Source organism: Jaculus jaculus, chromosome 3 (genome assembly GCF_020740685.1).
Source record: "Jaculus jaculus isolate mJacJac1 chromosome 3, mJacJac1.mat.Y.cur, whole genome shotgun sequence".
NCBI classification, from domain to species: Eukaryota; Metazoa; Chordata; class Mammalia; order Rodentia; family Dipodidae; genus Jaculus; species Jaculus jaculus.
The window spans coordinates 23,853,600-23,925,688 of NC_059104.1; the positions used below are offsets into that span (position 1 = coordinate 23,853,600).

A 72,089-nucleotide genomic window follows, 5' to 3' on the forward strand; every position below is an offset into this window, starting at 1 on the left:
GTGGATAATGAAGATATGGCACATTTATACAATGGAGTTCTACTCAGTGCTAAAGAAAAATGAGGTTATGAAATTTGCAGGAAAATGTATGGATCTGGAAAGGGTTATACTAAATGAGATAACCCAGGCCTAGAAAGCCAAGTGTTGCATGTTCTCTCTCATAACTGCATCCTAGCTACAGATGACTGGGCTTCTGTGTGAGAAGGAAATAAAACTCAGTAGCAGAGGCCAGTAAGCTAGAAAAGAGATAGAAAGAGAAGAGAAAGTAAGGGACCGGAACACTTAGTAGGATGGTATTGTACATATGTAAGTAGAAGAATAGATTAATGGGGGAAGAGATTGAGTAAAGGAAAGGTAGAGGGACAGCTAATCAAAATCTAAGAGGATATAAATAAAACATATGTATTCCTACTTTTTTGGACAATTGAAAACTCAGGAGCTGTAGATTGTTGCTAGAAAATTTTCAGTGCCAGGGAAGAGTTATCTTCCAGTGAGTTGCTGGCCAGGGAGATCCCTGACGCCCCCAAAACATTATAGGCCATTGCCGAGGCCCTTGGTTTCCCACCAGGAATAGATGGTAAGACCCTATTGCTGAAGACTCCATATACCTGGGCTGTAAGACCACTGAAATCGTGCTGGAATTGAGCTGATAACCTCCTCCATGTAGACCAGCTGACAGAAAGCTAGAAGAAGCCATTCTTCATGCAGTTCAATGGGAGAAAAAGAAGTCACCAATGAAGATATTCATCAGTGGACACTGCAAGCTTTATAATTGGCCAGCCAGGCCAAATGAGCCAATGGGTGCAATAGTGGCACATCTGTTATGGGGGAAACCAGCTGCCCTCTAATTGGACTGGAGTCCCACTCCATGGGAAGGGAATACATCCCTGAAACTGAAAACTTAAAACAGGAGTAGTCTGCTGTTGTCTGTCCAAATGTATATACTATGCTTATCAAACTGCCCAGTAACTACTTCTGTTAATGTTCACACCCTTATATTAATGCTACTCTCACTTTTGGTAGAGAATCTTCTCTTTTCATAGGACAGTGACCATAGGACGACTCAGAAGGCATCATGGTAATGGAAAGAAATGAGCACAGTGCTCAGTACTGCAATATCTATACCACACCTTCCAAGGCTCAGGGTCTCATGCAGAAGAGGTGGTGGAAGGAATGTAAGAGCCAAAGGAAGGGCAAGACTCCATACAACATGCTCCCTCTGGACACAAAATGGCCTGGATATCCACAGATTCATAGTGCCTGATACTACCTACATAAGACCATCATAAGAGGAGGAAAAGATCATGACATCAAAAGTAAAAGAGAGACTTATTGAGATGGGGAGGGGGTATTATGGAGAGTGGAGTTTCAAAGGGGTAAGTGGGGGGAGGAAGGGTATCACCATGGGGTATTTTTTATAATCATGGAAGTTGTTAATAAAAAAAAAATTAAAAATAAAAAAACACTTCCATTAATTAATTATTGCATATCAAATAGCCAGAGAAATAAAGTTAATACAGATACAAGATATATATGATTGTTAGTGATATAAATGGCAATTAGATAATTCTATGTATTAACAAAATTAATATTAGATATGCAAAATTTTCTCAAGACATCACAAGTCAATTCAAAACAAGAAAGTCAATTGGAACACATTTATTTAATTGTTTTCTGAGATATTCTGAACTAAATATGCAACAATATTGTTTGATATGTTTCTATTGTTCCAGAAATCTTTAATCTGAAGCATTATTTTTCTTTTTCAGGGCCTTAGTTACCTTAGGAGTCAGATTCAGTTCTTAATTAAAAACTGCAGCAATTTATAATTTTCCCAACTGTAAATATAAAATCTTCTGTATGAATTTGAAATGTGTAGATATTACTAGATATATTTACATTCATTTTCAAAGACAAAGCTTAAATCAAGCTAGTGTGTCTTGCCATATGCCTGAAATGAAAGAGATAATTTTCATTTGTCAATAGCAATAAAGAAACACAAAACTGTCCTGCCTTGTAGTGAATCAGAAACAAATACACTTTGGATGATGGCATTCTCAAGTCAATTTATCAGCAACAAATTGTATTCAGAAATCACAGGATTGAAGATTTGTCCAACTTCAGTAGTGGAATATATATCCTAAAAAACAAGAAAGCCTTATTTCATGGCCTGTGTATCATTTGCTTAAATTCCATTTTCCATCTACCTAAGGCATGAACTCAAAGAATGTTGCACATTCTCTTCTAACTAGTTCTAAAGGCTGGGTTGGAAATTATTATTTTTGTGATGGTCACAAATTATTTGTCTTATAGGAGACATATTTACATATATAGCTTCTTTTGCTGACTTTGATATTTTCTTCACAGGGAGGTAGATCTTTCTCCCTGTCAGACATATGTTGGCATTAACCCTAGAAAGAAACAACTTTACTAATTAGTATTGACTTCTGATTTCAGATGACAAGCTTCAAGTCTCTGATCCTACATATGTATTCATTCTCTTGCTTTATCAAGATTGCTCATTCACAAGCAATTGAACTATTTTCAATAGTGTCTTTACCACTAATCTATGTCATATAGATTTTGCAAGTAATACAGTTTATTTTACCAACTTAAAAGAGATATATAACAACAATAATTTTCTCTGGGTAGCCCATGACCTCTGACAGAAGGGAGAAGACTGAATTTTTTAACAATGCTTTTAGTCTTTGATAAACTGACTTTTGAGCTTTCAACTTGGATTTGGTAAATACCACATTTCAATCACATGCTACTCCTGAAATGACCCCTAATTATATTCTTAGAAAATGGTAAGCTATAAGAAATCCCTTCTTGCTTAATATTTGATATAGAGGAAAGACATGGCATTTTAGAAAAAAGGGACTGTAGTAACAAACACAGGATAGCCATAAGTGACAAATTAGGAGAATGCTAGGTGATGGTGTGAGCAATGGGGCAAGGTTATTATCATTTGAAGTTATTTGCTATCATAAAGACATGAGTTTTCTTTCCATCTATAGGAGAAAAGATTAGATTTCAGAAGGGTTTTAAATACAGAAATGGCAAGATTAGATTCGAAGAAATCATTCTGTTAAATGTATAGAAAAATGAAGGTTGAGGAGATGGACCAGTGGATAAACTATTCACTGGTTAAGCTGGACTATACAAGTGTGATCACTACACCCCATGGACAAAAGCCGGAAGCATTAATGGGCTTCTGTTATTCCTGCACATTCGCAGTGGGAAAAGAGGTAGAGACAGGAAAATTTCCTGGAAACTTCTTACAAGCCTGGTAAGAACAGCAGCAATACAAGAATGCAGAGTGAGAGACCCTACTTCACATGAAGTGGAAAGGCAAGAACCAACCCAAAAGGTGTCCACTTATCACACAAATGACATGAACATGCACACATATAACTGAACAAGTACACACACCAATAAAAAAGAGAATAAAAAACAGGCTAAGGAAATGAATGAGGATAGATAAGATTGTAGTACAATGAGGAAAATACAGGAAAAGTTCGAAACACTGTGTATAAACTCAAATGGGTATTATTACTGAATATAACAATGAAAAGTATAAAACTAAATCACTGAGAAAACTTTTATGATATTTAATTTGGAATGAATTTCTTGGTATACCAAAGCACGGTAAACTAATTGAAGTAATAGATAATTTGATTATATCAAAATTGAAAAGCTCTTCCCTACTAGGTGACTATTAATGGATTACCTGTGGTATATGAGAAAATATTTTCCTATTATGTTAGTTTACAAATTTGTGCTTGCATAATAAGAAATTAATATATACATAATACATGAAGAAGTACTACATATGAGAAATGAAACATAAACTCTGTTTGATAGGTGAGGAAAGAACTTGCATGGAAATTTGCCTGAAGAAGATATACACCTGGCCAACAACAACAACAAAATAAATGATAAGATGCTCAATAACAGTAATGGCATATCACTGAAATAACTATTCTAGTAAAGGGGAAGGTAACAGGGGCTGGTGAACATGTAGCAGAATCTAAATGTTGCTGGTGGAAGTGTCATATGATGAATCTACTATGGAAATCCATAAAATTATATTAACTCTGTTTATTGAAAAGAACTGAAAACAAAACCTCAAATGTATGTTTCTATACTTATGGTCTTCAAAGCATCAACCACTGAAGAAAAAATGTGGAAGCAATTCATGGAGGCAAGAGGGCTGAATGCATAAAATGACTTATGGAAAAAAAATATATTTGTCAGCCTCAAATGGATATAAATTCTAGTATGTGCTAAAATGTACATGAACTTTGAAAACATTATGCTGTTAGAAATAAAAGTCAGTAACAAGGCCGGGTGTGGTGGCACACACCTTTAATCCCAGCACTTGGAAGGCAGAGATAAGAGGATCTCCATGAGTTCGAGGCCACCCGGAGACTATCTAGAGAATTCCAGGTAAGCCTGAGATAGAGTGAGAACCTACCTTGAAAAACAAACAAACAAATAAAGTCAGTAACAAATGAAGATTCTCTATACTTTTGCTTATGTGAAGTTCCTACAGTAAAAAGGGTATTATCACCATTAGAGAAGTAATTCTGTTGGTTACAAATTTTATGTAGTGACTGGGGTGGGGTAGCAATAAGAAATAATTAATTAATGAATGTAGAATTTTTTAGAGAACAATGACTACAAAATATATTTATGCAACACTGAATATTATATTCAAATGGATTAAATGGTAGTATTTATATTTTGCCTATTTTTACCACAATTAGAGACAAATGAAGGCATGAATAGCCTAAGTTTCCCTAACATTTGCAAGGACAGAATAGTATAAATTGTGAAATGCCCAAATGATTACATAGCAAGCTGGGGAAAAATGAGAGTAAACAAAGGATATATCATAGATCTAGATTGGGTGTGTTCTGTTAACCTGCTTACATAAGTTTTCAGGACTAGTTGCTGGCGTGTCCTAGAGAAAATGTGCGTGTGGTGCTCTTTCTCATGATAGAATATGTAGATCAGCTAACTTACAGCAGAAGAAGGTCTTTGAGATGGTATCCTAAGCGCACCAATTTTTCATAAGGTTCCTAAATAACTTAAAGTACATAAATATGATATATATATATATATATATATATATATATATATATATATATATATATATATATATATTTGCAAGCACAGAGAGATGGAGACAAGAAAGACAAACAGAAAGTGGGCATGTTAGAGCCTCCAGCTGCTACAAATGAGCACCAGTTGCCTCTGCCACATTGTTTATCTGGTTTTATGTAGGCACTGGAGAATCAAACCCAGGCCATTAGGTTTTGCAAGCAAGTGCTTTAGCTGCTGAGCCATCTTGCCTGCTAATTAAAAAAATAATTTTATTAATTTATTTTCAAGCAGAAGGAGATAGAAAGAAGAGAGACAGAGAGAACATGAATGTTTTAGAAACATTTTTTTGTTTAAATAAATTATGGGACTATGTAATCAAATTTCATTAAATACTGTTTGGATTTCCAAACTTGTTTGGTGTTTTTCTCAATCATTGAACATTCTTTCTTTCTTTCCTCCTTTCTTTCTTTCTTTCTTTCTTTCTTTCTTTCTTTCTTTCTTTCTTTTTCTTTCTTTCCTTCCTTCCTTCTTTCTTTCTGTTTTTCCCCCGAGGTAGTGTCTCACTCTAGCTCAGGATGACCTGGAATTCACAATGCAATCTCAGGGTGGTCTCGAATTTATAGCAATCCTCCTACCTCGGCCACCCGTGTGCAGGGATTAAAGGTGTATGTCACCATACCTGGCTCATTGAACATCTTAAGTTTAGAAAATACTCTTCTTTTCACTCAAATATTTTCCATATGAAGAGATTATGAAAACATATTTTGATTCAAAACTTAAATTATGTATGTATATGTATATGTATATGTATGTATATATATATATATATATATATATATATATATATATATATATATATATATATAATTTAGAATTCAAACAGTTCTTATTATCCTATATCTCATTGTTTTTCTTCTTAGAGGCATGAGGGGACTATTAGAAATTTATATCCCATTTCTAAGGGTGAGTGACCAGGGGCACTTTTGTACATTAATTTTGAAACAAAGTTTCGCATATGTGGCTCTACTCCAAATGAGGATGTAAAGTGGAGCCAGCTGGCCAGAGCTCAACTATGAAGTAAGCAGTCTCTTCTTGAAGAACTCATAGAGGTCGTTGGAGAGACTGCTTCATTTTCAGGATCTTAATCCCAACTCCATTCATTTATTTCATTTGCTACACACTAGTTACAAAAAAGGGTAGAAGTGCTTCAACAAAAATAATAGTGGAAAAAAATGTAATCTACAAAGAAATTTGTTTTAATTTTTTGTTCATTCTTATTTATTTATTTGAGGATGACAGAGAAAGAGACACAGAGAAAGAGTGAGAGAGAGAGAGAGAATGGGCATCATAGGGCTTCTAGCCACTGTAAATGAACTCCAGACGTGTTTGCCCCCTTGGGCATCTGGCTAACGTGGGTCCTGGGGAATGGATCCTCGAACCAGGGTCCTTAGGCTTCACAAGCAAGCCCTTAACTGCTACACTATCTCTGCAGCTCTGCAAAGAAAATTTTGCATCCAACATTATAACCATATTCTACTATTGGTGTATCATTTCCTTTTAATATATGAAGCAGTTGAAACAAGTTACATGGAACATCCACTACAAAACATGATGATTGAAAGTGGGCTTTTTAAATCAGATGAATTCTATTATATTGTTATGAAAAACATATATATGAACATTTTCATCACATATATTTCACAATTTCCTCTTTATCATTTCAGTCCCACTATATGCATTCTTCTTACCTCTTACCAGTGGCTGCACTATGAAAGAGAATGAACCACTGTCTCCACTAGCAACCTTTAACTCTCATTTTCTCTTTAGCAAGGGGAGAGGCTTACCAAGCTCTTTCTTTATCTATAGAAGGATGATGACTGGCCACATGATATTCAGATCTAGTTCAGGTAAACACAGTTTCTGTGACATCACAAGTGTAATGGCCTAGATTACAGCATTTCTCAGTGTTCCTCTCTGTCCTCCAGCTCTTACATTATCTCAGTCCCATCTTCTGTGATGCCCTCTTAGTCCCTGGAGGGAAGGAAGAATATGTCCCACATATCAGGAAGTACACATCATTCAATTGCTTTCAGCCCCTGAGTAGTTATGAGTCTATGAATTGTGTGTTTTCAACAAATTATCTATTTAGGTATTGAAATTTACCTTCTGTTTCATCTCAACAAATGTCCATATCCAAAAATAAAAATTCAATAGACTGCCTTAACCATTTATTACATTCTACTGATTTTCCCTGGCAAAAATGAAAGTTTAGTTTATTATTTTCAAGAGTGTTTTCCAGAAGGAGTTATAAAAGAAAACATTTTGGCCAAATATCAGTATTTTATTTATGCCTATATCAATATTGTCATATATGCTTCTTTTTATAAACATGTGACTTAGAATGCATGCAATCAACAGAGCAGTAGTTTAGTGCACCTTCTTACAGTTCAGAATCTCAACAATTCTTAAGGTTTAATCAGAATTGTGATATTTAATACTTTAAATTTGAAGTTCATTTTTTCCTTATGATGCCAAAGATATATATGCAGGATATTTTGAAAATTCTGTCACTTACTTTGATTAATTTTGATTAACTTTCTATTATCAAGGTAACTTTCTGAGATTACTTGACTTTTTAAGAATTTTGGAAGTATTGTTTACACAAATTCATAGAAATGCAATTGAATTTTTTTTTCAGATTTGGGGAGACTTAAGGATTTTCTTTCATCTCAAGGTTCATAGAGGTGGATAGCACACAATTATATGTATTTGATCATTTAATTATCTTTGGAAGTCCTGTTTAAGGTCATGAACCTGCTACGATAATACAGTATAAGTCAGAAACACAGGGACAATTACTGACACAACTTTGTATAAAAGGGCACCAAAATAATTAATATGAATCCACGAGTCAATAAAATCCAATTTGTCTAAAGGTTGTTAATGCACATAAACTCAGCTAATTATTTCAAATATCTAGTAAGTAAAGGAAAAACAAGAAGTGAAAAGAAATGCAAAGATGAACATTTTTATTTTTTAAATATTTTTATTCATTTGTGTGTGTGTGTGTGTGTGTGTGAGAGAGAGAGAGAGAGAGAGAGAGAGAGAGAGAGAGAGAGAGAGAATGGGCACATGGGGACTCTTGTCACTGCAAACAAATTCCAGACACACATGCCACTTTGTGCTTCTGGCTTTACATGGATACTGGGGAACTGAACCAGGGCCAACAGCCTTTGCAGGCAAGTGCCTTTAACCCCCGAGCCCTGTCTCCAGCCTGCAATGAACATGTTTTCACTACTTTCTTTCACCTACATGACTAGTTGGCTACTAAAAAATTTGGTCTGTGTGATATCCAAACTGTAATTTCCATCATCACTATTTTTAGAAACCATGTGGTGTGTGTGCATGTGTAGGTGTTTTGTAAACATTCATGCATGTGGGTACATTTGCATGTGTAGAGGCTAAACACTGTGGTCAAATGTCTTCCTCAATTATTTTCCACCTTATTATTATTTTTTTAAGACAAGTAAAGCCTCCTACTAAACCTGTATTGGACTGATTCATCAAGACTTGTTTGCCAGGGAGCCTTTCTTCACCCTTCCACTGCTAACATCAACAAGTACACATTGCCACACTATTTTTTTTTTTTTTTTTTGAGGTAGGGTCTCACTCTGGTCCAGGCTGAACTGGAATTCACTATGTAGTCTCAGAGTGGCCTTGAACTCATGGTGATCCTCCTGCCTCTGACTCTGAAGTGCTGGGATTAAAGGCATGCACCACCACTCCCAACTCCATACCTAGGTTTTAATATTGTATTAGATCTCATGTCCTTATGTTTGCATGACAAGCATTTTACCAACTCAGCCATCTCCCCAGCCTAGAAATCATATTTGGGGTATCTACCTCCATCAGTTTCTTGATGCTATAGCACAATATTATCTACTGGATTATTGTTTAAGTATTTTTTACACTTTGCATAATGAGAAGCCCAAGGGCACTACAGTGACATTTGGAAAAGGCCTCCATTCTTAGTAACTTCCTTCCCTTAGGATCTTACTACTTTCGACCAACTTTCGGTGATGTCCCTATATTATGAACCCATCCAGGGGCAACTCCATTCATCAGCTTATCCTCTCTGGAAACACCATCACAGACACACCTTGATATGTACCTTAAAAATTCCCTAGTTCCTCCATCCAGTCAAATGACAAGACAAAGTGTAATATATGGATATTGTATAAACTGCTGCCATTTGGAGACTGTTTTCTCACTTTCAGAAGCCATTTCCCAATCTGGCTCTTAAATTCCACTTTGTGGTCTTCAAATATTAGTTTTTTACTTCTGAATTTGTCCTTTCTAGTGAGAAAAATCTGTTAATGTTGATGTTGGTTCAAAGGCATATCCTGTTTCTAATTAGATTGACCAATATTCACAAGAAAATTCCAACTCAAAGGATAGAAACAAGATAATTTCCTAGAACTTTTATACATTTAGTTAAATATTCATTCATAATTCTATTTCTCTCATAACTAGGACAGTTTATTCATGACTAATCAAGAGATAATAAGGATTTTCCAAGAAAGTTAATAATACCCTAATTAGAAAAGAATGAGGCCATGTAAATGTCCTAAAGATTGGTGAGACATAAGTTGTCTTAATGATGGTTGATATCTGCCCAAAATATTAAAAGTAAATAGCTGGGCTGGAGAGATGGCTTAGCAGTTAAGTGCTTGTCTGTGAAGACTAAGGACCCCAGTTCAAGGTTCAATTCTCCAAGACCCACATAAGCCAGATGCACAAGGGGGTGCATGTGTCTGGAGTTTGTTTGCAGTGGCTGGAGGCCCTGGCATGCCCATTCTCTCTATATATATCTGCCTCTTTCTCTCTCTGTCATTCTCTAATAAATAAATAAAATTTTTAAAAAAATGTTTAAAAAAAGGTAAATAGCTTATCATCTCTCCTAAAATGAATCATATGTATGTATGTATATATATATATATATATATATATATACACATATATATATATGTATGTTTTTGAACATATATATATGTATATATATATATATATATATGTATGTGTGTGCATATATATATATATATACTCCATATATATATGTATGTATATTGATGTAAGTTGGAGTATAAGCTGATTCTAGATAGGAGAATGAGACCTTGATCGGGGAAAAAACAGATAATGATAAGGCAGTAAAGATGCAAATTACCCACAGAAAGCCCAATGTATAGAGTGGCCCATGCATCTGGAGTTCCCTTGCAGTAACAAGACAGCCTAGCAACCCATTCCCCCCCCTCATTATATATTTTTATTTATGTTGAGAGAGAGAGGGAGAGAGAGAGAGAGAGCAAGAGAGCAAATCAGAGTCTTTAGACACTACAAACAACTCCTGATGCATGGGCCACCTTGTGCATCTGGCTTACATAGGTATTGGGGAATTGAACCTAGGTCCTTTGGCTTTGTAGGCAAGCTCCTTAACCACTAAGGAATATCTCTAGCCTCCTCTCTCTCTTTATAAAAAATAAACTGTTTATATCATTAATTTCCATATGTCAAGAAATTTTAAACCCAAATTAAATTTACACAAAAGTTTCTTTATAGGTAATTTGATTCTGTTTTCTCCAAAGATAGACACAAAAGACTTTCTGATTCTCATAATTATACTTCAAAAAGCATAAAAAGCAACTAAAAGGAGGTAATATTAGGTGAATATTGAAGAGTTATATAAAAATCCTAGATATAAATATTCAGTTCAGAGAATAGGGTTACATCAGCTACTCCAGGGAACAGAAACTAAAGTGAAATTCTGGAGGACATATACATCTTAGACTCATTTTCCTATCTTATTTCCCTTCCTGTTACTATCCTTTAATTCATATCAGGATTTTTTCTTTCTTAAACCACCAATTAATAGGATACAGCTAGTATAGATACACAATGTTCCCTTCATCTAAAGTGAATCATCATTTTATACCTACTTCCTACCTACCTACACACACACACACAGGGCTGGGAAACCAGAAATAAGGCGAAATATTCCCCCTTTTCTTAACTTCAGTTGTTATTGTATTTTATTTATTCTTATTTTATACAAGTAGTAGTAAAATAATGAAGGCACATACCCACATCCATGCAACCAAAGTTTCTCATGTTAGGAGTCAAAGCTCCAGCCTTTAACCATTGGCTACCCTGGAAGGTGAAGCAGGAGGTTTGTCAGCTCAAGATCATCTAGGTCAACTCAGTGATGGCTTCTCTCAAAATAAAAAGTCCACGAAAGGTTGGTAGTTTAGCTCAGTGTTAGAACACTTGCTTACCATGTTCTACATCTAAGAACTCTGAATGAAGAAACTCCAGGCATATGCACACATCTAGGACTGATGAAAATAATTTTAGAAAGAGTTCGTTTCTTCAAAGTATATCTGAACCCTTGATTTTTTTGTTTGTTAGTTTTGCTTCCTTCGTATTTCCTTACTGCACTTAAATGTCAATGACACTAGATTTAAAAAGCCCAAACAGTGTGCTTGTGCAGGAAGCAAGATTCACACAAGCAGGTGAACTAAGAATGGACAGGGAAGAGTATAAGTAATTACAAACACAACAACAGAAAAAAGAAAAAGAAAACTAACAAACAACGGTTAGGGATTGAGAATCAGCGAGTAAATATAACTATGCCAATGTGCTGTATCAGCTGTCACTACTAAAAAACATTATATTATATAATATTATCATGTTCATATTTACTTTACATTCAAGAGTCTCAATATATAGCTATTTACTAACCAAACTTAATTAGTTTTAAGAGAATTCTGAAATACAATAATAGCAAATACTTCAAAAGCAAAATGACTAATCCTTGCCTGGTAGTAATGCAACATGCACTTTTGTATGGTAAATATATCCATTCCCATAGTAATATTTCAGGCTTTTGAGACACTCTCTCAAAAAGGACAATAAACAAAATGCATGGTTCCATTAAGGATTATTTAGCTTAGCAGAAAATTGAAATACATTCATCAGGTATATGTTATTAAAAGACAACTTGACATTATGCAATATATCAATGAAAATTAACATGTTGAGCAGTATAATAATTGGAGTAAAAGAAAACCAAGAAGCTGTTTACATTTTTACCTTTAGTTATTTTCCACAGTACTTTTTTTTTTTTCTATAAATAAAAGATACTATCATCTGGAATTACAGAAAAAGGAGTAATTTAAGCTTCTATTAAATGGATGTAGATATATGCCTTCATTATTTTACTACTACTTGTATAAAATAAAATAAAAATAAATAAAATAAAATAACAACTGAAGTTAAAAAAGGGGGAATATTTAGCCTTATTTCTGGTTTCCCAGCACTGTGTGTGTGTGTGTGTGTGTGTGTGTGTGTGTATGTAGAATTCAATAATTCAAATAATTTTTCTTGGAGAAATAGTTGAGAAGGTGAGATTTATACAAATTATCATTATGAGAAAGAATGTAGAATTTAGCATATAATCTTGTCATGGAAAACCTAAAATATATTATATTAAATAAGACAAGATATTTATTTATAATAAGAGGTCAATATTGCTCTTTGATATTACCTCTAATACATGAATATAGTCACATGCAAGTGTGGTCATGACTCACATCTCCTTTGCCATTTCCCAGAAGACAGACACATATGTAATAATATTCCCTATGTAGATAGAATTAGTAAACCTCTAAGAATTCTGCTCCAAGAATATGGCACATGGAAATGATAGTTCACAAATCTTCTTAACAGCATTTTCTGCTGGAGACTGATGGAGTAAAGGGATTGGTAAAAATTATACTTTCAAATCAGTAGCGTGCTCCTGCATAGGCAACTTACATTGAAAATATTAATAATGTCTCACCAAATAAAGGAACAGACAAAAACAAACCAAACCATTATTTCTGCAATACATGACACTGGAAGAATGTACTCAGCGTCATGTAAAGACATACCAAGTAAAGTGGGCATCATTTACTTCTTTAGTTCCCTCACATTGGCAAAGAAAAAGGGTAAGTGTATTGTAAAAATTTGAGATTGATGAGTATACAAATTCCTCTGCATGGGTAACTCCTCCCTGTATTTTATCATATGTGAAAACTCCTAAAGCCACATTTTGATACTACAAGGTAGGACTACTTATGTTTCCACACACAGATAGTAGGAAACTTATTTGATGCCTGAGGTTGCGTTTTCTTGTTTTCAAAATCCTAGTCAAAACATTAAAATGATTTATGGCTTAGATTGAAATAATAAATAAGTACAAAATATATTTTATTCAGGAAAATGTCTCAATCTTAGTATGAGAGTTATGCTTTGTTTAATAACTTACTTAAATTAGTATTAAAAAGGACATGGTATTAGAAAAATTATTCCTTAAGTTAAGCCCAATATTCACTAAACAGAACTAGTTTTAGGAAGTAGAGAATAAAAAACAGATATACAAATACATGACTAAAAACTAAGTAATATAGCATCCAAATAGATTTCTCAAATATATGTTAAGAGATAAGCCGTAAATATTACAACAGCCCAATTCCACAATTTCCACTTTGTAAAACTGTACTTTTAAAGTAGGTTTAGCTGCAACTTACAGAAGAACTTACCACTATAATAAATTTAGACTCTTTTATTAACAACTCAAATTAAAAAAAAAAAAAAGAGAGAGAAATACAGTTTACATTTCTGCTTTTAAAAGGCTATCTCTGAGATATCTGACAATTTCTAATTGGTCTCATTGTCAAAAACAACAGCACAAGTTCATACCTTAGCATAGTTTTACATTCAAGATTCCAAATGGATAGCCATTTATAAATCAAACTTAACTACTTTTAATAGAACTGGTAAATGAAGTAACAGCACATTGCACAGAAACTAAAGATTTATTCATATGTAACAGTAAAACAGCATGTGCTTTTTGAGGTTATGATTTTTATATAAAATATGACTTTAGGGCTGGGGAGATGGCTTGGCAGTTAAACGCTTGCCTGTGAAGCCAAAGGACTGCAGCTCAAGGCTCGATTCTCCAGAACCCATGTTAGCCAGATGCACAAGAGGGCGCACGCGTCTGGAGTTCGTTTGCAGTGGCTGGAAGCCCTGGCGTGCCCATTCTGTCTCTCTCTGTATATATCTGCCTTTTTTTTTCTCTCTGTCGCTTTCAAATAAATAAATTAAAAAAAAATTAAAAATGACTTTAATTTTGTATTCTAATAAATACACAAAAATTAATAAAAGTGTAATTTGTGTTGTATAAAATAAATTTATATATTGTGAGTGCTTAAAGGAAATAACTGAACGTGGTTGATTGTTGAGTTTTTTTTTTTTTTTTAAGGTTTTGATTCAATCCTATTCAGGCCTTCGCATCACTACCGTTTCATATTTTCTAACCTACACTGAAAATACAAACAGTAAAATGATAGATGAGTCATTGACTTTGGTCCCTCTATTTTCTAATAATTGGCAGGCTTACCACATCCTGTTCCATGAACGTGCTAATGTAGAGTTTATCTTTAGTGCTGTATTTGTTCTCCAGCCAACCTTCTCTTATTAGCTTTCTTGTCATGTGACCTGCAGTATCATTGGTAATTATGAACCTTGCAATCTGTTTTGATCTCTGATGTGCCTTCATCAGAATGTAACTCTCATGAAACAAAATGTCCAGATTAATTTAACAGCTCATAAGAATGCCTGTGTAACAAGTGTGTCTCTTCCTGAGGTGATGCAGGTTAAATTAAAAACAAGAAAACCCCACAGTAATCCAGAATATATGACTTATCTATGTCAGTATAGCTATGTTATCTCACAACAGTTTCAGAATTTCAGAAGAAATGGCAAAATAGAATACAAACTTAAAAAAAAATGTAAAACTTGAATTAATGTCAATCAACAACTTAAAACTCTTACAGTGTACATAATACAGCCACTGAAATCAACATTGCAAGCATAATAAAAGACAACACTTATAAGCATCTTAATTTATGTACATAGAGATATAGAATTCTTGTACTCTATTTAATTTAGTAATCAATCCTATCTGGCTCATTGCATTAAAAATACTCATAATTAGTGTATTGGTTAATGCAGATTGAAAAACTAAAGACAAATTTATCAAAGATAATTACAGAAGTAAATATATTATGAAATGTTATCTAGTTGAAATGTTAAAACATGAATCTAATACATATAATAATTCATGTACAGATATTTTCTATGCAAAATTTTATATCCACTGAAGACCTAAGAAACCAAGAAAAATACTAAGACCAAGCATCAATTACTACTTAATGATTGTGAAACTCCAGCACTTCAGTCATAAAACAGTGGGGATATTTAATACAAATTGGGAGGTAGTTACATATTTTAAATACACAAAGTGATTGAACAAATAGTTGGTAAAATAAATAACTTTTATTTATGAAACAGAGGCTGTCATCATACACCCATACATCTATAGTAACAGGTTCCTCTGGTAAGATTTACTTTCAGTTTTAATCCCTGAAGAGATTCTACAATATTTATGCATATATCCAAAATAACCTGAGTCCTTTGACAGATTATTTCAAGTAGAATTTAAAATCTATTACTTCTAGTATTTCAGTATATGAATATAATAGCAATGTTAAACACATCATAACATGATAAGGCTAAGTATTTACTCTATATTATTGGTAAAATATTATATCATGGTTATGTGCTAATCTGATAATACTAATTGATGATCCATAAGACTAATTAAGGTCTTATTTGAAAAACAATCTCAGCTTTATTGTATCAACATTCTCAATTTTCTTACTTCATTCACTATATTTTATCTACCTAAAATTGTGCTTTGTCACAGAAATACTTTTAACTTCAAAGAAATTTTTATCAGTAGTAAAATAGTAGAGGATATAACTGAATAAATAATTGTTGGTCCAATTTTTATTTTACAAATTTTACATTATCTTAGCCCATAGTGAACACAAATCATTTTATTTTTAGTTTTTTAAATGATATTTTAAACAAGTTTTAACAATAATTTCAGATTTTAAGCATATATGTAACCCTGTGAATATTATATTACTAAAAGAATTTCCACAGAGAAAACCTACCTAGAGAATATGCATATAATAAAATGTTCCTCAAAATATTTTTTTTAGTTTAAATAAATATCACTTATTTTCTTTATTATGTTTGATTACTTTTAATAAAAACTCTACTTAGGTTTATCCTCTGACATTGGGAGAAATGTTGCCCTTAATATTATTCACACCGCATTATAGATGGAAGTTCAATGCAATTTCATTTTAACAACATTTCTAAATAAATCATTAACAGTATAATGTGTGAATGAAATATGCACTCATTATTTAACAAAATATTTAATTTCTGCAACATAGTTGTGTTTTGTTTAAGTTAGTTCCTTTATGATATACTCATAGTATATGATTTTATACATTATCTGCATGAAGGTATTTTCACCTAATAGCCTACTGTCGTTTTCCCCAAAATGCCAAACAAAATTGTAATTGCTACTAACACGTTAAGTATGAAATCGTGTGCACAAATATCCACTTTATAATTCAAATAGGTAGCCAAACAGAAAGCTACAATTCATTATTGTTTTTAGAATGACTGACCAAATAAAATAGTTTGTGCGGGAGAGATGGCTCAGCAGTTAAGGTGCTTGTCTGAAAAATTTTCAATCCCCAGTGCCCATGTAAAGCCAGAAGCAGAGTGGTGGAGCGTGGGTCTGGAATTTGATCACAGCAGCCTTGGCACATACATTCTATCTCTCTCTTTTTTCTCCATTTCTCTCTCTGACTGTCCTCTCTCTGATTGCAAATAAATTAAAATATTAAAAAATAAAAATATATAGCTTCATATCCTGGTTAATAATGATTATTTTCTTTTAAAAAGTGTTTGCTATTTGGTAACATACCTAATGTACATAATAGATTTATTATCATAAATTTTAAAAAGCCTGAAATATGTTGCTATAGATTCCAAAAATACCACATCCTGTCATCATTATTCCTTATGACAAAATGCAATGATATTTTTAAATATTAAAACTCACCGGTGAAATATACATGCAGTCAGCCTTAGAGAAAAATGTATCCCTGTGGAGGCAACTTCCCAGAGGAGTGTTATTATTCCTTCTGGAATGCTTTTCCCTAGAGGTAACATTCTCATTAAAAAGATGAACTGATTTTCTCATAGTCAGGGGATAATACACACTGTCCAGAAAATCTTTCTAAACAGATAATCAACGTCACTAGGCTCAAAAGACCAGAAGCACATACATGACAGTGTCTGAAATTTCTAGCACTTCCCTGACAGCATGCTCCCAATATTAAAATGGTGGTATAATTTGATAACTATAATTAATAAGAAATGTAAATAATTAAAATTTTAAAAATGGAATATGAATGTCTAGGAATTATAGTCTTATTTCTATTTCTTTTAAGTATGTTATTTTTTGGTAAAAATATACTAAAAAGGAGATATTTATAAAAAATTTCCTATGGCATTTATAATGAACTTAAAATTCACTAATTACATCCCCAATGTTTTTTTTTTTTCTATAAATTTGCATGGCTGGTTAATAAGTGTGTGTGTGTGTGTGTGTGTGTGTGTGTGTGTGTGGTGTTAGGGATCAAACACAGGTCCAAACTTAGGGTAAGCAAGACCTCTCCTACTGATTTACAACACTCAGTATTCTTAACAATTTAGTTATCCCTGAAATTAATGCTAAGGTAAATAATGCAGAGGTGGAAACTCAGGGAGGTTACTCACTGAGTTGACCTTACTCTGTAAATATCTGTGAGTATGTTTGTACAATCACTGATCAACTAAAATAGACTGGGCTGGAGAGATGGCTCAGCAGTGAAGGCACTTACTTGCCAAGCCTAAGAGCTGGAGTTTCATTCCCCACTACCTATGTAAATACAGAGGCACAGATAGCACATGTGTCTGGAGTTCTTTTGCAGTGGCTAAAGGCCTTGGTATGCTCATTCTCTCTACAAAATATATCTATCTGTCTCTTTTCTCTCACTCTCTCTCAAACTAATAAATAAATAAATAAAATATTTTGAAATGAAACTTTCATTATTGGATTAGTTATGAAATTCATATCTCAGAAGAAAAACTAAAAGCTATAACTATTTATTAGTTATTACAAATCACTATATGAAGAGAAAATAAAGTTAGTATATTAAAATGGGGAATAGAATATGACATATTTATTATATTTCTTTCATTACACTGTTAAAAGTGCTATTTGCTTTGAAAGCAACATAATGCCACTTTCCTGAATACATAACTTATAAATGTTTGCAATATCAAAAAGTCATCAAGTGTATGAACAAAACAATCATGGTCTAACTTAGAAAGACTATTCAATATTTTTAATTTTTTAAAGAAGGAAATGATGACATATTTAAAATAATACTAATAGTTTAAACTATATTATAAAACTTATAATTATATCATATGTTATATTATAGAAGTTAAATTATATTAAAAATTTAAGACAATACTTCAAATAGTAATCCTGTCTTAAACTCAATAAATTACATAGATAAATTTTTTTGCAAGGAAGTAATCATTTGAAATTTTCTGCAAAATGCTAAGTAAATGTTTCAGAAAGTTCATGTAGAAATTGGAAACATACATTTTGATTTTTTCCAATTACTATACCCTACACAAAAGAGAAAGATGCCTTCATCATAATACATATTTATGCATTTATATGATGCAAATCACATAACTATCATAATTATCATGTTGGTGATTTAGGATCACAATTGATATGTACCCAGTAGAGAAATCTTAATATCTGAAATTCTTTCAGTATTTTGTAACTGACAGTGTCTTTGTTTTTAGATTAAAATTAAAGCAGAGACATTTACAAAACATAATGCTGAAAACACCATAATGCAGAAACCTGGAATCACATGTTCCTTTTCCTTTTTAACATTTGACATCATTTGGTATAAAATAACATTAAATAATTTGTAGAAATCACTTCATTATTTCTAAGAAGGTAGTTTTTCATTCAATGGAGAAAGATTTTAAGACTACTTGACCACTTATCCAAAAGAACAATTAAAAGAAATATCTAACTGATAATACATTTATATCAAAACACTAATATTTTTCTAGAAAATTCCAATTGTAACATTCATAATTGCTTTACTTAGTATGTCAGTTTGTAGTCTCAAAAATTAAATTATTATAAAATAAGAATTGTATAATAAAAAAATAAAAAATATTAAAACTAAAAAATATTCTTCAAACAAAAATTAAGAAGCATACATCGAAAGTTTTGTAATTACATTATCTGATTTTTGTGTAGGTTCACATTCAATTTATAGCATCTTCACCAAATTAGCATATACATATAAATAGATATATAAATTTCCTCTACTATTTTGCTAGAATGCATTGATCACATTCTTGGCATTTCTGCCTTTCCATTACTTTTTTTTCTTGCATCTTAATTCTGTAAGTTCAGTTTTGCCAAGCTGACTCCTCCAGACCAGAAATTATTCTCACAAAGGATGAGTTTCATGACCTTTTTTCATAAACTGACCTTTAGCACTCTTTTCAAGTACATCAGACTTGTACATTTTGTGAAGAGCTTATGAACAGTTCATAATTGTCATTTTCTCTGTGTACTAAAATCCTTAAGTTATATGGTTTCTCTTATGATGTCTATGAACCTGTAGGAGACCGACTATTTAACAAAATCACCTATGTGAAAGTAATCCCCTCTCTGGGAGACTCCACATCCTTGCAAATAGTTAAATTCACATTTATATATGTAATATTAGCAGAGCATTAACCCACAATAAACAAGTTTTATTTTAACATGAAACTATTTTTTTTCCTGTTTTCTGTTAGATTTAATTTTAATTTACTTAGAATAGAAATCTACACAAATCTCAGAAACTCTGAGCTAAAGTAAAATGATTGGAAATCTCTATTACACAAACATTTTATACCACAGGCACAACTTTTATTTCAACATGATTAAACAGTGTGCCCACTTGCTAAGTTAAGACAGTACGTAAGGTTGTGATTTAGTTTAAAAGGTGATCTCTAATTCTAATTTACATTAAAGTGCAGTAATAGACATGTTCTGTTCAAATCAAACCATGCTATTTCAGGACATAGCTTGTTGTTTTCCTGTTGCATTGCATTTTTGTTTATAAACTCACAATGGAGGTATTCTATGAACTAAATGAGCTTAACAGTTAATCAAATTATATAACTTAAACACACTAACAAAATTATCATCTTCATTTTTAGATGCTATGAGCATATGATCATTCTGAGTGACAAGTCTGGAATGATAATTTAAAGCCCATGTTCCTCTATTACAGTTATTCTTGCTCAGTGTTTACTTAGTACTTACTGAGAAACTACTTAGCACATCTTACCTGTTTAATACTTACATTAAAAGACATAAACACATTTTAATTTAATGATTTAAAGGGACTCATTAACCTCAGTGAAATAGGAGTAATACATTGAATATTTTATTTAAAAAAAATGAGAAGGGAATGATTTTACCTGCTACAATTAAACATAAAATGGACCATTTTCTTTTTGTTTAATCTTGAGCTTTGAAATGGTAAGTAAATACCAAAGCCATAATAGGAGCAAGTGTCCACTCTCACATTTGAAGATGGCCAAAACCCTGTAGTATCTGACAAACAATGTGGCTAATCAATTAAATTGGGATGAATAAAACTTTTTGCAATGGTTAAAATATACAGGTACAACACTAAACACATATAGCCAGTCAGGTTTCAATATCAAATATTGAGCATTGTTTTCAATTCACTATTCCTGATTCATTTTCAAAGTATGTACTCTGGGACACTAGAAATGATCATTAATTGCAAATAATGATTTATAAGTAAAAATCTAAGGTTTGTATATGCTACAACACTAAAAAGTAACAACATTTTGTTACTTACACATGTTTATATGCTTTCAGAAGAGGTTCAACATTGAAATACTATAATTAAATTTAAGTTCAGTTTATAGATGATGTACAAGAAACATTTCATAGAAGGAATGACACATAATTAAGTTTATCCAAAGCATTCCAAGGTTTTAGTTTCACTACCAGTTGTCATATATCCATTAATGTACATTTCAAATCTTAAAAGTCAAAGAACAAAACAATCAAACACTGGTGTATGTATACATTGCAATCTTAAAAATTCATAATTTTTAAGCAGTTACATATTTCTTAAATATAAATATGCAGTACTTCTTTATGTTTGCTGCTCTTTACATAAAGAAAAATCATTGGATGGTTTCCACTTAATATATGTCCATGACTATTGCCTCATTAATTCAATGACTTTATGGTATCTAATAAATATATATCTGACATACCTTACATTATGCAATATCTGTTTTAGTAAATGGAAATGGAGAAAGTCAACTTCATTTTATATCAGTTTCATACTATATATTTATATTTTGATATTAGAAACAGTTTAATAAAAATAATATAAATAACTCAAGATTAGTGCTAAATGTTGGTCTTTTTAGAAGTGTGTACAAAGATACTTCACTTTCTTATATCAATACAGTTATGAGAAACATTTGACCTTTGTCTATTAAGCTAAATTATCTACTAAAAAATAGGAAGAAGAAAAGAAGAAAAATACAGATATATATTAAATCAAACCCTTTCTTTCTATTCTAATACTCTCAATCATGGATATTGAATTGTAACTTAAAATTCATAAAGAACACCATATTAAAATTATGTATTGAGTCAGAGTTGATGTGCTTTTGTATGGCATATGCATGGCTATATGTACCCATGGACATATGTCAGGGCATTACAGGTACAGAGAGGCATGTAGCTGTTTGAAAGCAATGATAAGATACATTGATTGCTTCCAATATTAATAAACAAGTTTTTGGAAACAGCTTGTTTAATGTATTTTTAAACATTTTATTCTTCTTAAAAGTCAGCTAAATAAAAGTACATGGATTAATGAAAATCAGTTCCTTGGCCATTTGCAGTCATTCTTCACTACTTTAAAATTTATTCTTAAAAAGCAGATACAATGAACCTTGTGTCAAACCTGAAAATATCTTACAAATATCTAAAAGAAAAATTACAAGAACATATGTCCACCTGAATTCAGAATGAATTTACATTTTACTTTGTTTTCACTGACTTGATCTTTTGTAATTTTGGAAACAATCTACTGAGCTCTTGAAATTAAACAAGGTTTTCTTATTTCAAACAAGGACTGAACTATTTTAATATTTTGCTATGCTCAACAGAAAAATAATTAAATAATAAGACAGAATGAGACAAAAACAAGGAAAATCAGAATTCACAGAATGAAGAAAAAGGCTTATATTTATATATTAATTTGATTAACTTGCCAAAATACAACCTACTAGTAAGAGTATAATCATTGTGTGAGATGAACAACGACAGTCTTAGAGTAGATAATCTTGGGCTGGAGAGATGGCTTAGAGGTTAAGGCACTTGCCTGCAAAGCCGAAGGACCCAAAGATCGATTCCCTAGGACCCATGTAAGCCAGATGCACAAGGTAGCACATGTGTATGGAGATTGTTCGCAGTGGTTGGAGACCCTGGAGCACCCATTATCTCTATTTATCTACTTCTCTCTTTCTGTCCAATAAATAAATAAAATATATTTTTTAAAAGAATAGGTCATCTTTGCCTCACTATATCTTCTACACTGGTTTACTTTTGTGGGTAAGGTTGAGGTCCTAAGTGGGATGGTGCCACTGAGAATGAGTGAAGGTGATAATTTGGCCTAAACAAAATTGATGTTTCAATTCTATTGATAATAATGCTGTTTAACCCCCAAATTTTATTAATCATGCAATGAAAAATATTTTTTCTAGTTATAGAAATGACCAAAAAAAATCTGAGTTTGTTTTTATATTATATTCAGAGGCATCAAAGCAACATTTTGTAAGATCTACCTGAAAGTAGGTTTTCATGAGGTTATGTGACATTCTATAGAACACTCACAAACAATATTCATAGTTTGCATTCAAATTTTAATTGATGCCTTATATAATACAGTTTGTTCTCCACATTATCATGGAAAGTATTAGCAGGGTTTCTACATCGAATCACAAATTACTAGCATTCACCATCTGATTATTTACTTAGTGAAGAGCCGATAGATATCAAAGATAAAATATGCAATAGCACACATCTTGGATTCTACTGTATAAGGTAATGCAATTGTAGAAAACCAAGCATCAGGAGAACGATGACATATTTTTTATCCTCTGCTGTTTGATGATTTTGACTTATAAATTTTTCGAGCTTTTCAAAGACAGAATGACATTACTTTTATCTTCTTAATATAGTTGGATTTTTTAAAATAAACTAAACTTTTCTATAGAACCGTACAATTGTCTTTGTCCAGTCTTAACAAAAAACAGAGATTGAACTTCTTGTGAAGAACATGGTTAGAAAGGTGTTAGCTACATAAACTATTGGATAATATGAATAGTACTGTTTTGAAAAAAGTAAAATTTCACAAATCTTTGAAAAACATTTCACTTGTATGTCTTTGGAAATGGTTTATATTGTCTAAAGTTTGCCTTGACTTTCTGTAGTTCTTACCTAATTGTTTTATGCACCCATTAAGATAGAAAATAATAACATTGAGGATATAACATAACATCAATATTTTATAATATATAAAATACTGTCACCTATTGGGAATACTGAAGAAATGATATTGACTTTTTTTTAAAAAAGAAAAGATAGCTTCCATTGTAAGAAAAAGTTAATAACAACCCCAAATGTGAAACCAATGCCAGTATTTATTTTTCTTTTCTAATCCCAGATCTTATATAAAGGAGGTAGATGAAGAGCAAGAGATATATTTATATTTTTATGATAATATCATGACATTATTGAGTTTATTCTTTCTCCCATTTGGGGGGGAAACAACTGAAAGAGAGAATGCAAGGCATTTGGGTATTATCTTGCACTTGGTCAACATAGCATTACAACTTTGTTTTAATTCTTCAGGGAAACTGTCCCCACCTGTTCGATATGACATGAGCAGCTACTGTCAATTTACTCGTTGGTGAATGCTGCCTCTTTGTGGCAGAATGCCACGACAATTGTTCCTGAACCTGGAGGCTTATGAACAACCCTTGGTGAGACTGTGGGGACAACACCAGCAGCAATGAAGCACATGTGTGTGAGATACTGAATGATTCCATATTTTCTCCTGTTCAGTACTGACCTGTGTTCACTGGCAAACTTTACTCAGAGGCGGAACAAATCACACCCACCAACATTTTTGAACAGTTATGACATAGAAAAAGTTTAAGTAATGAGAACTTCTTGGTTGCTGAACAGAGTTTCACACACAATCGTATATGGACACTAGAGGAAACCTTAGACTGAATAAATAATACAGATACAGTAAAATATATAATACTGCAAGAGAAGTGAATATGTAACATATTACTTACCATGGTCCACGTATAAGATGAATACTTCAGTGAGAAAACATATGTAATTAAAACGTCATTAATAAACATATTAAATGATATTGGATAAAAGCATACTTCCTTGAAACAACACAGGTATTCAGGTTATATATGTGTGTGTGTATGTGTGCATATTTTGAATTTTTTATAATTTAGGAGAAAACTTTTTTCTTGTACTGGTAATAAAACTTGGCTACTTTTATTCCTTAAATTTTTAGTGAGGGGAGTTTCATCAACCACAGATAACTGTCTTTTACACCTCAAGTAACAATTACTTAAGCCCCTCAAATTGGACATAGTTATCAAGTGTTTATTCAGAAACTATTTAAAAAATTACATGTGCTGGGATACATATGAGACTGTAACAACAGTAGCCCCATCTTACAGAGATCCTGTTTGTCATTATAACACTGCCTGCTGCCCAGAGGGATGAAGACATGGGTACAGACTTGTACAGTCCATCAAGTGGTCTTCTGAGGTGCCAGTTCACCTGGGTCTGTACAAACACAATTTGGTTTGGTTACACAATCAAAGCTCGGCTACAATAGTAGTCAAATCCATACATCATTTGGTTCACTAATAAAAATTCTTTTTAATTTCTGATATAACCAAAAATTTCCATACAATTCTCAAATGACCCAATCAATTCCTTTTTTTTTATACACTGGGATAAAATCAGCTAATTTTTTAAATTACAGATCCAATTGGGTGGGGTGCATCGACTTTTAAATATTTTGTCACAAAAAGCTCCCTATCTTTAAAGATGTAAAAGGCCTTTCTGCTCTCACTTCAATTTTGAAATGCAGCTCCTAATACAACCAGACACCTCTGTGAAGAAAATCATAGGCTAAAGAGTGAAGGAAAGAGGAATGCTAAATGTGCATATAAAAATAGGTGCTACAATAAAATATTTGTATATTTCATCAATAAGTTATTTTGACTAATCAATTATGGATCATATAGCTCTCTCATTTTAATGATTTGTCCACATCTATCATGATCCATTTCTGGATCACAAGACTTCTTTTTTTTTTTTTTAATTCAAATGTCCAGAATGCATATAAACACATCCTTTAAAAACAAAGGAAAGGAGTAAAGAAGGGAGGTGGGAGGGGTGGGAAGGGAAGAGAGAGAACAAACTTCCTATTAAAAGTTGGGGTGTGCTAATCTCTCCAGCAAAGCCATCCAGTCCCACCCATGGCTTGGAACGGGAGAAAAGGACTAGGGAGGAGGAGTCAAGAAGGAGGCGCACTAGCTACACCTGCCCACCCTTCCCAACACTGCCAACCAGGGACAGAAATGACTGCTACTTCTGACAAGTCATCCTCGCTACGCATCGCGCTCCTTCAAGCCCTGCTCCTCTACTCACCCCTCCCCCCAACATACGTGCCCAGCTTACACAAATGTTTCCCGTGTGTAAATTGCACACCCTTCCAGTAATCTTTCCCTCAAGAAGCTGAGAATCCCGTGCCAAGGCACTTCACCCTAAACGTTGAGACAACACAATTAATCCAACGGGTTCGCCGCGTGTGTCTGCTCGCTTTGTTATTTAAATGCAAAACCTCCACCGGAGTTTCTTTGCTTTTTTTTTTTTTTTTTTTTTTTTAGAATTGACTAAATGTGGTCTGTTTTTCCAGCACTTCGAGGTAGTCCGGCTCAACGTTTAGTTTTGCTTTTAACTCCAGATACTCGTTCCGGTTGGGTTCTACAAACACAGCACTTGGGGGGCTGTAGAGCACCGGTTCCCGCAGCCTGCTGTCCCCCGCCCCCGGGTGCAAATACTGATGGGGGCGTCTCAGGTCATAGTTGGGGGAGAACGTGTAAGCAGCGGGGCTGCAAGGGAATTTAGGGTATTCCGGGAGGCTGCTGCCGGCTGGGGCGGTGGGACAGTGTTTGTCTGGCTCTAAAATGCCCCTGTAGAAGCGATCAGCGTCCTGCACGGGCGCCAGGAGGTCGTCCCGGGGCTCGATGGTGCTGACGCTGTAGGCGGGGCTCCGCAGGTGGCGGCCCTCGCGGTCCTCCCCCGGCTGCAGCTGCAGCGGCGGCGGCGGCGGCTGCGCCTGCGGATGCTGGGACGCGGACGGCGGCGGCGGCGGCGGCGGCGGCGGCTGCTGATGCTGCAGGTGATGGTTGCTGCCGCTGTAGGTGACCTTGAGCTCGTGCAGGTCCTTGTAATCCTCCACGGAGTTGCCCTCCCGCGAGCGGTAGATGGGGTTTTTGCACATGTGACCCAGGGGGTGCGGGATGTACTCGTACACGTGACCCGCGGGCGTCTTCACCTTGGGCAGCGCGGGTCCCCGGTGGTGCCCGTGCGCGTGCGGGAGGCCCCCCGCGCCGCCGCCGCCGCCGCCCCCACCCCCGCCGCCGCCGCCGCCGCCGCCGTACACGCTGTACTGCATGTTGAAGGAGCTCACGTCGGAGTTGTTGGTGCTCGCGTGGTCGCTCTGGCTCTTCTTGCGACGTTTCATCACCAGCACGAAGAGGCCGGCGGCCACGAACACGGACATGATGAACACCAGCAGCAGGCTGAGGATCAGCACCGACAAGGGCACCGAAGAAGAAGAAGACGACGACGACGACGACGACGACGCCCCGGCCCCGGCTCCCAAGCCCTCGGGGGACCCGGTGCTGTTTAAGCGCACGGCGGGCGTCCCCGAGCTGGTCCTCGACGACGGCCCCTGGATGGACGAGGGCGTGGGCGTGGAGACCACCACGTCCGAATAGTCTGGGCAGAGCAGCTCGGACTTAATGGAGCGCATGTCCGTCTCGGCGAATTTCTTGGGCGCTTTACAGATGACCTCGTCCACCAGCACGCCCACCTTGAGCTGCTCCACCCAGAGCTTCATGCCCACCACCTCGCACGTGCAGTCCCAGGGGTTGTCGTGAAGGTCGATTTGGATGAGCGACTTCAGCTGGTCCAAAACTCCGCTCACGGGCAAGGAGGTGAAGTGGTTGCTCCTCAGGTTGAGTCTCAGCAGGGTCAGGCCGGAGAAGACCCCCGAGGGCAGGGCCTGCAGCAGGTTGTTGTTCAGAAATAACAGCTGGAGGTTTGGGACGGGATCGAAAGTCCCAGGCTGGATGTCGCGGATGAGATTGTACTGGAGGAAGAGATACTGCAGGCTCTGCAGACCGTAGAACAACTCGGGGCCCAGCCTCTCGATGCGATTGCCGTTCAAGTAGAGCCGCCTGAGGTTACTGAGGTCTCCAAAGGCTCGGTCGTGGATCACAGAGATGCGATTGTTGCCCAGGTGCAGGAGGTCCAGCCCAGTGGCCTCCAGGAAGTCAGTCCTGCGCACCACGGCGATGTAGTTCTCCGTCAGATACATTTTCTTGGGATTGTAGGGTTTGGGCTGCAGTTCTGCGATGCTCTCGATCTTTCGCTCCTGGCAGTTGACATTGAGGCCCAGATCTGAAATTTGCAGGTTGCAAGTGCACGCGGTGGGACACTCCAAAGGCACCGGGGATTTGGTCTGGTAGGCAATGCTGGGGCCATAGTTGCCGTAGCCCAAGTCTTTAGAGGGTTGCCTAGAGGTGGGGCGCACCCTGGGCTTGTTGGGTTGGCGGGTTCCCTTGGGGGGCTTCAATGGGGGCTTGTAAACAGCAGAGGAGGAAGTGGCCACGGAGTTCACTGAGGCTGGGGTGGTGTGTAAGTAGCCCGCGGTGCTGGAGGGAGTCTGAGGCCTCATCTCATAGTCAGAAATAAGTTTCCTTGGGCAAAGTTCTTGCTTAGATACCTCGTCCAAGTCCCTTCCGTGTAAGCGGAAGGGCGTCTCGCAAACCACATCCCCCACCAGGGCAGCATAGGAGATGCTGTCCAGCCAGTCCTTGAGAGAGATTAGTTCACAGGAGCAATTCCAGGGGTTTTCCTCCAGCTGTAACTCCACCACTTTATCCATGTGCTGTAATAACCCCACATAGGGCAGAAGTTTCAGCCGGTTCCCCCTCAGGTCCAAATGCGTTAAGGGCACAAAACGGAAAAGATTGTTGGGTAAACTTGACAAGAGATTGTCGTTGAGAATAAGCACCTGCAACAAATGCAGTTTCCCAAAAGCGTTGGGTTCGATGACGCTGATGTAATTGTAATCAACCTGTAGGTATTCCAGGTTCTCCAAGCCTAGGAAGGTGTCATCTCGCAGAAGTTCTAGTTTATTATTGTTCAGGTGCAGTCTCCTCAAACCCCGTAGCCCATGGAAGGCCCCAGTCTCAATGTCTTGGATAACATTGCTACCCAGGTGCAAGATTGAAGCCCCAGTGTAATTGACAAACTCATTGGGATAGAGACGGTTCAAGAGGTTCCCGGACAACAAGAGGTGATAGATTGGAAAACGGGGAGGGCTAATTTCAGACAGACTGATGATGCCCCGGTTTTCACAGCTCACAGTTAATATGCCGTCCTTTTCCTCACAAGGACATGCATTGTCACAGATTTCCCCATAATAATCGATGGTCTCTGCACAGGAGAGGACGAGAGATGTTACAGCAAACGCTAGAGTCTGCAGTATCCAGCTATGCATTTTTCTGTGAAGATCCTGATCCAAAGTTACTGGGGGGCAGCAAGCGTGCATTTCACCTCCTGCAAGGGAGAGAGGAGAGAAGCAAATAACAATCTCACCAAAAAAAAAAAAAAAAAAAAAAAAAAAAAAAAAAAAAAAAAAAAAAACAGGGGATTGATGAGAAAGTCTCTCTTTCCTCCTGCTCTTTCTCTGAATTGCAGGAGGGGACATGAATGACACCCCTCCCTCTCCTCCTCCCAGTGGAACACCGACATTCTCCAGACTTTATTAAAAAACGGATATTCACTTTGATTTAAAGGCTCATTTCATTTTCTAATGAGCATGCCACCAATGTTCAGCTCTTTACAAGATGAGGGCAGATAAAGTTCCATTTTAGTGTGCTCTGCCCTCCCCCTCTCTAAACCAATCCATAAATATACATAAAATGGCTGTCAGTTCAGTTTCATGGTTCAAATTTAAGAGAAAAACAAGCATCATTTGTACAGGGTTCTCCACCTCACCTTTTCCCAGCCCCCTCCCCTTGCTTTCTTTCAGAATCTCTTCAGTTAACAATTCACTCATAGGTCTCCCACTTTCCCAGGAAAGCAAGGAGCCAAGGTACTTGGACTAATTTAACCCAACGCAAGAATTGTCTGGGTGAGAACCTAAAGGCTACACTTCAGAGACTGGTATAGGATGTAATACTATGTATGAAAAGGCGCCACGAGAAGCTTTTAAATCATCAATTGTCTTCAGGAGCTCTGAGAATGGGAGGGGAAAAAAAAAAAGACACAGAGAGAAAGAGAGAGCCTTCGCTTTGATGGTGGACTTCACCACCAGCTATTAAACACATCAGCGTCCTAATTGCATGCAGGGAGCCACTTAGCAGCGCTTCCCCCAGCGCTCCCACGACCACTGCTCCCAGCTGATCTTGCCAGCGACACTACTGAACCACATCTTTAAGCCACTGAAATAGTTCTGCAGGATGGATGACAAAGAACTCCGAGAAGGCACCTGCAATCTCAGAACACACCTCTGAATACCTTGAGTTTAAAGAGATCATTTCTTCCGCTTGCCGGGAACCAGCTAAGAGTAAACCAACGACCAGCACCAAAGGCTCCTATTAACCCAGGGCTCCGCGTCAGTTCGCCACGGTATGCAAAACTAGCTGTACTGAATTAGCAAGATTTGGAATGAACCACCACCTCGCCAACATCTCCGTCTTTGGAGCTGCTTATCACATTTAATTGTCAGTGCCCCCTCCCTTTCTTCTTTTCTTCAAGAAAAGGGCATCTGGGATGAAAAAGATGCGAAATAGCAAGAAGTCTGGCAGGGTATGGAAGGGGCATAGGTCACTCTTTCAATATCCGAATTTCATCTAAGCGGCCAATCAGATCCCTTCCCCCTTCCCTTTCTTTCTTTTTGTCCCCTAGAAGGCTTCCTTCGACTTCCTTCTTTGGGTGGACAGTAGCACTCTTAAAGGACGGACATAAATTTTGTGAGTGTGTTGTGTGCTGTGGTCTTGTGCTGGTCAGTGGGGCGGGTGTTGAGGGAAATGCTGGGTTCCGGGATCCAATGCCCTTACTCTAGTCAACCTTGCTTCTGGCCTCACCACCAAAGCTTGAGATCCAGTCCTAACCCCAAACTCAAGGCAAACCTTTCCCAAGGCTCAGGTTCAAGCTTGGAGACCTGCTTTTGATCCCCAAGTCGACTCCGGCCCGCGTTAGTGCAAGCGCCTGCACCCACACGCACATGTGCAAGCGTGCCTGGGAACCATTCACGTCTGGCCTCCCAGACTTAGAGAAACCGCTTCGGAACCACAGTGTAGAAACCTGACTAGTATGCCCAGCCGCCTCTCCCCACGGCAAACGTGCCCTGCCTGGAAACGTTTCCCCCATGAAAGCAAAACGTTTACCTTGAAATCTCTGTTTTCCGCTGGATCAAATGTGCACATCCATTCAGCTGGCTTGGGTCCCCTCCCCCTCCCTCGCGGTGCTTCCCCGCCCCCATTCACCTCCTTCCCCATCTCAAAGCCCTTGGCAAATTGCGTGCAGCCTGTATTAAACTCCTGCGTTTACAACTTTAATTCAGTTCTGGTTAGCAAGGGTCGAAGAGCCTCTTCGTGCTCCACTCCTTTTTCTCTCCTCCTCCTCCACGCCATCAAAGGAGACAGAACGTTTGAGAAAATAAAAGTTCAATGAGCCTGGGGAGGCTGATATGCCTACTGGAGAAGGGACTCCCCGATGTACATTCGCGGGTGCAAGGCATTTTCTCAGATTATGAAATGACAATAATAAAATTAAAAAAAAAATAGCAGGCGGAGCTGGGAGAAAGGTACGTCCTCTCCCAAAGAAATTAGATCTTGGATCACCGACTGCTACATCCCTGCGTTAACACAGCATAGAGCCCACGGGGCTGCAGCCCAAACCCAGGCGGGCCCGGGTGCTCCCGGGCACAGCTGCTGGCGCGGCCCGGCCGCTGGGGCAGAAGCACCCGGAGTTCCAGGACCAAAGGCTCCCCTCCCCCAGCCAGCCCCAAAGCGAAGGAAGGGTATAGGGAAGAAGAAGGGCGGGGGGAGGGAGGAGAGGGAAAGAAAGCCACTACACACACACACACACACACACACACACACACACACAGTCTCTTGCAAAGTGAATGACTGACTTACCCCATCATAGCCACCCTAAAAAAAAAAAGCAAAACAAAACCCCCCAAAATACCTCTTTTGGGGGGAATGAGCATTGGATCCCTGATGCCCAGGCGCAGAGAACAAGGCTGCGAGCAGTACGGTTTGAGCCACTGGAGGTACCGCGGCGCCCGGACGCCGCCAGCCCCCGGGCCGCCGCCGCGGAGGCGACCGCGGGATCCGGGGCTCCCCACACGGCGCTCCCCGGCGGGCGCTCTCCGCGGTAGTCGGAGACGGCAGCGGGGTTGGGGGGGGGGGGAACGGGGAGAGCTTGGGGGGGGGGCGATCGCGAGCTGTGGGAGGGGAGGAGGGGGGAGGGGTGGCGAGGGACAGACTAGAGAGTCGCCTCGCGGTAGGGGCTGGGAGCGAGAGAGTCGGGAGGGGCCGGGAGCGAGCGCTGGCGCGGGGTGGCCAGGAGCCGGAGGAAAGGGGGGGGGGGCACACCGAGCAAGGCTGCCTGGCACCTCGGGCCCCGCCAACGTGATGGCCAGCCTGGGTGAGCGCTCGCAACCGCTCACACTCCCGCGTGCAGTGTGGTTCCCACGCGCACCACGGCGCGATCGGTGGGAGGGGGGGCGCAGGAGGGGGTCCCCGGACCTCCTTCGACCGCATCTTCCCCAGGAGGGTACTTACAGTGTCCATCTGCAGTGAGGGCAACTTTCGGCGACCCAGCGGCGGCCACCGCCCCCTCTCCAACCGCCTCCAGCTCCCGGCACCCTGGGGCCTGGGTCTGCACCGGCCGGCCCTCCCCTCCCCCCTAGGTTCTCCGGGTCGCCGTCTTCAGCACATGCCCCCTCCCCCTTCCTTCTCGGATCGGTCAGTGGCGCACGCCCCGGGACGAGCCGGAGGGAGCGGGGCGCGAGGGTGTGCGTGCATCGCCCTCCTCCTTCTTCTTGCAGCGCACTCGGTGCATGGTGGTGAGGGGGCGAGGGGAGGCGTCGCGGGCCCCTCGGCTGCTCCCGCGGCGGTGGCGGCGGCGGCCGCAGCTCCTGCGCGGTCCCGCGCTCCCGGAGGCTCGGCGACCACCTCGCGGGGCTCCCGGCGCCCCCGCGGTCCCCGCGCCCTGCCGGTCGCCGCGGCCCCTAATCGATGTCAGCGCCGCTCGGGCGTCCTCTGGGCCGGTTCGTCGCTCTGGCCGCGGGCCGGGCTCCTCCGCTCCCTCCCCAGGTGCGGCGCACGATCCTCATCCCAAGGAACTCCGGATCGCCGGCATCCTCGGTGCTGCTGGGCGAAACTGCGTGCATCTACGCCTGTGGCGTGTCCAGGCAGCCCGGCGCCTCCAAAAATACAACTCAGAGAAAGTCGCGTCTTCTCTCCCGGGAGCCGTGGGGATGGCCGCACGGTAAGCATGGTCCTGTTCTTAGCGGCATCTTATCTCTGCTCGGTGGCCGGTTCTGGGCCCCGTCCGCTCGCACTTGTTTATGGTCTCGCCGCCGCCGGCGGTGCGAGCCGAGCCGCCGCAGACATGATGGGCCGCGGGCGAAGCGCGCGCGCTGTGGCCGATAGGTGGCAGCCGAGGGCGAAGGCATCCTTGGCTCAGGCTTCGCAGAGGGAGCCCGCCCCCCCCCGCCCCTTTGGATGTCACATTTTTGGGAGACAGAAGAGTCTTGGTCCATGTGCGTAATGAGAGCGTAGGAGTGTGCAGTGTTCACTTTGGAAAAGGGGGTGTGGAACTCACCCCCGACAGCGCCAGGCTTGGTGGTGGTCAGGGACAGATGGCCCCATGCTGGTGTGGGCCACTTGCCTGCTTGTGCCATTTACAACACAGGGTGTGTACAGTTAGAGGACCCTGGAGGGGAGTGGCTCATCCTCACTAGCTAAAATGGGGAGCTTTATACCTGTTTTTAAAGAACCACACTCGTAAATATGTCTGGAGATTTGAAAGGGAAATCTGAAGAACTTTCAGAGAGAATTTGAACACATGGGTGTGACTTTAAAAGCTGGAAAGTCCCTTACATAGATCAGTGTCAGTAGAAAGCAAGTCTCTTTGAACAGTCACCTGCTGGACTCCGCCATCGTCATCGCCAGGGTAAGTACCCCTTGCTCTTGCCAGCACAACAGACAACTCCTTCTCCAAAAGGAGTGCCTCGCATCCATAAGATGTTTTTGCTGTGTTGGAGTCTTTCCTGCCATTCACCCCAGGAACAGAAGAAAAGTTGATGCGAGTAAGTGGCCCAGTGAGCTAAAGGCTAACGGTTTGGTTTTACCGTGTAAATATATTTTACGCCTTATCGTCTGAAATTGTTTTAAATATAAATGATACGATGTGATTCTTATTATATGGCATAATAATGTGGCTGTACTCTGGTTAAACAAGGAATCAATTTTAATAAATTCATAGCATTTACAGGTAGATTATATATATATATTACCATACACATTTTTTTCACATCATCCGTACATGTTGAATTGTCACAGTCTATTTAGAGGGGGTGAACATTTCAGCCTTAAGATTTTGTAATAGTTTTAAATTTTTCTCTGAATCAGTAGTGCAGATATTTTTAGTGAAGCCATAAATATTTTATAGGGATTTCTACTTTCAGGTCAGTTTGTGTCTTGTTCAAAGGAGAGAACAAAGATATTTGTGATATCATATGATGAAAATCTTAGAAATCTGTTAAATTTACATCTATTTTCCATAGGAATAATAGCCACTGGTTTCATGTGTATTATATAGTTAAATATAACAAACTTTACCCACAAAACAATCATTAACATATTTTATCATGATAGGGGCTTTACTTATAAATATGAAATCTTTACATTTTCAAAATGAAAATAGAATATTTAATTTTAAAATTATATTTTAGCCACAGGCAGAAACTATTGACATATACATCTTTAGTCTATCAGGAACATAGTTTTTAATGCCAACCACTAACAGTAGCTTTTTGATATACCACATATGGTCCTAGTTAGTAGACTTGTTAGAACATCTAGTTTATTTCATTACTATCTGAGAACTCCTATTGAATATAAACATGCTTTTATTTTTGAGTTTGTATTATTTTTATTTTAAATTTTACCCTATTCAAGAGAAAGTTTGTTAGATACAATTAAAATTGGTTTATTTTTTTTCAATTTTGTAAAATGAATATACTTATGCTCACTTTTGAGAATGCCTCCAGTAGTCAAATAAATAAAACTTTCTAGCATTGACTCCAAGTAAATGATGGAGCTACCATTACCTTTAACCACTAGGTGTCTCTATAAACTGTTCTGCACCAAAGTGGATTTTAGAAAATACTATGACAAGAGAACACAATAAATTACAGTAGGGAAAATACCACAGAAAGAAGGAAAATTCTGTGTTTAACGTGGAGATTTCATCTTGCTTTGAATGTTGGAAATTCACAAAAGCTAGGGAATAAGCAAATGGATAGCAATCAAATTTGAGACTGGTCTTGTATTCACATGAACAATCATATCCCTTTTATCTGTACTTGCCAACAGATAGACACAAGATGTGCACACATGTTCAAACACAATACTTCAATGAAAGCATATGAATACGTACAGCCATTTGAAAACTGAAAAACACAATTACTGACCAAATAATTTGTCCCCAATCAAAATTAATTGATTGGGTTGGGTATGAAAAGCTGGCCATCTTTGCCCAAATGTTTCTGAATATGCTTAGACTTATTATAATTAAGTATAGAGATAGAACTATCATAAATAAATATTATGTATACAAGTGTATGCATGTATCTATGTACTTGTAAGTAACTAGTTCCTATCATGGCTTTGATTTGATACTGGCAATAGAACTTAAAGTACCACACTTGTGCCTTGAAATTGGCCACACAGCTTCATGAATGCAAATGAACTGTTGTCTAGAATTATTGTATGCTGTTCCAGGAATGCTCCAGAGTAATTCTTAAAATTAATGGATTTTTTTCAAAGATATCATATTTTATCTGTGAATAATTGTGCCATTTATTAGAATACTAAAATGCTTAATCAAGAATTCTGGTCCCTCATGAAGCATCCTACTGAGAATTATAAATGAGGAAATCCTTTGGTAATAGATGTGAGATACAATGAGTGTTGATCCATGTCACTGAAATCTAAAGCCACTTACATTTTTTTTTCCTACTTGATAGCTTACAAAGTGAATTATAATTATGGAATCTAGTGCTAGGTTTCAGACTTTTCTAAAATTGAATTTAATGTTACTTTTGTGACAGCAGTGAGTAAGAAGTTGAACCCAATTTAGTAAATGACACATTTTATTTTAATCTAAATTAAAAGGTAATCATTTCTCAAGTCTTTGAAATTGAGTTGTCTAAATTATATACCTCTACAAAGAGAAATTAAAACTTTCTCTTGATGAATGAAAAATGTGTCATCATCTATGATTGTTTCTCCTTGGAGGTGCTAGATTAAACAACCATAAAACACTGATCTCTATCTCTTTTATACAGATTAAGTTAAAATAAGCATAGCATGAGTGATATTTGTGAAACCCAAAATGTGAACAAGATTATCATGACTAAGATAATTATTTACCCATGGACTTAGTTATTTGCAATTTCAGAAATATGCTCTCAGAAACATAAGAGTATATTTGTGAGGTATACTTTTCCTTGCTCCATAAATTAAGTAAATGGAGCAAGTTTTTATATAATTCAGTATAAATGCATCCTCTTTGGAAGATTGATTGGAAATACCTGCCACAATTTAAAATGCATGTATCCCATGAACAATTACTTTTTATAAAAGGTTGCTTAGAGATGCACCAAAGTAGAATATAAGAAGACAATCTATGTAGCAGATAGATGCATTTGAACATTACTAAGAACAAGTTAAAATTTCTTGGTGAAAAGTAGTAAACATTCCTCTAGACCATGTCATTGTTTTCTATCTTAAATAGTAGTGTGTGTAAGCTGACTGTTCAGCTATTATTTATAGTGTATAGAGTATTACATATGTACCCTGAAGAGAGAAGAGGAGAACAAGAGTGACTGTGGTAGTATGGTAAGCCAGAGGCAGAGTGAGAGGGAGAGATGGAGAGAGAAAGAGAAATAAAGATGGAGATAGTGAGATATTGTTTCAGGAAAAGATATACACACACCGATTTAGTAATTGTGGTTATCTCTTGGAAGAATACTGGGACTCTTCACTAGAAACTGATATTTTGACAATTAACAATATCCTTTATTTTTGATATTTAAAAAATTTAAGTGCATATTTATAATAAGAACTACAAAGGTAAATATGTGTTTGAAAATTAAGAAAAATATTTAGAATGATGATGAGAATGCTCATGATTTTTGCAGATGACTTGTCAATTTTAATCTGTTCCATACTTCTCAAATTTATTGTTTATAAAATACATTCATATTAATAAAATATTGAGTATAAGTCTAATCAGTTTAAATTAGTTAGCTAAAATGGTTTCTTCAAATAACTGATTTATATGACACTTAATTATACCTGCCAAGAACTAACAGGCCAGAAATTAATGAGAGCTAGATTCTTTCATTTTCATCATAGGAAACAATTGTATGTACTGGGAATATTAGTTTTATTGAGAATTCTGGTGGAAGGTAAGGGTCAAATTTCTGTGGAAAGATAAGAAAATATACATGAAATTGTTAGCAGAACTATCTGGCTGCCATTTATACAAACATGAGTTAAGTATGTACTTGTGACATATTTTAAATATGCAAACTATCAATAGACATGTTAGAATAAAGCCTCAAGCCATCTAGCTTGTTCTAACCTCAAAATATATACATCTTTCTTGAAAAGAGGAATCCTCATTATATGGCTGGTTTCATCTTCCTATGCATGTCTATTGGAACACTGATTAGTCAAAACACTTGGTTCTTGGTTCTCATATTTCTGTAGTTATATTTATATTTAGAAAACAAGTATAAACAGGTTTACCATTTTGTTCATAGTTTCTATGTTATCTCACTTTCTTCAGAAAAGGAAACTTATTATAAAACACACTTTTGTCATATCATGAAAATTTTAAAATAATCACCTGAATGAGAAAGGATACAATGTATGCATCATTATTAGTTGAAATCTTTCATTCAACAGAAGTCTTCCAAATTCTGTTTGTTCCTTCAAAATAATTAGTTTTTTCTCTCCTCAATAATGATACTTTGGTTTTATTGAGTTCCTTGTAAGAACTTCTGTGCTGATCTTTATCTCTAATTGAGGAGAATTCCTTCAATGTATCTTCTTCACAAGAAAATGAAAACATTCCCTATTAATTCTAAGCAGCATTGAAGACTTGATTATTTATATATCTATTTGCATAGTTTAATCATTTGATCTACCACATTATCCTATCTATTGTTTTCCTGTGTTCATTCTTGTCTAGACTAGATTATTATTCCTTATAGACCTAAGAACTTTACTGTTTATCTCTCTTTGGAAAAAAATGAAATCTTTGTATACAGAAATTATACCTGTCTATGAATTTCTTCATTTTACAAATGTTGACCTACCAGTTAGAATGTGCTATATCTGACTTTTTTATGTTTGAGCTTTAAATACTTGATTCATTAAATTTAGAAAAGTAGATATATTTTAACATTCAGATGAACAATGCATATTTCTAGTCAACTAAATAGAATATTATAAGACAGTATCATTGTATGAATTTAATAACTTTTTTTTATATACAAACCAAACCTCTAAAGAGGCTTACCAAAACAACTCTGTGCTATGGATGTTGTCTGTTTCTGAGCTTTCTGATACCAAAGCCATGAGACCTCAATGTCAATGGAATGACCAAAATGTCTGAACAAATGAAATTTTTAACACTATTTGAATTTTGTGTTATCTAAGTTTAAATAATCATATGCCATATTAGACGCTGCAGGCTTGGGAGATAAATAACTACTGGACCAAAACTGTGTTCCTTGTGCACTGGTTCATGAGAATTCCATCAGTGTAAACAGCTACTCACAGGCAATCATGGGGATTGTAACACCCTCAATAAATAAGGACAATTATGACTCACATTTGACAAGGGGCCTGATTTGTAGTGTGTGGAGGGTCTCTTCAATTCTTCCAAATCACATTCTCTGGAGGGCTTTACCACTCTTTCAAAGATTTAAGGGCTTCTTAGAGACATAACAAAATGCCTCATCTCATCCTCATTATGTCCCCATGAAGAAGGAAAAGAAGATTAGTTGAAATAAAAAGAATTTTAACAGAAAATAGTTAACTATCATCCATACTGAAGTTTTCTGTAAGTACTTGTCCCCAGATCACAGACTGAGTTATGGACAGAATTAGAAAAGAAGTCTTCAGTCAATAATGTATTTGAGGAAATTCCAACAACATTGTGTACAAAAATTCCTGTCAGTCAGAAGAAACAACTATGTTTCAATTTTATATTTCATGTTTATACACATAACTGGATTTAGTTGTGTTTTGAAAAGTTATAATCCAAAAAGTATGAGAAGCAACTTATAATCAATTCTTTAAGGAACGTACTTGAATATTTGATTTACATGGACAGAGTTCTAAAACTCAGATGAAATAAAATTATATGCACATATTTTAACAAAATTATAATATCTTGGTAACTAGTCCATGTCACAACAAATTTTGTAATTTATGAGGAACAAATTTCATAAATCTATTTCATACATTTGTATATAATTGACATATTTTTATAAAGTCATGTAGCATTAAAGGATTATTAGTTGTTGGATGGCATAAGTCTAACATGAGTAGAGAGTTTTAAAAGATTTCAACTTTGGCTTTGCCTCAATTACATATTTGCCTTCATGAAAACACTTTTATTTGTCAGTAGCAATATGTATTTTCTTTTCTAAAGAATATATAACTACAACAATAGTTAAGTGAGCAATCAATACCAAATATAATTGTCAGGAAATAGAAATATAAGTACTAATTTTATATTTCAGATTAAAATTATTTATTTTATTCTAAATCTTCACTGGGCATTGTTTCAGTCAAATTTGCATTACTGGTAGAAAATACCCAACCAAGAGCAGTTTGTGGGAAAAAAGGTTGACTTGGGCTACAGACTCAAGGGGAATATCCTTGATGACAGGAGAAACTGAGGGCGTGAGCAGAGGGTGGATATCACCTCCTAGGCAACATCAGGTGGATAACAGCAACAGGAGAGTATGCCAAACACTGACAAGGGGAAACTGGCTATAATACCAATAAACCTGTCCTAAACAATACACAGCCTCTAGTAGACATTAGTGCTTGATCTCCATCACCTGGGGACATAGCATTCAGCACACCTACGTTTATGGGGGCCACTTGAATCAAACCACCAAATTCTGCCCTTGATCCTCATAACCTGACAACCATACGTGATATAAAATGCAATACATTTAGTCCAACTTTAAAAGTCCCCATAGTTTTATCAATCCCAATTATGTTCAAACATCTCCATAATCCAAGGTCTTTTAACTGAGCCTTAATACAATATATATATATATATATATATATATATATATATGTATATATATGTTACAATAATATATAATGTATATATTATAATAATATATAATATATATATTACAATAATATATAATATATTTTATATATATACACACACACACATACATACATACATATAACCAAACTACCCATAATGACAAAGAATAAACTCTCACAGTACAAAAGATGTCATTGGGCATTGCAAAGAAATATACAACCAATAGAAGGTTTAAACAGGGCAATCCTCAAACTCTGTAGCTCCAAATCCAACAACTCTAGTCAGTGGCAAGTCTCCAAGTCCAATAGTTCTAACCAGCAACAAGTCTCTGGAGTTCCAATTCTGCCCTTCTGAGTAGGATATTCACAGTCCTAGAAAAATTAATCCCAGGACAGCAGCTCTCCTTAGCAGGTGATTTGTGATCCCAGCTTCACCGCTGGGTCTTCATTGCAACCCATGGTCCATCCTCATAGCTCCTTCCGGTCTCCATGCAGGCAAATCTGCTTCACACTGCCCATGGCCATTTCCAGAACAAAAGACAGTGTTGTAAATTCAACAAACCTCTCTTTCCTGAATTTCTTATACTCCATAATACCAGGTGGGGTGTCAATTTGTTAATCCATGGGTGTATAAAGCAGACTTTGAAGAATAGGACACTTCATCATTCAGGCCACTTCAAAAGACTCTACATTCTTTCTATTGTCTCAGTGCAGGTCAGCTGGTCCAGACTCAATGGTTGTAATCTCTCATATAATTGCAATTGAATGGGCAGAAGTCTCAGCCCAAAGATTTCATTTCATATCCTCCTGCTCATACCAGTTCATTTCTATGCAATGCAACCCTGCACAATTTCTCACGACACAGGCATAAAAGTAAGCCCCTCATACAAACTGCTTCTCTTTCTCACCCTCACAAGCCAAACCTCACAATCCATAGTTCTTACTGCATTCAGGTCTGTCAACTCTTACATGAATAGTCCATCAAGTTGTATTTATAGCAGCACTGAAAAGTATCTGTGGGGCCAAGATTTCACATTCTTCAACCTTCCTTTCAAAAATTAGCTCCAAAAGGCCAAAAGCCACACAGGTGCCTAGCAGCAATTGCATCACTCTTCACTACCAACTTTACTATTGTAGTCAGGCTCCTACTATTGGCAGAAAACACTCTACCTAGAGAGCTTGTGGGGAAAAAGTTTATTTTGGCTTACAGAGTTGAGGGGAAGCTCCATAATGGCAGAGGAAGATGATGTCATGAGCAGAGGGTAGACATCCCCTCCTCACTAACATCAGATGGACAACAGCAATAGGAAAGTGTGCCAAACCTTGGCAAGTGCAAACTGGTTATAACAACCATAAACCTGCTCCTAACAATACTCTACCTCCAAGAGGCATTAATTCCATCAACCGAGAACCTAGCGTTTAGCAAATCGGAATTAAACTACCACAGGCATATTTTTAAAAATATTGTTGATGGGCTGGAGAGATGGCTTAGCGGCTAAGTGCTTGCCTGTAAAGCCTAAGGACCCCAGTTCAAGGTTTGATTCCCCAGGACCCAAGTTACCCAGATGCACAAGGGGATGCACACGTCTGGAGTTCATTCACAGTTGCTGGAGGCCCTGGCACACCCATTCTCATTCTCTCTCTCTCTGCCTCTTACTCTCTGTCTGTTGCTCTCAAATAAATAAAAATAAAACAAAAAAATAAAATATTGTTAATTTTATGCTAACTTTACCAGAAGTTGTCTGCTATGAAAAACAGTTCTGAACTCAGTTTCTGTTTTATATGACATGTTTTCAGTGATACTGGTTTCATAGATAATGTATGATGACTCATTAGAGTGTTTGTTAAAATCTTAATTTATTATCACATATCCTGATGGGGGAAGACGTCATTTGGATTTGGATTACCAATGTGAGATCCAAGATTCCTTCTATGTACAATATGTGTCTCAATTTCAACATGTCTTGTAACTGTTGTGTAGGCAGACTTGATTAATGACTATACCATAATTTACTCAAATACTACAAGTTAAATATTTTTATATTTAAAATAACTGACTATACATTTTGAATAACCTAGCATATACATAAAGGGAGGTGTAAGTTTATTTGTGCCAGAAAGTGTCAGCATTTTTTGATATACAATGTGTCATTGTAACAAATTATTTTTAATTAAAGTAAAAGGTAAACTACACATGCATATACATATAATTTAGTTTGCTAGTGATTTTACTTATATTGTCCCAAATTTTTCACCCAACCAGTAAGATGATTACATAAAGTAGTTGTGCCTACCAATTGGAAAGGGATCTGGGTTTCAACATTGTGGGTGTTATTACTTGTCTACTGTAGAGATAAAAAGATACAGAATATGTTTTGGAGCACAAGGATATTTATCTTCCTAAATCACAAAGAAAGTAGAATTAGGACTAGTTGGGAAGAAGATAAGGTTAAATAAATTAATTATACTTGGGTCATTATTCATGGTACTATTTCTTCTACATAAGCATAATCATATATTGACATATGACCACAAATACTGATAAATATAGGTATTAGATTCATTACCGACTACCATTTTATTGATTTATATCTATATGTTATTTATATTGAAATAAATTGGTATGGAGAAAAGCCCATGTATTGGTCCACCTTAGTGACCCTTGATGCTGCTGACCACATCCTAGTATGTGCTGAGGAGCCAGCAGCATGACTTGAGACTGCGTCTTGGAATTCTCCCAGAAATTCGAGTCAAAGAGCAATGTCTGCATTTACAAAGAAGCATTCACAACTGTCAGAAGTTAAACGTCCTTGAGACTCATAGTACAGCTACAGTCCTCCCCGCACTGACAAGAGTGCAAGAAACTAAATTTGAAAACTATTTCAACCATGAGACAAAAAAAGTACAAAAAAACACAATCTTTAATTGAGCAGTAGTAAATAATTAAGCATTCATAACACACAAAGCATTGTTGTCCCAAAGTGCGACTTTTCTAGCAGTGCTTTGTAGCCAACTTTCACTGCTAGAAAAAGAAAATATTCTTGTTGCAATAAACTGTCAAAGTACTTCATGTAGGCAAACACCTGCAAACACCAGCTTGCAGAGGTTAAGATTTTGGGTACCAGAAATTGCATCAATAGCTAAACTATGCCAAGGAGTTCTGGGTAAGAGGGAATGTATGGCTGAGGGAAAAGTGCCCATGAACAGCTACTCTGTGTGCCCACTTAGCAAGAAGAGCAAGCCAAATTATTGTCTGAAATCTATAAAACATCTAAGCAATGCCATACAAAAAGAATGTACATCTGCAAATAAGATTTTCACTTTGGAATCATCTATCTTAGTTTATTTTAACATTTTTTTTCAGGGCAAAAAATTAATTTCCTGAAAAGGTTTACTCAAATATTCTATATGTCCATAGAGATAACAAGTCATATAGACTCTTAATTTATAAAAAAGGCTTTATATGCTCCTTTGGGGAAAATTATCTGAAAAATTCTAATTGAGATTGTACATCACTCTTTCTGTAAGTGCTTAGGTAAGTTTACCCCAAAAAGAGGTATATAGATTAACTCATACTTAGATGTCTACTCATGAGACTTTTTTTTGTTTAAATGAGGAATGTATTTGAAATTGTATTGGCTATTGATTAAATTAGTAGATTCATATTCTTTTAATATAGATATCTGGTTCATCAAATTTAGTGAAGTGTTTAGGTGTATTTCAAGTTTCTCTACTGCTGAGCCATCCTTCCAGCCTAATGCTATGATTTTTTAATCTTCCCTTTAGAATCTGTTTTAGATTGTTATAGGTAGTGACAAATAAAAACACATGAAAGCAGTAGCATTGAAGTTTTAAATTATCAGGATCCTAGAAGATGATTAAAAAAACAAACAAACACAAGTTTCAACCAAGTGCAGTGCTAATTATTGGAGAAGTGGACAGGTCTCCAAAATTTATCCTCCCTTTTCCATGTATGTTGGGCTGAACAAAATATATAGTTAGATTGCTACCTTAATCTGAAAAGTAGAATTATGGAAATAAAGCCCTGCCCATCATAGGTCCTGTCTCAGTAGTCCATGAAGTTTGCATAACATCATCAGATACTGAATATTATTATTACATATTCAGTAAACTAATGGTAAAACTAATGGATTTTCTTGTATAATTTAAATAGGGTAAAAAATCCTGAAATTATGCAGTGGTCACTTATCTTCACTCCCAGAATAAGTCAAACCATGATTAGTTTACCTGATATGAAGCTTACCTGTGATTTTCATATTGTTCACATTAGTTATTGCATATAGTTAGATTATCTTTTTGATACTGGACTGATCTGTACAAATCTAATATTGTTAATGATTTCTACTAACTGTATTTATGTTGGTAAAATTTGCTTTCCTGGAAGACAGGTTGTAGCTTCTTGTCCAAATGGCATTAAAGAAAGAAACAGGAAAGGTCAAATAAAAGTATATCATTGTTTAATTCAAATTATCACTTGGGAAAATGTATTGTAAGCTAAGACAATTTCATTAATTTTTCTAATGATTATTAACATTTTCAATGTTTTTAAATATTTCTTTTTGATTTTATGGTTGCTTTTGCCATACAAAACGGGTTTTTCACAAATAATTCAGGGATTAAAACAGGATGTTTGGATAAACATTCCATAGGACTCTAATGTTATCCTTACCTGTGAGTAGCAACCTAAAATATTGGTTAATTTATGTAAATATTTGCCAGTGTTTTCTAATGACTCTTACTTTTGGATAGACATGAATGAAGATGATCCAGACAAAATGTGTTAGCAGAGTTCCAAGCATTGTATGAAAACTACATAAGTGGGGCTGGAGAACTAACTAGCTTAGTGGTTAAGGTGCATGTCTGTGAAGCCTAAGGGCCCAGGTTCGACTCTCCAGGTTCCACGTAAGCCAGATGCGCATGGTGATCCATGTGTCTGGAGTTCCTTTGCAATGGCCGGAGACCCTGGTACACCCATTCTCTCTCTCTGTCTCTCTTTCCCTCTCTCTGTCTCTCTCTGTCTCTCTCTCATAAAGAAATAAATCTAAAAACAAAATAAAACAAAACAAAAAAAAAAAAATAAGGTGTGTGCCACCATGCCTGAAAGGCCAGGCATGGTGGCACACACCTTTAAAAAAAAAAAAAAAAAAAAGAACTACATAAGTGTTGTTTTTTGTGATAGGCTTATTGTAATATTAGTAGTTATAATAGGTATCAACGTAGTATGAATTTGTGATAAAAATGCAGTTGGAGATTCTAACATATTATTTCAGAGTTTTGTTTTGCTCCACAAAATAAGCATTGTTCAAAAAAAGATATACATAGGGTCTGGAGAGATGGCTTAGTGGTTAAGACACTTGCCTGTGAATCCTCAGGACCAGGCCTGATTCCCCAGTACCCACATAAGCCAGATGCACATAGTGGCACATGAATCTGGAGTTCTTTGCTGTGCCTAGACACCCCATTGTGCCTATTCTCTCTCTCTTTCTCTTTCTGTCTCTTAAATAAATAAAAGTAAAATATTAAAAAGGTAGACTTATTATTAGATGATCTTGATTAGCTATGGATATGCATTTCCAAAATCTAAAAGTGTGTTAAGTGACTGTTCGTTTACATATTTTATGAATGTTTTGCTTTCTTGAATGAGAAAATAAGAATGTTAGGCAGATCATACTAATAGTAACATATTTTTATCAAAGTGCATAAGACAATTTGTTTAAAAATATATACAACAAAATAAAGGGGAAACTCCAAAATTTTATAGTAATGAATGATAGTTGAAAAATATCATATGGGATATTAAGTCATTTTAATGGAAAATATATTATAGGATATAAGATTTTAACAAAGTACCTTGTAACTTTATCATAAAAATGATTTGGCCACATTCAGTATGTTTGCAATATTTAGATAGGAAAATGATGGCTGCTTTACAGAAATATGAGTTAGGCACTTTAAGCTTCTAAGAGATATAAGGTTCAAGTGACTACATGTGAAATATTACAAATGTATATATATTAATTCTGATTGTTGCTGTGATGGCTAAGTTCTGTTGTCAACTTGATCAGATTAAGAACCTCTTTTTGGGTGAGTTTCTGATGAAGTATCCTATCAGTTAACCAAATATATCCCCTTTAGAATATATTTTTATTCTTTCCAGTTCGTCTCCTTTAAATAACTTGGATTAGTCCAGTTTCTCTCCTCTGTTATTTGTTAATATCTACAGTATGTTTGCATATACTTGAAGTATTATCCTTGACGTGCTGACTTACATGGGGAATATCCATTTTTGCGTATTTTGTGTTATTTTCTTAGAATTTGGATGTTTATTGTAAGCTTAAATGATTATAATTCCATCCTCATATCAATTTAGCATGGAAATTACAGAATTTTGAATTCCACCACATATTTTAAGCACAGAAACATTAGAATACCAAACTTATTTTTAAATGAATTGTTGCAATTACCTTTTCAGTGCAGATAGACAGTAAAGAATCAAAAGCAGCTAGTAGGAGCAAAGGGTTTACCTTGACTTACAGACTCAAGGGAAACTTCATGATGGTAGGAAAACTGATGACATAAGCAGAAGCTGGACATCATCTCCTGGCCACTATCAGGTGGGCAATAGCAGGAGAACAGTGTGCCAACCACTGAGAAGGGGAAGCTGGCTATAACACCATCAGACAAGGTTCCAATTCCCAAATTGCCACCAACTAGGGATCAAACATTCAGATCACATTAGTTTATGCAGGATACCTGAATCAAACTACCACATTCTGCTCTTGGTGCCCATAAATTAATGATAATCCAAATATGTAAAATCCAATGCACTCAGTTCAACTTTAAAAGCCCCATAGTTGGGCTGGAGAGATGGATTAGTGGTTAAAGCATTCGCCTAGAAAGACTAAGGACCCAAGTTTGATTTGTAACCACATAAGCCAGAGGCACAAGGTGGCACATGTGTCTGGAGTTCGTTTGCAGTGTAGGTCCTGGCATGTTCCTTCTCTCTCTCTCTCTCTCTCTCTCTCTCTCTCTCTCTCTCTCTCTCTCTCTCTCTCTGTCTTTCTGACCCTCTCGAGTAAATAATAAATAAATACATAAATAAATAAATTCTTTATAAAATCCCATAGTTCTCCAGGCATAATGGCACATGCCTTTAATCCTAGAACCCAGGAGGCAGAGGTAGGAGAGTATCTGTGAGTTCCAGGCCAAGCTGAGACTACATAATGTATTCCAGGTCAGCCTGGGATAGAGTGAGACCCTACCTCAAAAAAAGAGTCCTGTAGTTTTTATTAATCCCAATGCTGTTCAAACATTCCCATGGTCCAAGATCTCTTAACTGAGTCATGAAACCAAAAAAATCCTAATGGCACAGAATAAACATTCACACTGCAAACGATGTCATCAGGCATAGCACACAGGATGGACATCAAATTCTGTCACTCCAAGTCCAACAACTCTTACCAGTGGAAACACTCCAAGTCTGATAATTCTAACCAATGATGAGTCTCTAGAGTTCAAATTTTACCCCTCAAGCTGCGTCTCTCACAGCCTGGGGAACAATATATTCCAAGCAGGCAGCTCTGCTTGGTAGCTAACCCATTATGCTGCCATCTGCACTGGTTCTCCATTGCAACCCACAGTCTAAACTCATGACTCCATCATGGCTTCATAAAGAGACATAACAATTCTGCCTCATATTGTCCATGGAAATTTTGAAAAAAAAAATAAAATCAGTAAGTCAAATATAAAGAAAACAAATCATACCAAAATTCAATGACCATTTCTTTTTCTGCATTTGTTATACTTTTATAGTACCAAGTAGGCTAACCAATTTGTTAATTCATGGGGGAATAAAGCAGACTTTGATGAACAGGGCACTCCTTCAATATTCAGGCCTCTTACTTTCAAAAGAGCATTTTTCCTACCATCCCATTGGAAAACAGCTAGACCAATCTCACTATATGTAATCTCTCAAACAATTTCAGCTGAACAGGCAGCATTTTTGGACCAAAGATTTCATTTCTTTCTGTGCCATATATGTCTTCTCACAACAGTCAATTTCTGTGCAATGTAGCCCTATACAAATTCTCAAAATATGTGCACACAGAACATAGCAACCTCCTCCACAAAGTACTTCTATCCCAGTGGCATAAAGTCCTTCCTTATCCTTATACACTGAACCTCACAGTCCATAGTTCTTATTGATCCAGGTTTTTTCAGTAACGACCAGAATAATCCATCACTGTAAGGGATTTCTTAGATCGAGGCTTCCAAGCCTTCCATATTCCTTCCAAAGGGCCAAAAGCCACATAGTTAGGTATTAGCAATAATGACCCCACTTCTGAGTCTCAATTTTACCATTGAAACTTGCACAAAGCATCTGACCACACAGCTTTTAGGAGGAAAAGGTTTAATTTGGGATATAACACCTGTAAGCCTGCCCTCAACAATAGATCTGCTTCATGAGGCTTCATTTCTCAAATTGCCCTCAGCTTGGAACCTAGCATTAAGATATCAAGAGTTTATAAGGACTCTTAATTCAAACAACCACATGAACATACAGGTATATTATTGTTGGGAAACCTAGTAGTGAAGAAATAATTTTATTAAAGTGAAATTTTAGGACAAAGAATATGATCTCTAAAGTAAAGTGAAATAAAAAATGCATGTTCTCTTTAAGATTATTTTGATTAGGGATATATTATTTATTTCAACAAAGATTAATCTAAGTATTTCAAGATCTTTTTATGGAAAAGAAATCTGTATGACACATTTGCCAATAGTTATAGATATCTTGTATTTAATACACATACAATCAAAGTGTGAGGAAAATAAACACTATATTTATTATATGTGCGATACTCAGTTTTGAAATATTATAGCATAATAAAATATATTCACTGTGAATGGCATCTTAAAATAATGATTTTTTCTCATAATTACAAAACTTGCTGCATGTATGAAAATTGACACTAATGTGAGGTCATTATTCAATAATTTAATTGATTTTCATAACTATGCTGTTCTGATAGTTACATCTCCCAGCAGTTTAACTGCTTGATGACTTATTTTAATAAGTTCATGATTATACAATATATGTACATTACTTTCAAGAGAAATTATTATTTTTATCAGAAAACATTTAATTGATGTATTTACTGGGAAAATATACGATGATTGAGATGTTACTACATTTTGAAAATGAAGATATTTATGTAATGGATATTGCTTTCATTACTTGCCTCACTGTCAGCTTATGGCTTTATATTTAGAGCTACTACTGAGGTACTGGGATCAGGGACTTATATACCCCAGGGTATAAATTAAATATCAAGTCGAAGTGAATAAGATTGGTTACTCTGACTGCATTTGAGCACTCCTGATAGGCTGATAAATTCCCCAAAGATTGGTTTGTTTGGATGTTTGTTGGGATTTATGCGGGGTTGGTGAGTTCAGACAGAGGCTTGGCCACTCTGAAATCACCAGCCAACTTCCTGGGAAGTTGGCATCCCTGACTAAGTGCTCAGAAAATGGGACTGGACTTATGCATAATCTCTGTTAATAATATTCCAGAAGGGAAGTTAATATAACAATTCCCTTCACTATTATTTTAATTGAAATAGATATAGAAAAGTAGAAAGTCAAATAATTCCCAATTTAATATTGTTCATATTAAGTGATATTTTACAATATCACTAATATGAGATGAAAACTCATTAGTATCCTTTAATGTCCATTGACATCCTTAAATGCTACATTGTCTTTGAAAAGCTTCAAGCACAAACAATATGTAATTTAAAAGGTGATAAGCAATTTCTACAGACTTTTGATTCTTCAAATACTTAGGTTGAAACCTTAGCTTTAATTATAATGGTTTTTGGAGATGAGCTGGTTTGGGAAACGTTTAAGCTTAGTTTTGATTATGTGGGAGCCCTCATTCAGGAATTTTTCTATAAGAAGTAACCAGATGATGGAGAATGGAATTTCAAAGGGGAAAGTGTCGGTGGGAGGGAGGGAATTACCATGGGATATTTTTTTTATAATCATGGAAAATGTTAATAAAAATTTAAAAAATTTAAAAAAAAAAGTAACCAGAGCTTTCTCTTCACTTTGTGAAGAACATACAAGAAGGTAAAGAGAATGCTACCTGTAAGTTAGGAAGCAAAAAAAAAAAAAAAAAAAAAGAACACCAGAAAGTGATTAGCACTGTAGTTGTTGTAAAATGTTTATCTTTGTGTGTGTGTGTGTGTGTAAGCACACATGTGTACACTGTGTCATGGACTGTTGCCAAGGCCAATTGAACATAGATACTTGCATCATTTTTGTCTCTAGCATATGTGGCTGGCTTGGTGATGGAACCCTGGCAGGCTTTGCATGCAAGCACCTCTAAATGCTGAGCCGTCTCTCCAACACCCAGCACTGTGACCTGACTGGGGACTTCTCCACCTCCAGAAACGTGAGAAAGAAATATCTGTGGTTATCATGTTTTGTTATCACAGCTCAAGTGGCCTAATACGGGAAATACAGTGCCTTACTCGAGTGAACATTTTGAACAAATAATTCTAATCATCTGCTTTTCTTGAAAACACAGAAAGTTGTGCCTCTATATTTTGTCCCTCAATATTCTTCTATAATCTTAATGTCAATGAATTATTATAGCCATGCCTTATAGGTATAATAAGCTCTTATTTTGAAAAAAAAATTGAATCATCTATACTGGATGCTTCTTGAATTTTAAGGTATGTGTAAATTGTTGATAGGTCAAATTCACTTCTTTAAAGGAAAAAAAAAATGTAGCTTCATTTCAAAACTAATTTGTACTTTTGTAGAGAGATACAACCCTTTGTTAAATATGAAATTCTCAATAAGTAAGCTAATATGAACATAGCATAGGCATTCATCAGGACATGTTACCAGTTTACTGTGAATGATGGTTGTGGTGTTTTCATTATGTGCACCCCATAAACTTATGTTCTGAATTCTTAGGTCTGCAGCTGGAGGCAATTTGAGAATTGAAGCCTTCTGGAAGGAGTGCATTATTCAGGGCACTTTTATGGGTGATATAACCAGCAACTCCATGGCAGTGTTTGGCACACTCTCCTGTTGCTGTTGTCCGTCTTATACTGGCCAAAAGGTGATGGCCCCTTTATGCTCATGCCATCGTTTTCTTCTGATATCACCCAACTTTCCCTTGAGTTTTTAAGGCAAAATAAACCTTTTCCTCCCAACAGCTACTCTTGGTCAGGTGTTTTCTGCCAGTAACATGAAACTTAATGCCACAGTAAAATTGGTACCAAGAAGTAGGGTCATTATCCTTGACTGTGTAGCTTTTGGCTTTTGAGGGCTGGTTTTAGGGAGGAATGTGGAAGGATTTTAAACATTGGCTTATGAGACATCTTGCAGTGCTTTAAGGAAAGTATACATCTGATGGACTATTCTGGTCAGAGTTGAAAGACCTGAATGAAGTAAAAACTAAGAATGGTGAGGTTTAGCTTAAGGGGAAGAAAGAGCTTTGTAGGCACTGGTCTAGAAGCAGTTTTTGTGAGATGATAGCTGCATTGTCTCTGTCTGTGTCCTGAGAACTTTTTCAGTGTTGTATTGTATGGTGTGGGCTGGAGAAATGGCTTATTGGTAAGGCATTTACCTGCAAAGCCAAAGGACCTTGGTTTGATTACCAAGACCCATATAAGCCAAATGCAGAAGGTGGTGCATGTTTCTGGCATTTGCTTTCAGTGGCTGGAGGTCCTGGCACACCCATTCCATTTCTCTCTCTCTCTTTCCCTGACTTGTTCCCTCTCACACTTTCTCAAATAATTTAATAACTATTTTTTTTTAAAGAGGGCTGGAGAGATATCTTAGTAGTTAAGCACTTGCCTGTGAAGCCTAAGGACCCCGGTTTGAGGCTCGATTCCTCAGGACCCATGTTAGCCAGATGCACAAGCGGGCACACGCCTCTGGAGTCCGTTTGAAGTTGTTTGAGGCCCTGGCATACCCATTCTCTCTTTCTCTCTCTCTCTCTCTCTCTCTCTCTCTCTCTCTCTCTCTCTCTCTCTCTCTCTCTCTCTCTCTCTCTCTCTCTCTGCCTCTCTCTCTCTCTCTGTCACTCTCAGATAAATAAATAAAAATAAATAAAATATTTTAAAAATAAAGTTAAAAAAAGAAATTGTCTGGTGTGAGCAGAGGGATATGACAATAAAGAGATGAAGTTTTGGGGCTAAAACTGCTGCCCTTTCAACTGCAATTGTTTGAGAGATTAAGACCATTGAGATTAGACCAGCTGATATGCACTGGGGCCACAGGAAGGATGCAGACTCTTTTGAAAGGGCCTGAATGCTAAAGGAGTGTTCTGCTCTTCCAAATCTGCTTTATTCCCCACTGGATTAACAAATTGGTAGTCCACCTGATACTATGGAATATAACAGATGCATGAAAGATAGGGTCATTGAATTTCCAACACAGTTTTGTTCTTTTAGAAGTGGCCATGGGCAGTGTGAAGAAGGATTGTTGGGTTACCTGCATGTAGATCTGGTGGAGCCATCAGGATGAAACATGGGCTGCAGTAGAGACCCAAAGGAAATAGATGATGCCAGGACTATGGTATGGCTGTCAAGGAGAGCTGACAGCACTGGGTAAAGATTTCTGGGACTATGAGTAGCCTAGCTGGAGGGAGGAACTCCAGAGACTCATCACTTGTTAAAATGACAAAATTTGAGATTTGCACTGAGTAGAGTTGTCAGACCTGGAACTGCAGAGTTCAGTGTTTGCCGTGTTTGTTTTAAATCTTTTGTTTGTTGAATTTTTCTTTGCTATGCCTGGTACCATATTTTGCAATGTGAATGTTTATTCTGTGCCATTACATTTATTTTTGGTATTATGGCTCACTTAGAAGACCTTGGACTATGGAGATGTTTGGACATCTTTAGGATTGATAAAAACTATGGATACTTTTAAAGTTGGACTGAATGCATTGAGTTTTACATCATGGATGTTTATCAGTTTATGGGGACCAGGGACAGAATGTGGTAGTTTGATTCAGGCATCATCCATAAACTGTGTTCTTAATGCTTAAGTCCCCAGATGTTGGCAATTTTGGAATCAAAGTGTATTGTTGGGTGTGGACTTGTGAGTGATATAGCCAGCTTCTCCTTGCCAGTGTTTGGCACACTGTCCTGTTGCTGTTGTATATCAGATCTTGGGCACAAGATGATGTCCACCCTCTGCTCATGCCATCATTTCCTGATGCCCTAAACCATTTCCTCCCACAATGCTTCTCTTGGTCAAGTTCCTTGTACCAGCAACGTGAAACTGACTGCAACAATAGGTGAGGAATTAATGATATTTTAAAGTTAATAATGTATTAAACAGGAGGATGTAAACCCCAGCAGAGAAAGGGTTACATATTCACAGTAACACAGAAAAGATGGCTCCAATCTGATGCTTCTTTCGCCTGGCTTTGCTCTGGTCTCTTGCTTGCATACTCATCTATCCATCTCCATCTCCACCTCCTGCTTTAACATCTCTACCTGTCTTGGTAATCCCTCAAATTCACCATGTACTGATCATAGCTCCCACTCAGGGTAAAGAGGAGAATTCATTAGGAGTGTTTGTGCAACCTTCTGACATTAGTCATGTGGGTGACAGTGATTGTAAAGCACCATTGTTTAGAGATATAATCTCATTTCCACAGTGTGAACATATGAAACAAATGTGTAATTTGAATTGATAGGAAAACACAACATTCTAAGTTGAATTAAGATTAGGATTTAATATTTAAATGTCCATAGGAAAGAATCCTATGTCTTTTCACATAATGTTCATGTAATTTCTTGAAATATTATCTCACAAATTTTTATATAATTCTTCTTTGAAAGTATTTTTAACATTTAATTCATTTATATTAGAGAGAGAAAGTGGAGAGAGAGAGAGACAGACAGAGAGAATGAGAATGCCAGGGCCTCCAGCTACTGCAAACAAATGGCAGATATATGTGTCACCTTGTGCATCTGGCTTTAAGTAGGTACTGGGTAATTGAGCCTGGGTCTTTTAGCTTTGCAGGCAATCACCTTAATCATGGAGGCATCTGTCCAGCCCTTTTAAAGTACTTTGGAATGTAATGTTGTGGTCAACTGTATGGGAATTGTTTATTTCACCCTCTCATTGGCTTTATATCTTTCTTTGTTTTAGAGCAACTTCACACTCTAAGGTCTTCATCACACATATAGATCATGATAATTTGGTCTATTGTTTTTAGGTGACTTAACACTATGCATTGATATTTTGTCTATTTATTCACTCATTTTGGGGAACAGGTACTCACATAGCCTAGGGTTTCCTGAAATGTATGCTGAAGCCCAGGATGGCCTGGACTGCTTAGCAATCCTGGTACTTCCATCTTCTCAATGCTGGAATTATAGGCCTGAATAACTATGTCACCTTTTCATGTCTCCTTATAATTCAAATAGTTTACAGTTTAAAATGTAATCAGCATTATGTTACAAGAATCAAAAGTCATTGTAAATTGCTTATGATACTATATCAACTAATAATTTGAATGGGAATTCATTGTATCAGTGAGCAGTGGACAGATTCTAAATATTTTTTTAAATATTTTATTTTGGTTCATTTTGTTTATTTATTTATTTGAGAGCGACAGACACAGGGAGAAAGACAGATAGAAGGAGAGAGAGAATGGGCACGCCAGGGCCTCCAGCCACTGAAAACGAACTCCAGACGCGTGCGCCCCCTTGTGCATCTGGCTAACATGGGACCTGGGGAACCTCGAACCGGGGTCCTTAGGCTTCACAGGCAAGCACTTAACCGCTAAGCCATCTTTCCAGCCCAGATTCTAAATACTTTTATCACAATATTTTTAAGAGAATATTAGAACATGAAATATCTTGAATGATTTCTTTCAACGATAGTTCTGGTAATCAAATGGTTTCTGTATATTCCAGTCCAAAAGTTATTCCTATTATTCAAAAGTATTTCATTTTTATGTTATTTCCACATGATAAGTAGATAACACCAAGTGAAACTGCATAGACATTTTGTTCAGACAAATCATGATCGAGAAGAAATCTGTATTTTTAATACTCTCAGTTGTGCACAAACTCTGCACAGTTATGTTACTTGTAAGCACGGCAATGAACGTGGAGGCTTTTGGACTTATTTAATGGATTTTAGCAGATAGTCATGCCTTCATATAAGGCTTATTTTACAATAACTTTTGGTGAAAAAGTTGGATATTAGCCAGGCATGATGGTGAATGCCTTTAATCCCAGCACTCAGGGGGCAGAGGTAGGAGGATCACTGTGAGCTCAAGGCCACCCTGAAACTACATAGTTAATTCTGGGTCAGCCTGGACCAGACTGAGAACTTACCTCAAAACAACAACAACAACAACAACAAAAATCAAAAGAAAAAAAAGTTGGATATTATAGCATATTAACAACTAGACATTAGCTTCTTAAAATTAGATGAAATGGTTATTTTAAGACAATGGAAATGCCAAGTATTCCTTGATTAATTTTCTATAACTTGATTTGAGTTGAATTTGAACCTTCCTTGCTTAAAAGTTTATGTAAAATTGTACAGATTTGCAAGCATCTGTTCTATCAGCCTATACCCTGTTTTTAGTTAAAATTCTTACCTGAAAGTATATGTCAATAATGTACAAGTCTGTGGTTGATGTTGTATTCCTCAGCAAGTGACAGTTCTTTGAAAATCCCAGATGCATAAACCAGTTTGTATACCTGGCTTTTATAAGGGAACTGAGTTATTAAATCCCAGGCCATCAGGCTTTGTAGGCAAACACCTTTCACTGCTGAACCATCTTCTCATCCCCCTTTTTCTTTGTTTTGATTGAGTCAGTGTGAGTGAAAGAATACAAACTTTCCTGTTATTCTTCAATATGAACCTAAGCCTGCAATTTATCTCTTGAAGTACTGTGTAGTAGAAGTTCTGCAATTATATTCTGATCTCATGAAATCATTCTATGCATTTGTTAAAAAAATAAATGAATAGACTAAAAGTAATTAGGACATGAAGGAAGGTAATTTGACAAGCAAAACCTGCAATTCTCAAAATAGTGACTGCTAGCATGAATCCTCTATTTGTCTCATGACATCTGATTTTGTAGGCAGATAGGTTTACTGTGAGCTCATATGGTTCATCTGTTTAAATTGCTTGTGTGAGAACTTGGATGCATGCAACTATGTTACTCCATGTGTAAAGGTTAGAGAACGAACCTGGATGTTTTCCTCAGGAATGTTGTCTACTTTTGTTAAGACAGTGTTATTCATTGACCCAGATCTTATTAGTTAGGCTAGGCACGCTGGCTGGACTTTAAGGTCCAGACATCCATCTTTTGCAACCAGCCCAGTTGTGGGACTACCAGAAAATATGCAACTATGACCAGAATTGATGTTTTTATCTGTGCACTAGGGACTGAATGCAGGTCTTCATGCTGGCAAGTAAAACATTTAGCCATTGAGCTGTCTCCACAGGACCTTACCCATCATTTAAATAAACTAGGTTAAAATTATATTTAAAGTGATAATTCAGTAAAATATTATTATCAGTAAACATTCCCCTTAAATGATGTATGGATTGTAATAATTTATTAAAAATTAAAATTAAATACTTTCGCATCCTTCATGAATTTTCATAGCTTCCAAATTTTCATAACTCATTCTTTAATCCCCTACACATTTATTCACATGTCTTTTCATGTGACTGGCAAATATTTATCATGCATTTCCAAGATAAAGATTAATTTTGAAGCAGACATGTATCATTTCATCTTGACAACTGTAGTAATTCTTTAATATTAGTCAGGGCCCAATGTCCAAACATTCCTATTTATCTCAAAAGTTTTGTTGCTATTTTTTTTTTGTTTATCTTATTTTCCATTTTCTTCAAGGAAGATTCTCACTGTAGTCTAGGCTGACCTATAATTCACTATGTACTTGCAGGCTGGTCTCAAAATCCCCGACCTCTGCTTTCCATGTGCTGAGATGAAAGTTATGTGCCACCACATCCAATTTTATTATTGTTTTTGAAGGACAGATTTGTTTCCATCAGAATCAGTTGATATTATGATGTTTTGCTTTTTATGCTTCTTTTTATTATATGTGGTCTTACCCTCTCCCTACTTTCTTTCTTTGTCTCTTCCTCATTTGCAAAATATCTAATGGAAACTTTGGATCATTCTCTTGTTCTGGATTTTACTGTTTACCCTCAAAAGGACTGATTCAATTTTTCCCATTTCCTTTTTTTAAAAATTCATTTGCTTTTTCCCAATTATTTAAAATGAGACTATTAGGGACATTTTTGAAAATCTCTTTCAATAATGAAGAAGAGTACTATAGATGGAAATATTTTTCATATGTCAATGGCATCCATAATTAGATCACTGTATTTTAAAGATGGCAAAACTAAGAAACAGAGATTTACAAAAGTGAGACAAATCTTGCTTATGTCATAATTTTTAACAGAATATAGAGTTTGAGACTACTAATTTCAGTATACAGAAAGGATATCTCATAGAGAAACATAGGATATGTGAATATTTTATATTTTGCTTACTAGGCATTAACTGTGAAACCTTATACAAGCATTTAGTTTTCTTAGCCTATGGAAGACATCAGAGTGGATATAACTGCTCTCTTCTCTGTCCATAGCAAAAGCATGCAGACCCAAATATTTAGTCAGAACCATTTAACTGGTAAATTTAAAAAAAAAAAAAAAGATTTGTTTCATGGAATTTAAACAATGTCTTTCAAAAGTGCCACACATATCGTCCCTAAACCACCAGAAACTCCTGGGCTTTCTGCAGGTTATTTTCCTGAGAATAGAGAGTCAGCTATTATTGGGTCTTGAGGTTTGTGAAGGAAATTTCTGGCTACACTTGTTGTTTTCTTTTAAAAAAAATGAAAAATTTTTTTTTCAATGAATTGTACCTCACTCTTTGAAACTTACATAACTTCTTTGAGATATCCTACTGGGGAGCAATAATCTTAGTTAGATAGGGATACAGAAAGTTGGCTACCTTAAGGCACAGCTTTTGTATAAAACCCTAATATATTCTCAATCACTTATATATCATGAAGGGAGGATTTAAACTGATAGGTTCGAAAAATCTTGTGACCTCTATTTCTTACCAGATGAAGTATATCAGTAAAAATTTATTCTATGGAAAATCATTAATTGAGAACCAGTGTTTTATGTGGAAACATTAGATTTTAAATATTAAAAAAGTTGATATCAGCATTCTTGATGATAATTATCCTGACTGGGATGAGATGAAATCTCAAAGATAATGTAATTCTCATTTGTATGCTGGCTAGGGATGTTGAGGACTTGTTTCTAAATATTCGTTGGCTATTTGTGTTTCTTTTTACAAAAATGTCTATTCATGTCATTAGCCCATTTCCTAATTGGCAAATTAGCTTTTTCTGAAGTTTAGATTTTATAGCTCTTATTGTCCTCCAGATATTAACTCCATGTCAGTGGTACTGCTGGCAAAAATATTCTCCCATTTTGTAAGATTCTTGTTCACTCTGCTGTTAGTTTCCATTGCTTAAAAAAAAAAAAAAACACTTTGAAATTTCATGTTTTTATATTAGTTGAGGCATGGGACTATCAAGATCCTCTCCAGAAAATTCCTACCAATACGTGTAACTTTCAGCATGTTTCTATGCTTTCCTCTAGTACAGCATTTGTAGGTTTATATAAAAGTCCTTAGTTTATCTTGATCTTTGGGCATAGTGAGAGATGTAGGTATAATTTTATTCTTTCATAGGTTGATATATAGTTTTGCCAGCACCATCTGTTGAATAGTCTGTCATTTTCCCATACTATGTTTTTGTTGCCTTTTTCTAGTATCTCCATTTTTCCTACCATATTAGATAATAGGACCAAAGATTAAGACTTTTTACTATTGCTTCTATAAAACCAGTATTAAAATGTAAATAATTTTCTAGATCTATGACTAATTTTATAGGTTATATGAGATTGATTAGACATCAGAAATGTCTCCTCTTTGTAATCCATGAAGTCAACAATGAAATCAGAGCTCCCTTTCCAACATGAGCTGTATTTAGATGGCACTGGGAATGTTTATGGCAGTTTCCATAAGGTAGCCAAGAAACTGGACAAAATATTATAAAATAGTGTATAGATAGTATCTTTATTTTTTAAAATTCTACTTACATTATAATTTTTGCCTAAATCCATATTTTATCTTCTAGTATCCTCTCAGTTAATCAGACCTGACTTCACTGATTGCTTCTTTGGTTAATTACCAAAAAGTTTTAATCGAATGTTCTAAGGTATTGATGATGCCAACCACCATTCCAACCCTCAGAACACTAGAAATTTTGTGTGGACTTTGGAGACAACTTATCAATATCAAAGGCATTTTGTCTTTTAATTTAAGAGATACACAAGACTACAGACATATGGACAGTATGTAAATAATATGAATAACTGAAGATTAATTAGAATATGAAAATAATTTTCTTGAGCTAAGTCCCTTGAGAAATGAATGTGTGTAGTTTCTACATGATTAATTTCAAGTATCTTTAACAACTGTCAGAATTATAAGACAAAGTATGATATTTTATATTTAAAAATAATGCATGTATACTGATATATATTAATATTTAGATTCCATATAAAATTTTTTTATTAGATTATAAAATGTAAATATATTCACAAAACTACTTAAAAGACATTAAAATAAACATATACAATGGGTCTCTTTATTCTAGTGTCTCTAATTGTTTTGAAAATTACCAAATTGTGCTGTGCACAATTCAACAAAGGAAATGCATAAAAAGTCCTCTTCTTTAGGAATGCAATGCTGCATAGATGGATTACTATAAAAGCTATTCTATTGTTATTATTGTCCTAATTTTTAAAAGTTTTAATTGCCCCTAGCCATAATAGTAATGAATAAATTTAATGTTCTAGGAATATAAAATCTAAAGGTAGTTTTGACTCTGTTGTACAACTTTTGCACATGTATTTCAAAGATACATTTGTTTAGCCCTTGGAAATGTCTACTCCTCAAAATGTCTGCATTCTTGTGTCCTGTAATTGACACCGATGCCATTTGTTTTCATCTCTTAAAAGGAGACCTATTTACTAACGTAATTTTTCAAATAATAGAGTCTATTAAAGTTATTATGTACTCATTTTGAGCCAAAAGCACTTTGTAGGAAAGTCTGGTCTTGAGCTATACATCCCTGAGGATAACGTTTAATTGCTGATTCTCCCACCTGTTATCTCCGATGTGCTGGGTTTACAGAAAATACAGATGTAATTAAAAAAATTCATTTATTTATTTGACAGAGGGAGAAAGAGGCAGATGAAAAGAGAGAGAGGAAGGGAGAGTGAGTGAGCATGCCACTGCCTTTAGCCATTACAAATTAAAATTCCAGAAATATGTGCTGTCTTGTGCATCTGGCTTTCGTAGATATTGAGGAATCAAGCCTGGGTCTTTTGGAAGCTAGCACCTTAACCACTAAGCTATGTCTCAAGTCTGAGATATTATTTTTAAATATGTAAGGTTTTATTGACACATTCCATAAATATAGACAATATATAATGATCATAACCCTCTTAAGTCCCTCCTCCACTGAATACCATCTTATTTCCAAATTAACTATTTATTTATTGGCCTGTATGTTTGTGCTTGCTCACATGTATGTGTATAGGCATACCAAGGCCTTTGGCTGCCACAAACAAATACAAGATGTGTGAGCCAGATTTTTATCTTAAATATTTATTTATTTGCATGTGAGTGTGCATACATGTGAGCATTATGTTCTTTCACAGTGGCAAGTAAATGCCCATTTAGCTTTTTGGAATTGGCTGGGGATTTGAATCCATGGTAGCAGGTTTCGTAACAAGTTCCTGTAGCTGTTGCTCCATCTCCCAAGCTTCTGTACTACTTAAGTGAGGGGCTTGAACATTTAACCCTGGCTGGCAGGTTCTGCAAGCAATCACCTTTTACCACTGAGCAATATTCCCTGGTAGACGTATTGTTAATAATTCAACTCATCATGTATTTTCTAGAAATAGTGTGTAGTGTTTTAATAATACATTAATGTTTTTCTTTCTCTTTTTTTCTGATTAAAGTAGTTGAGTTTAAGTTGAATTTATAGAGATTTTGTGTTTATAGGACTCTCAAAATCTTCTGGCCAGGGCAGGTGCATATGCAAGGGCTGTACATTCAGAAGAGTGGTTTATGTATGAAATAATTTTATGAGAGTGTGGAAGTCCAACAGTACCATGAACTGAGTGGTTTATAGACAACAGAGGCATGTTGTTGAAAGCCTAACATCGAAGATGTCCAACATCAGAGCACAGTCATATAAAATATATGGTAACGATTGTTCAATGTTTCACAGGTGAAATCTCTTTGCTATGTGTTCAAAAAATGTAGTAGATCGTAGCAGAGGCCAGTAAGTTGAAAAGGAGACATAAAGGGTGGAGAAAGGAAGGGAGGAGGATACTTAATAGGTTGATATTGTATACATGTAATTACAATGATTGTAATGGGGAGGTAATATGATTGAGAATGGAATTTCAAACGGGAAAGTGTGGGGGTGGGGAGGGAGGGAATTACCATGGGATATATTTTATAATCATGGAAAATGTTAATAAAAATTAAAAAAAAATGTAGTAGAGAAAGCAGCACTATGGGACCTCTAGAAGAACAACAGTAGTGATTCTGTTTGAAATAAGTAAAAATGCATGCCTTAACTTATGCTTCTAAATCATAAACAAACAAGGTCCATTTTTAGCTTTTGTGCTACCCTCCTATACTTTTCAACAGGCAGTTCAATGCAATATTCCTTTGTCATTACACTTTCTCTGCCTCCACTATTTATCTTTTCTTTATCAGTGAAATGCCTATAATGCCTTGAGGTAGATTATGTTAAACCATATTCTGATAAACCCAATAACCCAGTGCAACAAAGCAAAGATGAAAGCAGAGGCTAAAGTAAAGCAAGAGCAGAAGCTAGGATGTAACATGCACTTAGCAATGAGATGCATGGGAAAGTGTACAGACAGAACACTCATGTAAGGTGATGCTTAATGTTTGGCACTATGTTTTCTGCTACTCATATGAAAGGGAACTATGGAAATATTAGGTAGTGTATATGGAGGATGGCTACATCCTTAAGAAAAACAAATATTTCATGATAAATAGGATTCAGTCAGGAATGTTCCATGTGAATCCTAAATAATGACATTAAGGAATACTTTTTTATTTTTTTTAATTAATTAAGTTATTTATTTATTTATTTAAGCGAGTGACGAGAAAGAAAGAGAATGGGCATGCCAGTACCTCCAGCACTGCAAATGAACTCCACATGCATGTGCCCCTTTGTGCATCTGTCTTACGTGGGTCCTAGAGAGTTGAACCAGAATCCTTTGGCTTTGTAGGCAAACACCTTAACCATGTAGCCATCTCTCCAGCCCAAGAGATACTTTTAACAGGTAACACTGCAGTTTATACACAGGTGAAATTGAAAAAAATTGTTACTCACCTCAAAGAATGAGTGATGACATGATATAGCAAGATTTCTCCAGTTCATTATCTACGATGGATAATCCAAGGGCAGATTTAGAAATACAATGGGAGACATTGACTACATACTTTTCCCATTTTAGCTTAAAAGGTAACTTATCTGGGTTGCTATTTTATTTCATGTACTTTATATTAAATGGTGTTTTAGTAGACATAATGTAACTAGAAGTGGAAGATTGTACTATCTAATCTTTACCTCTATCACAGCTTGATATAACTTTAGTTCTGAAATATAAACATTATCATTCAGATAAGCTGAACATTTGTTTGAAATTTCATCATTAATTTTTTGGAGATATCTGAATCTAATTGTGACTGAACACTTAGATGATCCCATGGCCACTAATAGAGAACTAAAATGGATCAACATAAATACTGTAAAACTAATGTGCCCAACTTGTGCATCTGGCTTTACTTTAATTTTTTAAATTTTTTAAATATTTTCTGGCTTTACTTTTGTTCTGAGGAATCAAAGCTGGAATGGGAGGCTTTGTAAGCAACTGCCTTTAATCTCTGACTCATTGTCCCAGCCCTGGGAACTATTTTTCAATTATGCCTGAAATTGAAATATTTGATTATTTTATTCCATTAATGAGAAACTATTTTATGTCTTTAAACTTGCATTGCTAATAACAGTTCTAACAGTAATCATATGGTTGGAGTAAATGTCTGCATAAGCTATTCCAGTACTAGGTTCTAAAATATAAGTTGTATTTTTTTTTCTTTTAATCAAAGTGTACACTGTGTTCTATATAACAGAAAATATGATTTCAATAATATTTGCTCATGTACAAAAAAAACAGCAGAGGTTGTTTTTGTACCTGGGGCTCTAATGTAGGTCAAAAAGAACTTTACCTGGAGTCCTTTTTTTTTTTTTTCCTAAAGGACTTAAAATTTTTGACTGTACCAATTAGAACCAATCAACCAATTGACTGACCCACTAAATCATAGGGGAAAGCCAACCCAGTTGTTTCTTTGTTTCCTTCCTTGTTCCGTTGATGCAGGCTCACTGCTCTCAGTGCTAGAGGGGAGCTCTCTGAATCTCTGTTACATTGGAAAGCCATCCCACTCGTGAACTTGCAGAGTAACCTATGGTACATTTATTTTGTCTAAAGCTTTTAGGATTTTCTGTCATGCTCACACAAGTAAAAGGAGGTGATTGCAAAGTCTAGATGTCCATGGTTTAATCTGTTATAAAGTTACTCACTTGCATGCTTACTTGTCATTTGTATCTATATTTACCATAATTTGTAATGGAGTGTCTCCTTTATCTGTAGTTTTCTATCACTTTCAATTACCCTTGGTAATATTTAAGGGAAAAATTCCAGAATAATTATTTCTGTTTAAATTTCATGCCCTTCTGAGAGGCATGATAAGATCTGACACAGTCCTGCTCTGTGCTCTTGGGAAGTGAACCATCTCCATGTCTAGAATATTCCAGCCATCATTGTTATCTACACATTGGCTTCTCAGTGCTTATCTTCATTATCAGATCAAATATTGCAGTATTGCAATGGATGTGTTCAAGGGCCTTGCATGCCAGTGTAACACTGCAGCCAATAGCTCTGTCAATTGCTTCTCCAATCTCAAGGATTGTACAACTTATACCATCACATGAAGATGGATGATGTATTCAGTACAATATATTTTGAGAAACAGAAAGATTGTATTTATATCACTTATATTGCATTGCTATATTTTCTCATTTACTTTCATTACTCATGTTTTCTTACTGTGCATAATTATAAACTTTGTCAAAGATGTATACAAATATACACACAAATATATGTATACATATATAATATAATATATACAATATAACATATATCTATACATACATATTATATTATATTATTATATTATATTATATTATAGTTATAATATCTAATGTACTTATATATGGTTCAGTACGCTTTCCAATTTTAGGTATCCACAAAGTGCTTTGTAACATACCCATGTAGATAAGAGGGGCATTTCATGTAATGCTAGAATGGGGGTTTGCATGGATTCTTATAGCAAGAAGCTCTTTAAACAACCTTATCTGGTGTTTACACAGTCTTGACAAAGTCTTAAAGACTAACAGAGAATTCCATAATGCAGTTGCTTAATCTAAAGACTTATAATATCCTTTGTAAAATGTTAACTGTAGAAGCATAAAACAGAAGATAATAAGAAGAACCTGACATGTTATTTGGATAGTGTCTGTAATTTGAAAGGGCTAACTGCTATACTTAAAAGTGAGGGAGGATAAAAGAAACTATTTTCTTAAGTCAAAATAATCAATTCATGTATTTTTCTTAGCAAATTATCAAAGATAGAAACTCACAAGTTAGGATGATTATTGAGCAGATTTGGGAACATTGCATGCCTTTAGTCTTTTAATTCTCATTACATTATGACCTTTAAAGAGATTGATCATTTTCATTATAATGTGCCAGAATTAAGAACAGGACATCAAGTCACTTAACCAAAATTACACAGCTTTTTGATATTGTGCAGGGAGTTATTTGTAAAAGTTACCCAAAGGGTAACTGACTACAAAATCTGTACTTGGAAAGACTAAGCTGCCCATCTCCTCTACAGATGGGAAAGAGCCTTAAATGGCAGTGCTAGAGATTGTCTTGGAAGTTAGTCACAAGTAACTTGTGTTTAAAGACTTAATTTGAGAATAATATAGTTCATCAGTAAAAGTTTATATAATTACGTGTTGAAAAATTATAGGATCAATTTTGTTAAAATAGATTAAAATTATGTTCACCTGTATTTTTCTTCCATAATATGTCAGCATATTTTAAATGTAGCAGATGATAAATTAATTAGAAGGATTCAATCAAATGCTAAATTATGAATAAATAGATTGTTGATGTATGATAGCCAGTTTTCTAGTCATAAAACATAATTGCAGTACAATGTAGACATGTTAATATTTTGGCTTTTATGAGAATCTATGTGTGCAGAATATCAAGAGGGATACTACAGTGTTGAATTCATAACGGTTTTGAGAATCATTCTATTAGAGCATGCTTAACAAAAAAATCTTGTATAAATTTTAGGTAGACTGATGAGTTTGGAGGTAAGCATATGCTTATGAACTCAGCACTATAATCTATACTCTAAGCATTAATATTACCTCCACGCTTAAATGGGAGTATTATGATTCACATATCATGGCATTTATTTACTAATATAAGATTGCCAGTTATTGCACTATTCTTATTTATATATCATTTCCTTCAATAACCACAATTGTTTTAAGTTGCCAATACTGATATCCTTACTTCAAATGTAAGTGAGCTGAAGTGAGGTGTGGTGGCTCATGCCTGTAATATGACCACTAAAGTATCTTAGGCAGGAGTATTAGCATAAGTTGAAGACCAATCTGTGCTATGTGGTGAATTAAGGTCAGCCTGGGTTAGAGGGTAAGACTCTGTTTCATAAACAACTAAATAAATGATCTGGGGCCAATAGAGATTTCTTGCATTTCTGAGGAACAAATAAGTAATAGAGGTATATTGAATTTGAAACTCAGGGAAACTAGACATGGAAAAAGTGTGGTTCATGAGGATAGGCATTTGAGAAAAGAAAAGTTGGCGCTGGAGAGATGGCTTAGCGGTTAAGCACTTGCCTAAGTCTAAGGACCCCAGTTCGAGGATCCATTCCCCAGGACCCACGTTAGCCAGATGCACAAGGGGATGCACTCATCTGGAGTTCGTTTGCAGTGGCTAGAGGCCCTGGTGCGCCCATTCTGTCTGTTTCTCTCTCTCTCTCTCTCTCTGCCTTTCTCTCTCCATCTGTCACTCTCAAATAAAAATAAACAATTTTTTTAAAAAAAAGAAAAAAGAAAAGTCTAATGTTCAAATGTTCTACTCTTTTAGCTTGCTGAGAAGAACTGAATAAGGCCAATAGCTATCTGAAATCAAAAATTAACATTAGCATCAGTAATTTTTTAAATTAATTTATTTTTTATGAATTAGTTTTGTACTCAGAGAATACAGTCAATTTGGTACCATTATTAGGCTCATCCATTATCTACCCTCTCCCCTTGGCCCTCCTTGTTGAGGTATATGGGTCATGCATTCTGGAGTTAGCCCACAGTTATGGGTAGGATAAATGTCTCTGTATATCATGACCCAACACGTGGCTCTGACATTCTTTCTGCCCCCACTTCTGCAAAATTTTCCCTAAGCCATGTTGGGTTTATTTTTGGTCTGATTCAGTGATGAGGTGTTGGGGGCCTCTGGATCTCTGGATATCTGATTTTGTAGAAGTTGATTTTTCTCTGTGTTGATCTCCTTCACCCTTGTGCTGGTACCCAGTTCACCAAGAAAACAGCACCCTTGCTTGTTTTACCAATTGTTCTTACTTTCAGTTGGGGCCCTTTTGAGGTATGTTGGGGTGGCTATCTCCTTAGGATCTATAACTATCTGAAAAAGAGAAGCACATTCTCCAACAGAGAGTAAGTAAGCACCACACAAATGAGATAGCCCTTACGTTTTAAATATTTTTAATTTTTTTATTAATTAGTTTTGTATTCAGCAAATGCAGTCAGTTTGGTACCATTATTAGACTCATCTGTGACCTACCCCCTCCCCATTGGCCCATCCTTGTTGAGGTATATGGGTTGTGCATTGTGGAGTTAGCCAACAGTTATGGGTAAGACAAATGTCTCTGCATATCATGACCAAACATGTGGCTCTGACATTCTTACTGCCCCCTCTTCTACAAAATTTCCCTAAGCCATGTTGGGTTCATTTTTGGTGTGCTTCAGTGCTGAGGTGTTGGGGGCCTCTGAGGCTCTGGCTCTCTGACTTGGTAGGAGTTGATTTTTCTCTGTGTTGGTTTCCTTTCCCCTTGTGTTGGTATCTGGTTCATTAGGAAAACAGCACCCTTGTTTGTTTTGCCAATTTTTCTTAGTTTCAGCTGGTAGCCCTTAATTCTTTATAGAGAATTTGATAGGTATAGGCCCTCTTGTAGCCCACAATTCATGGTAGCTTGATAATAGAGAGTGGGTTTATGTTTGGATATGGTTCTGACTTGTTTCCCAGCTCCACCTATGGGTCCCCTAACACTGAGGGGATCAGTTAGCCAAATCAAGCGCAGTTGGTTTCCCACCTTGCCTTTGTGCCATGATTGCACTTGAGTGAGCATCACATCAGGTTATTTGTTGCTAATAGGTTAGACTATGAGTTGCTTGGATAGATATTGGTCATTTTCCCCGAGTCACCCAAGTAGCACCTTCTGGCACTAGACGTGCTGACTGTCTGGGGACTGGCTCTCTTCCAGCTTCCAGCCATGCCATTCTATTTTACATGTCAACCATATAAGGTGTCTTCAGCAGTAGGATCTTACCACTATCCTTTGGTGGACCATCATGTACTCTGACAGAAATATGTCTTTCTTTTAGGACACCTCAAAGGTCTCTCTTATCAAAAGCTCATTGTGGATGATAGGACATGTTGGTACTGGGAGTGAAATGTCAGTGCCCACTAAGAAAAGGATAAAAAGAAAACTAATATAAAACAGTTAGAGAGGAGAGAGAGAGAGTGAGAGAGCAGGCTGGGAGGGGGGGATAGGGATAGAGAGAGAGAAGCTGTAGAGATTAAGGTCAGTCTTCATTGTACCATCTCCAGTGTCTTGTGGCTCAGGTTTTCCCTCTAAGGGCCAAGGTCCTGAACAAAATCCTTACAAACCAAATCCAACAACACATCAAAAGCATTATCTACCTTGACCAAGTAGGATTCATCCCAGGAAAACAGGGGTGGTTCAACATATGGAAATCTGTCAATGTAATACATTATATAAATAAGGTTAAACATAAAAAAAATGCATGATCATTTTGATAGATGCAGTAAAGGCCTTACAAGATACAACATCACTTCATGATCAAAATATTGGAGAGAATTGGCATGGTTGGTTCATATCTTAACATAATAAAGGCAATATGCAAAGCTCCTAAGGCCCAAATAATACTTAATGGAGAGAGACTGGAGGAATTCCCATTAAGATCAGGAACAAGACAGGGTTGTCCACTCTCACCTCTTTTCTTCAATATAGTACTGGAGGTCCTAGATCAAGCAATAAGACAGGAGAAGGAAATACAAGGGATACAATTTGGAAAGGAAGAAGTTAAGTTAGCTCTATTTGCTGATGACAAGAGTGTATGTGTAAGAGACCCGAGACACTCCTTCCCAAAACTCTTGAAGGTGATTAACTCCTATAGCAAAGTAGCAGGATACAAAATAAATTCACAAAAAAAAATCAGTAGCCTTTCTATATGCAAATGAAAAAGATACAGAGAATTAAATTAAAATACCTTGGAATAACGTTAACAAAGGAAATGAAAGATCTATACAACATAAAACATAAAAACACTGAAAAAGAAATTGAGGAGAATTTGAGAAAATGGAAAGACCTCCCATGTTCTTAGGTAAGCATAATTAACATTGTGAAGATGGTAATCCTACCAAAGGCAATATACAGATTTAATGCAATTCCAATTAAAATCCCAACAGTGTTCTTCACAGAGATAGAAAAGATGATCTCACATTTCATATGAAAAGTCAGAAGGCCTTGCACATCCAAAAATATCCTCAGGAAAAAAAAAAAAAAGCTTCTTGAGGTATCACCATAATTTATCTAAAGCTATATTACAAAGCCATAGTAATAAAAACACCATGGTACTGGCATAAAAGCAGGAGTACAGACCCATGGAATAGACTTGAGGACCCAGACTTTGGGTCAAGCAACTATAGCTACTTGATATTTGACAAAGGTTCTAACAATATAGGCTGGAAAAAAGACAGCATATTCAACAAATGTTGCTGGAAAAACTGGATAACCATATGCAGGAAATTGAAACTTGATCCACACATTTTACAATGTACTACACTCAAATCCAAATGGATCAAAGACCTCAATGTAAGACCAGAAACTCATCTACTACTGGAATATAGGAAGTACTTTTCATGATATAGGAATGGAAAAGGACTTCCGGATCAAAACCCCAGTAGTTCATGATCTTAAACAGTTACTCAACCAATGGGATCACATGAAACTGAAGAGTTTCTTTACAGACAAGCATACAATAAGCAAATCCAATAGATTACCCACAGAATGGGAGAAAATATTTGCTGGTTATCCAACTGACAGAGGCCTAATCTCTAGAATCTACAAAGAACACAAAAATCTAAACAGTAAAAAGTCAAACACCCCACTCACAATATGGGGCAACGGGCTCAACACACAGTTCACAGAGGAAGAAACACAAATTGCAAACACATACTTAAGAAATTATTCATCATCCCTAATCATCAGGGAAATGCAAATTAAAACAACTATGAGATTCCTCCTTACACCAGTAAGGATAGCAAACATCAAAAAATGAAATGAAAATAAACGCTGGTGAGGATGTGGAGAAGCAGGAACACTCATCCACTGTTGGTGGGAATGTAGGATGGTACAACCACTTTGGAAAGCAATATGGAGACTCCTGAAAAAGCTGACTATAGAGATACCAACAGACCCAGTTATTCCATTACTGGGCATCTATCCTAAAACCTTCAAATCACAGGCCAGAGAGATTTGCTCAACCATGTTTGTAGCGGCTCAATTCATAATAGCTAACAGCTGGAATCAACCCAGATGTCCATCACTAGAAGAATGGATAACTAAGATGTGGTATATCTGCACAATGGAATTCTATACAGTAGTAAGAAAAAATGACACAATGAAAATTGAGGAAAAATGGTTGAACCTGGAACAGATCATTCTCAGTGAACTTACTCAGTCACAGAAAAAAAAAAAAAAAATTGCCACATAGTCTCACTCATCTACAGCATCTAGCCTGAATCTACCCAAGATGCCTTGCATACCCAGCAAGCATCTCATGGACTAGACAATAGGATGGGCAGGGAGAGATGGGAGGGCAACGGAGGGGGTGGGAATCACAAATCTCAACCAAATAGCATCAGTAATTTTTAACAGCCATGTTCTGAAACTATTACATGGACCTAATTTTTCTTTCCAGGTTTATACAGTTGTGGTCCTTAGGTAAACAGTCAATTATATCCATCATGGATTCTGCATAGGTTCATTTTTTTTAATTTTTTTTAAATATTCTATTTATTTATTTGAGAGCGACAGAGACAGAGAGAAAGACAGATAGAGGGAGAGAGAGAGAGAATGAGCGCGCCAGGGCTTCCAGCCTCTGCAAACGAACTCCAGACGCATGTGCCCCCTTGTGCATCTGGCTAACGTGGGACCTGGGGAACCGAGCCTCGAACCGGGGTCCTTAGGCTTCACAGGCGAGCGCTTAACTGCTAAGCCATCTCTCCAGCCCATGCATAGGTTCATTTTTCCACACAACATGGTTTCTCAGACTGTACCCATACAGTTTTCGTTGAATAAGTATACATCCTTAACTTCTGACAGGGGAAAACAGTTAACTTTTCAGTGCTTATGAAATTCTCTGTACCTCACTTTTAAAAATATTTTATTTACTTCAGAGAGAGAGAGAGAGAGGAAGATAGAGGGAGGGAGATAATGGGCATGACAGGGCCTCTAACCACTGTAAACAAACTCTAGACACAGGTGTCACCTTGTGCATCTGTCTTACATTGGTACTGGGGTTTGAACCTGGGTTTTTAGGGTTTGCAGCCAATTGCCTTAACTGCTAAGCTTTCTCTCCAGCCCCATTTTTCATTTGACTTTTCAACTACATGTGTATTGTTATCCTCACATTTTTCATCTTTTAATAATATCTCACTTTTTATTAGAATATAATGATATATATTTGCCAACTGTTACTTGTTTATAACCTACTTCCTGTGAAACATCATGCTTTTCCTCCCTTGTACATATTCTGCATTTCAAATTGGTCATCATTGCTCAATGCATCAATGCATACATTTCTCACATCAATTGCCATGTTCACCAGTCTGTTAGTCATGTATGAGTGTATGTGAGCTTCCTGTGATTTCATAATTAATTAGGGAACATTGAAATATAAAATAATTTATATTTTATGCAAAATAATTACAGCACTTTGCAGACCTTCTATATACTATCTTTTGAAAGGGATTAGAATTGACAGAAAGCATAAAGAAAGGACATTTCTGTATAATGGGAATTTGTACTATTGCATCTGAATCCAAAAAGAGTTTTGAAAAAAGCTCTG

General features: G+C 36.4%; 1 protein-coding gene across 5 annotated transcripts; it reads right to left on the minus strand.

Annotated features, from left to right (window-relative positions):
* Nucleotides 1-24,952: 24,952 nt before the first annotated feature.
* Nucleotides 24,953-32,755, minus strand: Slitrk5 (SLIT and NTRK like family member 5). 5 transcript variants are annotated; one of them, XM_045145953.1, is made up of 2 exons: nt 32,686-32,755; nt 24,953-29,236 (listed from the first exon to the last, which is right to left on the minus strand). In XM_045145953.1, exons 1-2 carry the CDS (start codon nt 32,753-32,755, stop codon nt 26,268-26,270), a joined length of 3,039 nt encoding a protein of 1,012 aa, XP_045001888.1. In that variant the 3' UTR covers nt 24,953-26,267. The 5 variants fall into 5 exon arrangements, with proteins under 5 accessions (XP_045001888.1, XP_004651100.2, XP_045001885.1 ...); XM_004651043.2 differs by lacking the exon at nt 32,686-32,755 and adding an exon at nt 32,476-32,586; XM_045145950.1 differs by lacking the exon at nt 32,686-32,755 and adding an exon at nt 31,877-31,966.
* Nucleotides 32,756-72,089: the final 39,334 nt, after the last annotated feature.

Coding starts and splice junctions, on each gene's coding strand:
- Slitrk5 (XM_045145953.1), bottom strand. CDS start 32,755: ATGCACCGAGTGCGCTGCAAGAAGAAGGAGGAGGGCGATGCACGCACA. Junction 29,237..32,685: donor CTCGCGCCCCGCTCCCTCCG/GCTCGTCCCGGG, acceptor TCTCCCTTGCAG/GAGGTGAAATGCACGCTTGC.